General features: G+C 34.2%; 1 protein-coding gene, 1 non-coding gene and 1 pseudogene across 2 annotated transcripts; 2 read left to right on the top strand and 1 right to left on the bottom strand.

The window, feature by feature from the left end:
- Positions 1-10,358: 10,358 nt before the first annotated feature.
- Positions 10,359-10,465, top strand: LOC128035796 (small nucleolar RNA R71). The gene has a single exon (XR_008192345.1). It is a non-coding gene; the product is annotated as a small nucleolar RNA R71 (small nucleolar RNA).
- An 8,582-nt stretch (positions 10,466-19,047) lies between these two features.
- Positions 19,048-21,138, bottom strand: LOC105762092 (cytochrome P450 77A3-like; annotated as a pseudogene).
- Positions 21,139-25,745: 4,607 nt separating this feature from the next.
- Positions 25,746-29,857, top strand: LOC105763631 (GDSL esterase/lipase At5g03610). The gene is made up of 5 exons (XM_012581914.2): positions 25,746-25,911; positions 26,026-26,220; positions 27,578-27,855; positions 29,164-29,473; positions 29,551-29,857. The coding sequence occupies exons 1-5, from the start codon at positions 25,860-25,862 to the stop codon at positions 29,757-29,759; spliced, it is 1,044 nt and encodes a 347-aa protein (XP_012437368.1). The 5' UTR covers positions 25,746-25,859; the 3' UTR covers positions 29,760-29,857.
- The last annotated feature ends 42,232 nt before the right edge of the window (positions 29,858-72,089 follow it).

A 72,089-nucleotide genomic window follows, 5' to 3' on the forward strand; every position in this document is an offset into this window, starting at 1 on the left:
AAAAAAATAAGTTAGGGATTTAGGGATAAAACTAAGTTAGGGATTTGGGGAAAATGATTTGAGAGAATAAGGGTTGGGGGCTTAGTGGAACGACGAAAATGTACAAGTGTACACAATCACAACAAGTAATAAAGTGACAAGTAAATGTCGAGTTATCGTACCCACAAAGACTGTAAAAGAATTATTTATGAAGTAAGTTTAAACACTTTGGTGAAAGAAAAATATTTGGATTTGGGAAATGATTAAAAACTAGAAACAGAGTAAATAAAATTAAATAAAATAAAGTTCTAATGCACGATTTCAAAAGTTGATTTTAATCAAGATGATATAATTGTATTGGATTAATTACATTTCCTTACCTTAGAATCATTAAACTTATGCTTATACTTATTACTAATAAATCACGGCAACTCGGTAATTCACTAACTTATGAACATATTTACAAATAAAAATTCATTCATCTCTTATACATATTCTTATGTCAAATCGACCTATAAAATAGATTTATAAAGGTAAACATGTTATTGCACATACATACTTATTAGACTAAACAATCTCTCGCATATTCCTATGACGATTCAAACGATTAATTCAACCTAATAAGCATATAAAAGACTATGTGAGGTAACAAAGTATTCTTACCTTGAAACAGTTTAATCACAATAATCTTGCAAGTTATGCAAGGCATACATATCGCCAAATACAATGTGTTTAAATAATTAATTCTTTAGTTATCTTACAATTGTAATGCAAAAATAGCTTAATCATGGTTTTACTTAATCAAACATTTTACCGTGGCCTATAACAGCATAAACATAAACTTAACAAATCAAGAGGACGGAAAGCAATCAACCCAACACGAATTAAATTCAAGCTAAGCTGATTAAATTAACCATTCCAATATCATAAATATTAATAGATATGTTCATCATAAAAAACAACAAAAATTAAGAGATAAGGAATAAGAATCAAATCCGGTGGTTTTCTGTGGCTTGACTAGTTTGCTCCGTTCTTCCTTCTTTGTTGTCCTCGTCGGTCAAGGCTGCTATGAACACTCAATTGCTTCTCCAAATTGGCTGAAGAAGACCCCTTTTCCAAGAGGAAAAATCGGTACAAGAGCAAGGAACTTTGAATGGGAAAATGAGAGAAAAAAGTGAGACGCGAGAGAAGAGTTGTGAGAGAAGAGATGTGAATGAGGATGATTTGAATGGGTAGAAAAGGGGGGTTTATATAGCTGAGGATGGCTGCTAAAAATAGAAAATTTCAGCAAAAAAAGAGCCCCCTAATGGTCGGCCATCCAACATGGCAAAGTTAAGACTTTCAACTTTGCTAAAATTAGCCTGAGGCAAATCCGTAAAGCCTTAATTTAAGGTGAGGTTTGAATGCAATTTGGAAGTCTTCCAAGGGCCTTTTTGCAGATCATTTAATCAGCTAAAAATTCTGATTTGGGTCAGCATTTGAACGGTTCTGGGCTGCCCAATTGGTGGCTGGTTCGGTTCGCTCAATTTGGTTTAACTGGTGCTGTTCAACTGGGCCCTTTTTCCATAATTAACTAAAATTAATTTATTTAGCCCAAATTAAATTAGGAATAAATTAAAATTAATTATATTATGAATTAATACACATATTTGGACCGTCTTAGGCTGGAAATTATTTTTCCTTGTTACTTCGAATTGCTTCTCGGTTTTGTTCTTCTAACGGTGTCTGCTGGGTCAATTTTCGCCCTTTATACGAATCTCTAAAAATAATCAAAATTCACTAAAATAATTGTAAAATTGACTAAAATTAACATGTTCAAATTTTAATACAATTTAATTATTTTATAAAAATTAATTAGTTTATGACAAAATTCTTTCAAAAATGCATGATTTTAAGTAAAATTAGGTATGAAAAAGTCTACAAATCTTTGTGTTTCCACACCCCAAACTTCAATCATTGTTCATCTGAGTAATGCCCAAATTTTGGAAAGAATTTTTCGAAACACTTTTGAAGAATTCCTTGAACAACTTTCTTCTCAAAATTATGAATTTAATATACTTAGGCTCAAAAATAAGAAATTTGATAATTATACTACTTAAGTATGCATATCATTCAAATTACATCCAACAACTATTATAATAGCAAAATTAGACTAAATGCCTCTTTAACAAAGACATGTTAACCCTTACCAATTTGATTTTTTATTCCTTATTCAAGACTAAGTCGCAATCATTAAGTTTAACTTATGTCTTCATATGTTGATCTTAGCAATTTCTCTCCACTAACGTAGGTAGCATAGAAACTTTTACTTTTACATGCTCTTTTGTACATCTATTTTCTTTCGGGTACATTTTTTTAAATTCAAATTCGAGTACTTGCTTCAGTACTACAATTTTCGGGAAATTGATACTTCTTTTCAATTCCCCCAAACTTATTTTCAAACTATATTCTGAATAGTACAGAGTCTAGTGTTTGGGATAATTTTAAAGATAATGAAGAGAAAAGTGATGGCTAAATATTGCAAAGGTCCAAATAAAACTAGGCCATATAGTCTTAAAGTTGGGTTTCAAAGGAAAATTTTATCATGGTCGGCTTGAAAGGCTTAAACAGTTCAAACAATAATTGCCCAAGTCATTTTCAATATTTCAAGCTTCCTAGAATTTCACCTCAAGAAATTACTAAGTCAATTCTAAAGACTTAAATTTTCATGCATGCCTAATTTTTCGTAGGGAACTAAAAAAAATTCTATGGTACGAATTTGCATGCTTTATTAAAATACATTCATATCATTACTAAGCTAACATAATAACTTATTGAAATAATAGAACTTTATTAATATTGAAGTTTAGCATACTTAAAAAAAATTCAAATTATTGAACAAAATATATCCTAATCATAATTAAAAGAAAATTTTATTTTGAGTGGAATTAATTCAAATTTTCGGTCTTACCATCCTTTTTTTTTAAATAATTATACACCAGGTAGGATTTTAGAAAAGAGGAGGTGAGTCAAATTGACTGCTTAAGTACCAAGCTCTCTCGAAATCCAATCCTAGACATGTATATACCTATTGCCACACTTTAGCCTTTGTGACTTGTTCAGATTTTATTCATGATTCCTATCTTTTGTTTTATTGTGCAAAAATAAAAATTCCTAATTAACCTAATCCTAAAATAACTTAAGAATAAAAATAAAATAAAGTTGAGGTTCTACCTTTTTTATTTGTTTGTCGATCCTTCTGAATTCGACTCATCTTTTGCTTCATCATTATTGTCTTTGCATTAATTACTTTGCTCCCTCTTCGACAATGAACTCTATGGTTCAAATATGAAATCTGGAAACTCAGGCACAAAAATAAATGGGCTTATTTTTTAGTATCTCCAGTAGGCTTGTTGCTTCCATTGCATGTGTTGCATTAAGTCCATCAGCTTTGACAGCTCATCACGAAGATTTGTGCTAGGCGGTGGAGCTCCAAACATTGAGGTTTCGATATCAGGTTCAAGTTCTGGTTCCATTGGTTTTGCCTCATTAGGGACTTCAGTTGATTGCTCTGGCGGGATCTCTGTGGGGTCATCTTTTACTTCTTCGGGATCCTCACTTTCTTCAACTCGTTGCTATAGAATAGAATCTCCAGCTACTCGGTAAAGGTCCCAATCGGTGATTATGCGCTAACTATACCCTGTATTCTTTATGTTCGCTAGAATTTTTGCTTTTAAGCACAGAATTGTTATCGTAAAGGGGAAATAGGCTGGGCCAGAACGTCTAACGGCACAATTTCGCATTTCTCTTAGGATGATTTTGCCTACATCAATGGTCTTTTCAGTTAGAATTGAGTATAATGGGACCATTCACTCTAATGAGATTGTAGTCCCATGCAAACTAGGCATAAGGGTGAAACTGATGATATAGAACCATACCTTCGCAAGTGGTGTCAAATATTCTTTTCGACACGTGTGGATTCCTTGCTTTGACACAGTCCACTTAGAACCTGGAACTGTGAGTTCCTCGAGAATTTTTTACAAATTTTCAGGCTTCATGTTGCTCAACAAAGAAGAATATTCATCATTTTCGAAATCAGGTAATTCAAAGAACTCATTAATAGCATTTGAATTTATTGGTACCTTGATTTCACGAACTGGAACTTTGGTCAATTTGCTTGAGGTTAAATTCGCATAGAATTCACGAACTAGTTCCTCATCCACACTTGGTCTCTTTTCACAAAATAATTCCCAATTGAGGGCTTCAGTAACTTGGCGAATACGTGCCATAAAGTCTCTGTAGTTGCTTTCCTTCAATGTGAAGCCTTTCTCTGGATGCATTTGTTGATTTTTGAAGATACTTTCGTATCTTAATTTGGCTTCTTCACAGTGGAACTTATTTTGTGTTTCATCGATTTTGGCGGAGGCACAAGTTCTCTTGGGAGGCATGATTAACCTGAACATAAAATGGGAAAATTTATTTTCTCAAAAATTTAATTAATAAAAATTATTAATAGTTCAACGATTTGAAAAATTAAATAATTGAATAAAATTAAAATTCAAGAGAAAATTCGGTCTTACCATCTTTTTTTTTAAATTAAAAGCAAAAGAGGTCGAATTAAGGTAGATTAGAGGATTTGGCTAAGGATGGGTGAAGCTGTGTGCTGCAGAAGTGTTGGAAGGATACTAGGTGTGCGGGCGAATGGGTGCGAAGCGGGCAGCAACACGCAGCAGGGGTTGCACGCAAGCAGTAGTGTACAGGACCTTCGGCAAGCAGGCCTGATGCACTGGGACGTGCGCAAGTGTGGCGCACAAGAGCAGAACATGACCTAAGCGATTGCTGGGGCTGGGGCGTGTGGCGTGTTGAGGCTGCTAGCCAAGTAATGTGCGATTGAGGCTTGCGGCACTTAAGGGATTTGGTGCTTTGGGGTTTTGAGTGATGAATGAATAGGGGGAAGTAAGGGTGGAATTTATAGTGGGAGAAGTAGGAATTAGAGTAGAATTCTTAGAGAAATTTAATAATTTAAATATTCTAAGTCTAGTCCTACTCAAAGTTAACAACAATTAATAATGAAATTATCAATTGCTATTAAATTATTAAAACAAGAATAAAATATGATTAAAATTAAACTAATCCTAATTCTACGCTAAGTTGATAAAAATAATATATAAATTATAAGAGATATAATTATATATTAAAGTTTATCATATTTATATAAATATATATATTAAAAATATTTATTTTAGATGCCTTTTGGAAATATTTACAAGAAGAGGCACCTAATTTATATTATTTATGAAATTAGCAACCAAATTTTAAAAATAATTCAATTAAGACCCTAGACTTAATGAAAATTTGAAATTGAGTTGTAATTGAAAACTTGGATCACAATTTGACCCTTTTATTTGAAAAATTAAAAATTTATCTTGTCATTCAAGGAATAATTTCTCAGAAAATTACGTAAAAATCAATTCCCAGGAAGATTGGAGAGGTCACAAGCGGTCTTGCTTAAGTTCCAATCTCCTAAACAGAATTTATTTAAACATAATAAACCCAAAAATATACCTTAAATAATTTATTAAAAATAAAAAAATTTAAATATATGATAAACTGAACAAGATTTGATCCCGTTTAGGTTTTTCTCCGTAGTAATGTTTCAAACGCTAAACATTGACTTGGAAATTACCTCCCTTACCTTGGAGTTCAACAACTCCATATGGATAGACGTGTTGAATCGTAAATAGACCGGACCAATGTGATTTTAGCTTACCTGGAAAGAACTTCAATCCGGAATTGAACAACAAGACTTGCTGACCTGCTTCAAATTCTCGAACTCGAATGTGGTTGTCATGCCATTTCTTAAGTCTTTCTTTAAGTAATTTGGCATTTTCATATGAAAACATTCGGAACTCTTCTAAATCATTGATTTGGAACATCCGTTTCTCTTTCGCAAGCTTAGGATCCAAATTAAGCTATTGAAGAGCCCAGTAAGCTTTGTGCTCTAACTCTAATGGTAGATGGCAGGCTTTCCCAAAGACCAACCTATAGGGTGACATCCCTAACGGTGTCTTGTATATTGTTCTGTAAGCCCATAAAGCATCATCTAATATTATGGACCAATCTCGTCGGTTCGGGCAGGCTAGCTTCTCAAGTATGCCTTTGATCTCCTTATTTTCCAGTTCAGCTTGCCCATTTGTCTGCGGATGGTAAGCTGTTGCAACCTTGTGTTTCACTCCGTGCTTGTCTAATAACCATTTTAACCACTTGTTCACAAAGTGGGATCCTTCATCACTGATGATAGCTCTTGGGGTTCCAAACCTTGTGAACACATGCTTCTGCAGAAACTTCATCACAACCTTAGCATCGTTTGTCGAATATGCCTCAGCCTCCACCCACTTAGACACATAGTATACTGCTACTAGTATGTACTTATGACCGCAAGACGGAGGAAAAGGACCAAGAAATTCAATACCCCATACATCGAACAACTTTACCTTAATGATGTTTGTTCGAGGCATCTCATTTCTGTTAGTGACATTTCCAACCCTTTGACATCGATCATAGCTCTTCATGTAAGCATATACATCCTTGAATAGTGTTGGCCAAAAAAATTCGGCTTGCAATACTTTGGCCACTATACGTGTACCTTCGAAGTGTCCCCCACTTGGAGCTGAGTGACAGTGGTATAAAATCTTCGTATTTCATCTTCTGCCACGCATCTCCTAATCATCTCATCTTCACACTTTTTAAACACATATGGCTCTTCCCAAAAATAGTACTTCACATTGTGAAGAAACTTTTTCCTTTGTTGATACGTCCTATCAATTGGCATCAAACCACAAGCTAAATAGTTAGCAATATCAGCAAACTAATGGGTATTATGGACATGATTTACCTTCAAGATATGTTCGTCTGGAAACGTCTCCTGAATTGGTATAAGAGGAGAATTTCCTTCTTGTGGCTCCAATCTGGACAAGTGATCTACTACTTGATTTTCGTCCCTTTCGATCGTGAATTTCTAGATCGAACTATTGAAGTAGAAGTACCCATCGGATCAGCCTCGGCTTAGCGTCTTTCTTCGCAAGTAAATACTTAATTATCAAGTGGTCCGTATAGACAGTCACTTTGGTACCTACCAAATAATATCAAAACTTGTCGAAAGCAAACACAATAGCAAGTAACTCTTTTTCTGTTACCGTATAATTCAGTTGAGATCCTATTAGGGTTCGACTTGTGTAGTAGATGGGATGAAAAACTTTTTTCCTTCGCTGGCCCAAGACAGCTCCAATTGCGAAGTCACTTGCGTCACACTTCAATTCAAATGGCAAATATCAGTCTGGTGTGACGATTATGGGTGCCGTGGCTAATTGACTCTTCAAATCGTTGAAGGCTTTTAAGCATTCCTCATCAAACTTGAATATAAAGTCCTTCTTTAATAATTTTAATAAGGGTTTAGTAACTTTGGAGAAGTCCTTGATAAATCTTCGATAAAAACCAGCGTGGCCCAAAAAGCTCTTCTCACCCTTTACAGATGTTGGAGGTGGGAGTCTCTCAATAAAATCTACCTTTTCATTGTCTACCTCAATCCCATGTCTCGTTATCCGATGCCCTAGAACAACTCCTTCTCATACCATAAAATAGCACTTTTCCCAGTTCAGTACAAGATTCGTTTCTTCGCATTACCTTAGTACCTTAGTTAGATTGGCTAAGCAATCATCGTAAGTATCTCCGAATACCGAAAAATCGTCCATAAAAACATCCAAATATTTCTCAACCATGTCAGTAAAAATAGACATCATACATCTTTGAAATGTAGCAGGTCCATTACATAAACCAAATGGCATGCGTCTAAATGCAAATGTACCATACGGGCAGGTGAATGTCATTTTGTGTTGATCTTCTGGTGCTACTATAATCTGATTATACCCTAAGTATCCATCGAAAATAGTAGTAATCTCATCCTGTGAGTCTATCCAGCATCTGGTCCAAGAACAGCAAAGGAAAGTGATCTTTCCTAGTCGCCTTGTTTAGCTTCCGATAATCGATGCAGATTCTCCATCCTGTAACTATTCTAGTCGGTATCAACTCATTGTTCTTGTTCTCTATGATCGTGATACCTCTTTTTTTTGGCACGCACTAGACCGAGCTTACCCATGAACAGTCTGAGATGGGATAGATGATACCCGCATCTAACCACTTGATGATCTCTTTTTTTACTACATCCTTCAAGATGGGGTTCAGTCTCCATTGTCCATCGATCGTCCCTTTTTTTCCATCTTCCAAGATAATCTTGTGCATGCATACAGATGGACTAATACCATGAATATCGGCTATGGTCCATTCGATGACCTTCTTGAATTGTTTCAAAACTAAGATAAGTATCTCTTCTTGCTTAGTGGTTAATTATGCCGAAACAATCGCAGGCATAGTAGAAGCGTTACCTAAATAAATGTATTTTTAATAAGAAGGTTATACCTTGAGTTCTAATTTAGATGGCTCCTCGATCGACGCTTTTGGTTGGGAATAGTCCCTCTTTTCTAACTCCAAAGATTTAAAACGGGATTACGGATTAAATTTCATTTGATTAGCTTTTAGCAAAACTAAGTAAGTATTCATCCTTCTCTTCATCATTTGAAGGATCCAATGTCAAAATTCTTTCCAGTGGGTCCTCAACACAGTTGAGTTCCTTCTCCACTATTAAATCCTCTAAATCGAACACTGCAGAGCAATCATCCATTGTGTCAAGAAATCGCATAGACTTAAAAACGTTAAACGTTACCTGATCATCCTGAACATGCATAGTAAGCTCACCCTTCTGTACATCAATAAGGGTCCTTCCAGTTGCTAGGAACGACCTTCCTAGGATGATTGGTACTTCTTTGTCTACTTCAAAACCTAGAATTACAAAGTCAGCAGGAAAGATAAACTTATCGACGCGTACCAATACGTCCTTGATTTTTCCTTCTGGATGTGCTAAGGATCAATCTACTAGTTGAAGCATAACTATAATTAGTCTAACTTCTCCTATCCCTAGCTTCCTAAATATTGACATAGGCATCAAGTTGATACTTTCACCTAAGTCACATAATGCCTTACCACAATATGTTGCACCAATGTTGCACGGTATGGTAAAACATCCAGGATCCTTCAATTTTGGGAGGTAGTTTGTCTTGAAGATATGCACTGCATTCCTTTGTTAGAACTACCGTCTCAAATTCTCCAAGTCTTCGTTTCTTAGACAATATATCTTTCATGAACTTGACGTAGTTCGGCATTTGTTCAAGTGCTTCAAACAACGAGATGTTGATGTGAAGTTGCTTGAGTACGTCAAGGAACTTCTTTAATTGAATCTCCTGATTTTGTTTTTGAAGACTTTGAGGGTAGGGTGGTGGTGGTTTCATTACTAGGACTGATTCTGGTTGATTCGTCTTTGGCGGCAATTCTGCATCTAACAACATTATTAGTTGATAAGAATTAGCTGGTCTTTAGGTTACTTTGTTGGGTTTTGTAGATTCTGGTTCTGGTGAAACTAGAATTTCAACACTTGGTTGAACTTCTTCTGAATTTTGAGCGTCAGCTGGATCTTTTTCAACTTCGACAGTGTTGGGCTCTACTGTCTTTCCACTCCTCAATGTCAACGCTTTACAATGTTCTTTCCCCAGATTTCTCAAATTCTCTGTGTCACTAGGTAGAGCACCTTGTGGTCAGTTCTTGAGTTCGGTAGCAAGCTGGCCCATTTGATTTTCCAAATTTCTTAGAGTGGCATCGTTTTTCGCCATGTATGACTTCAATAGATTCTCTAAGCTATTGGGTGGTTCCGCTTGGGTTGGTTTCTAAACTTGTTGGGGGAAACTAGGCGGCTGAGTTGGTCTAGGTTAGGCGTAAGTGTTACTGGTTCCAACCCCTTGTTTACTCTAGGAAAAATTCGGGTGATTTCGCCACGATGAGTCATAAAAGTTGGATTGCAGTCCTTGCCTCCCTCGGTTTTAGTTTTGGTTTTGGTTACCCATGTAATATACGGATTTGGGGTTCGATGGACATTCTTCAAACAAATGTCCTTCCTCACAATCACACAGGCTATATTCTCAAATTGGTTAGTTGGTTGGGCTGCAAAAATGTTAAACCCATTAGTGGTAAGATTCTTAAGCATTGAGGATATTGAAGATACCTGAGATGCGAGTGAAGTGAGAGCGTCCACTTCATGTATTCCAGCGACTCATCTTCTTGACAATGCTCGATTGGTTGGCTATTGATAATTGTTGCTGGCAATCCTCTCAATGATTTCATAAGCCTCATTATAAGACTTAGAAAGGAGAGCACCATTAGCCGAGGCATCCACTACCATCCTCGTATGAGCGTTTAGACAATTACAGAATGTCTTAAGTTGAATGCAATATGGGATTCCATGATGAGGGCACTTTCATAATAACTCTTTGTACCTTTCCCATGCCTCATATAGGGACTCATCATCCATTTGTTGGAAGGCAGTGATTTCATTCCTCAACTTGGCATTCTTGCTCGGTGGGAAATACTTCATGAGGAATCTCTCGGCTAACTCTTGCCATGTAGAAATAGAGATCCATGGCAATGAGTTCAACCAGGCACGAGCTCTGTCCCTTAGTGAATATGGGAACAGCTTCAGTCGTAATGCATCTTTGGGTACTCCAGCTAACTTGAAAGAATCGCCCACTTCCATAAATAGTCTTAAGTGAAGATAAGGATCTTCAGTAGGCATTCCACTAAATTGGCCCACAGTCTGAAGCATCTAGAACATGACTGACTTCAACTCGATTTGTTTTGCCTCGATTTTGGGTCTCTTAATACCCGGATTAAGATTGTTAAATACCGGCACGGCATACTATCGTAAAATCTATCCCTGTCATCAACAATAAGGATAAGATTCTGAGCAAGGTTTGCTCCATTTCATTGATTCATATTCTCAAATTTTATCTCTTGAGTCCTTCTCTGGTTCGCTTGTCTTCTTCGATGTTGAAAGGTTCGTTCTATTTCAGAGTCCACAGGGAGTAAGTCAATAATCTGGTCAATACTCATAAATACCTGAAATAATCACAGAAAGATTAAGTAAGTAAAGATCTAAAACAGGAAAATAAATAAACCAAAATGTAAAAAATGATTCAAATATAATGGCTTTTTTTAAAACAGTCCCCGGCAACAGTACCAAAAACTTGGAACGACGAAAATGTGCAAGTGTACATAATCGCAACAAGTAATAAAGTGACAAGTAAATGTCGAGTTATCGTACCCACAAAGACTGTAAAAGAATTATTTATGAAGTAAGTTTAAACACTTTGGTGAAAGAAAAATATTTGGATTTGGGAAATGATTAAAAACTAGAAACAAATTAAATTAAATAAAATAAAGTTCTAATGCACGATTTGAAAAATTGATTTTAATCAAGATGATATAATTGTGTTGGATTAATTACATTTCCTTACCTTAGAATCATTAAACTTATGCTTATACTTATTACTAATAAATCACGACAACTCGTAATTCACTAACTTATGAACATATTTACAAATCAAAAATCCATTCAGCTCTTGTACATATTCCTATGTCAATTCGACCGATAAAATAGATTTATAAAGACAAACATGTTATTGCACATACATACTTGTTAGATTAAACAATCTCTCGCATATTCCTATGTCGATTCAAACGATTAATTCAACCTAATAAGCGTATAAAAGACTATGTGAGGTAACAAAGTATCCTTACCTTGAAACAATTTAATCAGAATAATCTTGCAAGCTATGCAAAGCATATGTATCGCCAAATACAATGCTAATCTTTCAGCTACTTTAGAAGAATTAAACATGCACTGATTAAATACTGTGTCCATTAATTACAATTTCAATGCATTTAAATAAATAATTCTTTAGTTATCTTACAATTGTAATGCAAAAATAACTTAATCATGGTTTTACTCAATCAAACATTTTACCGAGGCCTATAACAGCATAAACATAAATTTAACAAATCAAGAGGACGGAATGCAATCAACCCAACACGAATTAAATTCAAGCTAAGCTAATTAAATTAACCATTCCAATAGCATAAATCTTCATAGATATGTTCATCATAAAACAACAAAAATTAAAGAGATAAGGAACAAGAATCAAATCTGGTGGTTTTTCGTGGCTTGACTAGGTTGCTCCATTCTTCCTTCTTTGTTGTACTCTCCGGTCAAGGCTGCTATGGACACTCAATTTCAGCTCCAAAATGGCTGAAGAAGACCCCTTTCCCAAGAGGAGAAATCGGCACAAGAGAAAGGAACTTTGAATGGGAAAATGAGAGAAAAGAGTGAGAGAGGAAAGAAGAGTTGTGAGAGAAGAGATGTGAATGATGGATTATTTGAATGGGAAGAAAGGGGGGTTTACATAGCTGAGGATGGCTGCTAGACATAACAAATTTTAACAGCCAAAAAGCCTCTTCATAGCCGGCCATCCTACATGGCAAAGTTGAGACTTTCAACTTTGCTAAAATTAGCCTGGGGCAAATCCGTAAAGCCTTAATTTAAGGTGAGGTTTGAATGCAATTTGGAAGTCTTCCAAGGCCCTTTTTGCAGCTCATTTAATCAGATAAAAATGCTGATTTGGGTCAGTATTTGAACGATTCTAGGCTGCCCAATTGGTGGTTGGTTCGGTTCGCTCAATTTGGTTCAACTAGTGCGATTCAACTGGGCCCTTTTTCCATAATTAATTAAAATTAATTTATGTAGCCCAAATTAAATTGGGAATAAATTAAAATTAAATATATTATGAATTAATACACATATTTGGTCCGTCTTGGAAATTATTTTTCCTTGTTACTTCGAATTGCTTCTCGGTTTTGTTCTTCTAACTATGTCTGCTGGGTCAATTTTCGCCCTTTTTACGAATCTGTCAAAAATAATCAAAATTCACTAAAAATAATTGTAAAATTGACTAAAGTTAACATGTTCAAAATTTTAATACAATTTAATTATTTTATAAAAATTAATTATTTTATGACAAAAATTCTATCAAAAATGCATGATTTTAAGTAAAATTAGGTATGAAAAAGTATACAAATCTTTGTGTTTCCAGTTAGCTATCAAAACAGCGTCGTTTCAATAAAAATTAAAAAACATTCGTGGCGTTAATGGGGAAAACGCTGCTATTGTTGTTATACCTTTAGCAAAGTTTAGGGAAAAATGACGTTATTTCTTTACCTTTCACGGCATTTATTGGAAAAACGTCGCTAACACTGCTCCCATTTAGTGTACCTTTGCGGCACGTAGCATAAAAAGTCACAAATATGTACTATTTGCGGTTGTATTTCCACAAACGCAACTATATAACGACTTATTACGGCGTTTTTGGTCAGCGCCCCTAATGATATATATTTGTGGCATTTTTCAATACAAACGCCGTTAAAAGTTCAACCTTTGCGGCTTTTTCGACCCAAACGTCACTAAAAGCTTAATTTTTCGTAGTGCAAATGTGTTTCAATTTTGTTCATTTTAACCATAGGGTGTGACCCTGTAGGTCTTATAACATTAGTAGCAATACTAGCACATTTCTAATAATACAAGCAATGAGTGGCATATAGCAATGCATCATTACTACCCAACTTACAAGAAGTCATAATCAGACATAACATTTCTTTGATAATCTTTTCATGTATTATATCATTTTATCCTTAATATCTAGATTGGACACAAGTCATGAAATAGTCACACTTGTATAGTCCAATCTCATATTTTTTATTTTCTGAGTAGGCTACAATAAACAAATATGTGTGATATCTCATATCAACTTATTCGAGTATGGCCATGCATTTCTAGTCTCGCTCCATCAACAGGCCTAAGATATTGTTCCTATTATGTAGGAGGGATAAATCCTATCTTGATCAACCATATCCCACATCAGTTTTTATAGTACAATCTGTTATGGTAGACGTTTGACTATATCAAAAGATATGACTCACGATGTTGGGACAATGATGATCTCAAGTTTTAGGATCATATACATAGTTATCACTATGAGTAATATTGTGACTATTGCATAATAATCCAAGAAACATACTCATGGCAGGTCAGTCCAGTATGTTGTTCTCTGACACATACTCATGTATTGATTTTGATATCCCTATGTCAATAACAACACTTTATCATCAATCAACTACACATTTGTCTAAATTCATTATCATTGTCCATGCCCACAATAATACTCGACTAATGACCTTTTTAAGAATAATCATATTATTCTTAGGACTTTATTTTAACCAGTTTATTTTTACACGTGGAAAAAGAAACTAAATTAATAATGGAAATGCCTTATATTAACAAACAAGGTAAAATGAGTATGTGATTACAATCATTCATGATTGGTCTTTGGGCATACTCTAACAGTTATAACAAAATCCAACATTTGTTGCGGATCACCGGACATTATATGTTATAGGTTTAGCATGAATGAGTAACCTGATATGATGTGGTATAGGTTTAGCCCGGATAAGTAACCTAATGTAATTTCAACTCGGACGAGTAACATGGTGAAGTGTAGTTTACCCGTGTATTAGACTAGGGTTCTATCAGGTGAAATGTTATAAATGAAATTGGAAAATTGAAAATGTAACGAAAATAGATTGATAATAGAATATGGTAATGAAATGAATTATTTGAAATTGTTATGAGTTTATGAATTGATAAATGCATATGGAACTATATGTGTAATGTTATGTGATTCATGTTAAAGAGAGTAAACAAAAGATATTATGAAAATGGTTGGAAGCAAGCCCTGGGGCCGAAATGAGTACGAATATGTCGGTAGACTCTAGAAAGGGATTGAATGGTAAGTTAAAAGGTAAAGATATGGATTAATCGTGAGATTTGGATGACTTAATGTCAATGGAATGTGTGTATAGATGTTGAATTCATGTTTAAATATGAAAGTTAAATGGTTAAATGATGTTTATGTTGGAAAATCAAGTTTGGAAAACGCAACGAAAAATAAATTTAGGGAAAAAGCAGAGTTTTAAATTTTTTTTCCAAAACAAGAACTTGGTTGTGATATCTGAAGTAATAAACACTTAATCACAATTCTACCTTTTAGGTTCATCTAGGATGAGCGCTTCAACCGAGTAGTCTTCTCTGCTATCCTCAAGCTCATGTCTTTCGAGTGTAGGCTCGCTTCAAATCAGAAAATTTTCCACAAAAGTTACAAGCGAGGTAATTTCACAATTTCTCTAAACTTTTGAGCTAAGTTGTAAATAAGAAAAATATCTCTAGAAATTTTTTGAAATAATTTCTTCAAAAAAAAATTTCTCTACAACTTTCTCTTCAATTCAAGTTTGTGTAAATAATGACTCAAGACTATCTTCTTATAGGAGAGTTTAGAGAGTTCAACTACGATAAAACTTAATCACTTTATTATTAAATTAAGATTAAATTTAATACTAAATCTTATTAAATTAATAAAATATTTATCTACAAGAAAAACATTAAATAAAATTTAATATTAAGATAATCACTTTAATATTAAATTAATAAATTACTATTAAGATAAGTATTAAATTTAATTTAATATTAAATATATTAAAATAATATTATTTTTTGAATAGTTAATCTAAAATCAAATTCTCTGGTAGAGTCCTAGTAGGAGTGTAATTCTTCCACTACTCAACCACCGAAAACCCACCGCCGTCGACCATTTTCCAACCACCAGAATGTCGTCGTCGTAGCCGTTGACACCCCGAGCTAGTTTGGTTTCTATCGGTTTAGTTTGGGTAGTGACTACTCGATCGATCTAGTCCAGCCACTGGTTCGACCAGTTTTTGGGTCTTGGTCTCATTTTTGGGCTCCCAAGCCCAATTTACGATCTCAGGTCCAATTTTCAAGTTCAATTACCCATTGGGCTAATTGTCTGACTTAAAAATTAATTTCCAAAAATATCATATTAATTTTAATTAATTTGATTAAATAATTTTACTTTATCAAAATTAATTTTTCCAAAAATCATTTAGATTTTCCAAATTAATTTTTCAAGAACATTATTTAATCAAATTCTCTAGTTGAACAATTCTTACGACCACCCAATTTAATTCCACATCGAATAAATCGACTAAATTAAATTATTTCCAAAGTCATAGAATTTTCTTCTGATTCAAATGCAGTTCGATCGAGCTTTTTTTGAGCTAGTGAAGAGACCAATCGAACATATATAATTAGGCTCTAGTTATTGCAATTATGTCCAGAAACTCGTGGCCACTATGTCTCATTGTCAATTCTCTAGTGATTCCTTTGAGTTAAATCTGTTCACTCAGTACAATCTTATTTTATCTCATTGTCACCATTATGTCTTCTTAATGATTAATATAATCATTGTCAACAAATGACTATGATAAATTTCTCATTCGAGAACAAGAAACTCGTGGCCACGTTCCATATTTCTCAATCCACACAATGCCAATAAAAAACATATCATTAACTCTTTAATTGAGTTATGAATTCCACTATTGCTAGTAAAGTCATGCCACACATAAGTCATATATCCAACATACCGATTATCGACTCGATCATCTTTAGAGCATAAACCTCTATTTATTTCAAAGCACATGAGCTACATGCACATGGTCAGTGACTAACTTAGGATTTAGGTAAATCACACCATGAATGTCACAAGTGAATTAATTCAAAAACGAACTCAAAATTAATTCATCTTGGGTCTAGTCCAATATATCATTATGCCTATGAATACATCTATGTCTCTACCCGTGGAGTCAACTACTTCGATAGCCAAGACTAGCCATCTCCTCAATTGGATTGTAAAGAACATAATAATACTTCTCAGTATTTGAATCAAATGTTCACTTTGATTCTTTTATGGGATTACGGACTCGTTTAGATTATCTACTAAAGTAAGTTGTTTTCTCACAATGTAAACGTTCTTACAATGCCACTTATCATCAGTTTGAACTTAGACAATCAATGAGCTAAATTTTGCTGGTCACAATTTCACTATGCATACAAAATATGAAAGACATAAATACAAAAGATATAACAGTGAAATGTGAAATTTATTTATTCATCGTTTAAATACATAGAAAACAATTACATGTTTACTACAATATGGGCACATTTCTCAACAGTTTATTGATCATGGAATTAGATTACTTATGTTAAAGGTATATATGATGGTTCATAAATGGTATGAAATGTTTAAATGATATAAAGTTTGGCATTTGACAACTAGAATGAATTTGTAAATTCTATTGCAATGATGAATGGATTGATTTGCTAATTGCCTTATGTATACTCCTATATGTAATTGATAATGGCATTGCTTGGCATGATAGGGATATAAATTGGGTAGATATTGTGTTTGTACTTATTATGATAAATTGCTTATGTTAATGTCATGTTATCTTGAATCATGAAAGTACCATTGAGCATTATCGCTCAGCGCATGGTTTGTTTATTTTGTGCGCAGGTACATGTATATTTCGAGGTTACGAGAAGTGATTCCAGCATCCAGACAGCAATCCTCGACTCAACAATATTTTTATAGTCTCGTTTTGTTAAATATATGACATGTACCTAGGTTGAGTCGGTTTTTGCATAATGCAATCATGTTGAATTTTAGCTAATAATGGTTAGCAAGATATGGCATAACGGTATTGTTCATGTTAAGCTTTGAGATTATTGATATTTAAATGAAGTTGATATGCATAAATGATTTTAGGTGGATTAATTGAATTGGTATTATATAGCTAATAGTTGGTATGTGGAATATGTCATTGGTAACAAATAAAAGTGGTGTTTGATGCATTGTACAAATATAAATGGTGTAAAATGCTTAGAAATCAGTATATGATTGGTATTTTTTTCTTACTTTAGTGAATAGAAGGATTGGTTTGTATGTTTACGTAAATTTGAATAGGTGCCAAATTAGATCATTTTGAAAACAGGCAGTCATGTCATGACGTCAGCTCCTGAACGTCGCGATAAGACCAAGTTACTAAGTTGTGTCGTGACAAGGAACTCCCGAAGTCACTACGTCAACTTGATATTTTGCAAACTTTATAATTTAGTCCTAATTTGACTTCGAGTTAGCAAAAGAGCTTTCATAAGCTCGTATAAGACTCGAAAATGATGAACATCATATTGAGATTGAATAAATTTGTTAATAGCATATATAAAAAGGTAAATTGAATCGTAGTTGTTTCGACAACGAATGTGGCATCCCGTAGCTCGGATCTAGTAGTGAGGTTGGGTATGGGATGTTATAGGGTTAAACAATTACCATAATCGCTTCATACCCACTATCCAAAAGAAAAAAATTCATCCAGCCCTGCCCTTTATCCACTTTTTTAAAAAAAAAACGTTCCATTTAGAAAGGATTGGTTCAAAATCCATTGGGCGATTTGAGTTTTGGCATCCCTACTCAACATCAATAGTTGCCCCACATAAACAGCAAGTGGATAATAAAGTAAATAATATTTTACTATATGTAGTGATGATAAACATGAATGCTATGTTTGCTAGGAGTATTACTTTTTCATCATGTTTTAGTATACGAGTTAGCAATAAAATAATTTTAATCGATAACTTTTAGCCACTCACATGACTTGTTTTGGGAAAATATGAGAAATTTTTTTCGATTTTTATTTTTTTGCTAGAGTTTTTACTCATATTTCTAATTTCAAGTTTAAATTTGTATTAACTATTCCTTATTTATATATAACTATTGTAATATGTATTGTAATAAGTAACTTTTTTCTTTATGTTGTTTTTTTATACAATGCTTAGAACTATCCATAATCCCACATGAACTTTTAAATAGAGGATAAACATGCATAAGCATGCTCAAACCACAACCTCCTACTGAAGTAACAATGACGATATTAACCGAGTTAAGACTCAGTCAACTCTTATATTATTACACGAGTAACCAAACCACTTGAAATAACAATAATATACAACGCTATCAAATACATGTCTAGACCATAATTAAATGCCTAATATGGTACACTTTAACATCTTTGTTTGATGATCTCTTATAAGATATAAGTACATATTAATATTTTATGATTTCGATTTCCTTTTTACCTAATACCACCCATTGGCTTGATCCTTACTTTTAAGGTATTACTCATCACCACAGTAAACTCGAATTTCCCACTAAAATCAATGTTAGAATTAGGGGGATAAGAAGTCCGTTCAATTTGCTGAACCATTCTTGCCAACATTAGGTGAATATGAACAGTGGCCATTGTTAATCCAGGACAAATCCTCGTCCCAGCACCAAATGGTTTCATTTTCACCATTGTTACACCTGTTATATCTGCATCTTCTTTCCCTAAATAGAATCTATCTGCAGGGTTGAACTTTTCTGGGTTAGACCAGATTTTGGGATCTTCAGTAATCCCAGGGAAGAAAATCTCTTGATTTGGATCAATGGGGATGTTGAAAACACCCACAGTTGTTGCCTCAGTCGCTACATGAGTTGGTAAAAAGTAGGTTGGTGGGTGCTTTCGTAATTACTTTCACTATCGCTTGTAAATACTTCATTTCTTCAACAACTTTCTCCTCCACTGTTCGATCACCAACTGTACTTTTGATTTCATCAAACAGTTTAGATTGAATATCTGGATTGTGAATCAGCTGAGCAATGCCCCATTCAAGTACAGTCGCGGTGGTATTAGTTCCGGCATTGATGAACTCGGAGCAAAGTGAGACCAACTCTGAGTTGGATGGTGCTGAGTTTCTTCCTTAACTTTGAGATAAAATAGGGTGTAGAGATACGAAAATGGAATTGCGGATTTATTTGATCCTGGATTCCTAAGAGCTACTCGACGCTGTCGGATGAACAAAATGATATTGTTGGGGTTATTAGGACATAGAACAAGTGAAATATTTTTATTTGCTCACAATCTTGCAGCAAAGGAGTTTATGGCTGATAGCTCATTTTGCTCATTAATTCAACTAGAAAGGACTATATATTTATAACCAAATACATCATTAAATACTGCCTACTACCATTAAGTAGCCTAGTAATTTGAAAAACATTGCTTGTGCACATAAACAAGCCACCTAAACTAGCCATTCAACTATCTAAACATTTCAAGCTTTTATGAGCTTGTTCATTTTCAACTAATTTAATTACAATGTAACTAAACAAAAAAAACTTGTTAATGCAGCATGCACAAGCGCTGCAACATGCAAATAGCCTGCATGCACTTTAACAAAAACATAACACAACAGCATGGACTTGCTGTTTACGAACTTGGAGTGCTCGCTTGCGTTGCTCGCCAATAACGGGCCTTAAAATGGGAAGAAAATCGTTGATTCTTGTATCTAGTGTAATAAGAACATTTTTCGTTATTGGATCCATTTTCTCAACAGTTTCTTCATCCATTTCAATCCCGAAACACATCCCTAAGAGTATATAAAGCACAATGAAACAAGCACTTTTCAACACCGAAACAATGCCGCCATTGGCCTTAGCTTCAGCTCGAAGACGATCTATGAGTTTATCCACAGCTTGACTTCTACTACTGTGAAAATCTTTAATCCTACTTGAACTTAGCATGTTTTGAACCAAGTTTCGTCTCAGAGACCGCCACTCAGGGTCGTAAACGACGCTATTTACGGTGAACTTGTTGCAACTAAAGATGTTTCGAGTGGGATTTTCTCAGGGTCCGCTGGCGAATATAGAACCGTTTTCGATGAAAGCTTCATGGCAAAGCATGGCGTCGCTGAGTATAATCATCATTCGAGTCCCCATCCTGAGAGTGAAAGTCGACCCATATTTACGGCGAAGATCGTCGACGTATTGAAAGAAAGGCTTGCCGGAGCGAGCAACCTGGAAAAGATTACCAACAATAGACCAAATAGTAAGTTCCGGAGGGAGCTTGAGATGTTTGGATTGAGATTTACGATAAAGAAAGAGAACCAGACATGAAAGACAGAACCCGACAAATGTGAAGAAGAGATGGCATAAAAAGGCAATGAATTGCAAGTAAAATAGTGAAAGAAAGTAGCTTTTGTTGATTAGTGAGAGATGATATTTGGGGTTAAGGGCGTATTAAAATGAGAAGAGCATGAAATTGTAGGGGGGTTCAATTAAAACTGCCTCAGGAAAGCTTTCCACCAACGGTTTTTAGGTAATTGGTATTAAAGGATGAAAATAACATTGAAATACCACTTATTAGAAAGTACAGTTTTATATTTCACATCAAAATAATGGTTAGTGCAAGAAAATCTAGGTTCAAATATGCTAAGATTGTGAAGAAACAATTCAAATTTCAGTTAGAGTAAGAAAACGTGGGTTCAAATATGCTAAGATTGTGAAGAAATTATATAACAATTCAAATTTCAGTCAGCTTGAAAAATTTAATTTTCGGACTAAATTCTTAAATTGAGCTTTTTCAGAATTTGGTATGTAGGTGAATTAAAGATTAATTATGGGTATTTGTCATTAGATAATTTATAGAGAGTTGATTTCAGCAATTTAGAGTTAGGACTAAATTAAAAAGTTAGTAAAATTAGTGTGAACAATGTGGGGTTTTTCAAAAATTATGAATTTGATCAAAGCAAGTCCTTAAGTGGTAATTCCACCTCGGACGTTTTAGCAAATAAACCATTTTGTGGAACAAAGGGGGAAAACAACCTCTCTTCTGTATTTTCACGCAAACTATCTAAAACCTTCTAAAAAATTCTCTTTAAAATTATTTTACGGGTTTTCAACAATTCTCTGGTTTTCTAACAAGGTTTCATAAATTGTAAGTGATTTCTATCATCAAACTATGAATTTTGATCATTAAACACGTTTTTCTATTTATTCTCTATTTCCCCTTATTTCTGAGTAATTTTCGTTTTTGAAAATGAGAGCCTCGATTTGTTTTTGTTTTTGTTTTTGGATTATATTTTTTATAAGAATAATTTTAGAATATATTTGGTTAATCGAAAATCAAGTTAAAATGGAGGTTTGGCTTGAATTGCGTGTTTCACCGTCGTTGAGCGAGCGAGAACTCGAAGAAGAAGAAGAAAATAACATTAGATTCAGAGTTTTTAGTGAGTTTTGAATGAATTCAAGTCTCTAGGGTGTATTTCCACTAAGGAAATCGATTTTGATTAAGTAGAATTCAAGTTATGCAAATTTCGGTTCATAAAGCCTTAAGGAGTAGGGTTTTCGGTTAGGCCCATATCATGCTTAAATTTGGTGTTTTTGCTGTGCAATTGTTTGTACTGATTTAACGCATTGTTCAGATATTGATTGTAGCCAAGGAAATCATTGAATCGTCGAAAACGAGACGGAAGGAGAAAGTCATTGCTTTCGATTTGTGCTAACCAATCTCGCTTTTCTTGTTTTATGTTGTTTTATATTAATTCTAACCGTAAACCGTTAACTTTCAAAGTTCTCGAATGCTTCATATGAGATAAAGGTATTATGCAAGTCTCCTTGGAAGATATAATATCTCATTCCCGACTTTGATTGTGAGATTCGAGACATGAAATATCACATTTATTGTCAAAACAATTACAATTCTATTATATTTCAAATATCAATTTATTAAGTTCCAAACTCATTTATCTACATTATTTAATCAAATATGGGTTATAAATGGGCTTATGAAATCTCTCATGCTAATCTGATGATGAATGAGGGACTTAAATATACCATAATCAAAGTAGGGATTTACTCGTTGAATCTGGTGTCTTAAATGTAGTATATTCGCTTATATACTTATATTTTTTCGAACAGATTGGTTTAATAAAATTACTCATAAGTTACATTAATACTCATTGTATATTGTCTTCAATGATTTTTGCACGCAAAGTAAAATGAAAGTAAGTATTGGTTTGTAACACCCCCATATTTGACGCAATCGCGAGGTTCAAGTTATGGTATGTCACGATCATTACTGGTGGAACTAACGTCACATAAACATTATACAATCATTCGCAAATGCCGGTAAATATAAATCACATTCATTTTAAGCTACACAACTATTTTTAGGTACCACACGAGCTTGTGAAAGCTCTTTTGCTAACCTGCACATGAATTAGGGCAAAATTATAAAGTTTTAATAGTATCGGATTGACATCGCAGCTTCAAGATTTTCACGTCACGACATCATCATCTCAGTGAGTCATGTCGCGACTTCAGGTATATCAACATTGCGACGTCACTCATTGTCGGCCTTAAGTCGTGACCTCAGGGCTCAAGATCACGACATTGTCCCTATTTTTGGCAAAATGTGTTGGAAAAAATCCAGTAAAAACAGTGTTCTTACACAGCAAAAAATAAAAATTTAAAAATCGAGCCGATTTGTGATATATATAGAAATAAACTCTTTACCGAAATCGCAACTATGTTTTCAACTAGACGAATCCTTGTTGTTATTTTACTTTCAATCGAACGATTTTCTCCGCTATCCTCGTATCACAAACTATTTCGAGTATGGGCTCGAACAATTTGAATCAAATATAGAATAAGAAATAGTGTGGAAACGAAATATCTCTTCTCAATAGAAACTGACATAATTGTTATTTCAGAAAATAAATTTAATACTTGAGAACAAACTCTCACTATTTTTAGGCAGAGTAACAATATCTTAAACTTTGTATTTTACCTTACCGGTACCATCTTTTTATAAGAAGAAGAAGTAAAACCCTTATTATATTGTAGAAATTTATTTCAATTAGAAAAATGAATTCCTAGTCTAACTAAAAATATAGGGGGCGACAACCCTAATTAATAATACTAAGGTTTGTCATCCCTCCCTCTAACATGAGGGACTTTTGAGCCTCTCCCATATCGGGTCCAATTACAAATATTTCTTGAACTTTTAATCTAGTATTCTATAATTCGATCCAATCTGATATTTATTTTTTTTATTTCTCAAAATAAACATCTCAATTTATTTCTAATAAAATAATCTTCTTAACCAAATTTTAATTCGTTAAAATCATTACAAGTTTATCGTAAAAGAATCTATGAGAAATTATATTTAATATTTTTAGATTCAATAGGTTTACTATGACAAAATGATTTATTTTCATTTTCAAATTTCATTTAATTTGAAAATATAAATTCATTTTTAAGTCATTTTCATTTTCTTTTTCATTTTGAGAAAACCACATTCATTTTCAAATAATTTCATTTCTCTATTTTCATTTTCATTTTCATTTTAGAGAAATAATCATTTCCAAATATTTCTCATTTATCCATTTTCACCATTTCTATACATTTATGTTCATTTGATTCAACATGCAATTCAGTTTTTTGTTTCAACAAGCTAGCAGAATGACCGATTAGACATATACTATTAGGGCTCAAATGATTTATAATTAAGTTTCATCTTTTCGCCTATTAATTGAAAACTCATTTAGTCACGAAGTTATTCCACTATAGTATCGTGATTAAGCTCTCCTTAACAGCATACCACTACGAAAGTAACTTGATCGGTGCTCGTCCAATAACCTTGTCATAAAGTCTATTACCCTAATAGGATATCCTTAATATCTTTGGGATAATATTTGTTCTCCCAATATGATTCTATTTTATCTCATGTAACCATTACATCTTCCTTCATGAAAAATCAATTACTATCAAATAATAATTAAGCCATTCATCACAGAGACGGACGACCCGTGACCACGTTTACTTTTTATCAATCATGTAATGCCAATAAGAGGATATCAATTACCCATGTCTCAGGTTATGAATTCCACTATTATGAATGACGCTACATACTATAGAAGTCGTATACCCAACTAGAGGTGCTCATGGGGTGGACTGGGCCGGGATCAACTAAAAATTCAGACCCATTTACTAGCCTGTGCCTGGCCTTGCCTGAAAAATGGGCCTAAAATTTTGCTCAAGCCCAGCCCGGATAAAAATGATAAAACCCAAGCCCGAGCTAGCCCGCCCATATTAATTTTGTATATACTTTTTAAATACATATAATACATCAAAAATACTAAAAACATCAAAATAAATATTTCCCAGCAAATTGAAAATAAATTTTAAAAAATATGTAGACTTAAATAACACTAAGATAAATACAACTTAACAAGCAAATGCCTCTAAAATAATAACAAAATTAACAAATGCCTTTAAAATAATATCAAAATTAACAATAAAATAAGTTTTATAGAATATCCAAACAATAACAACATAATAGTAGCAACATAATAGTAAAATGGTAGCAAAATAGGAAGAAAACAATAAGAAAATAACATTAAAAAAATAGATTTTTTTGTCATTTAGTGAATTCGGGTCGGGCCTGAGCCAAAAATGTCTTACCTAAGGCCCGGCCCAATTTTTAAATGAGCCTTATTTTTTTGTCCAAGCTCATTTTTTGAGCCTATATTTTTTCTCAAACCCTTCCATATTTCGGGCAGGTCTTCGGGTCGGGCCAATGATCAGGTCTATACCCAACACATCAACTTTCGATTCCTTATCTATTTTAACTTTAGACTTTTACTTATATTGAAGTATACAAATAACGCATTTATAATCCTTCGTCCACTTGGGATAGTAAAAACATTGGCATTAGTTGTTTACGTGGATATGTCTCTTCTAACCAATTTAAACACCCAAGGAATCCCACCTCAAAGCTCAAATACGGATAAGTCCTTTTCTTTGTGTCATAATATCAGCTCACCCAATTTGGAACAGCTCTACAAATTCACCAACTTTCTTTACCAAAGCAAGAAAAGAAACATTAAGGAGTTGAACTAAATAGCAGCTTCTCGTAATTGGAATTGTCCTTCAAACTTTCAATACTTACACTGACATCTATATTTCTATAAAAATCCAACCTTTCATTAACCCCAAGAAAAAAGTTAAGTTAGCTTCCAGAATTCCTTCAATACCACCTTTGTCAATTCCTCTCCAACTTCAACAATGCCATTTTCTTTCTTTCATCTTCTTTGCTACATTACTATAATATTTGCAGGTGATATGCCTTTGTTTTATATCTTACATCTGCTGTTTCAAGTGCTTTAGTTGTAAGGAAATTAGATCCTTCACTTTACTAATATCTGGAATATTGGGGTTTGATGATTTGTAGAAGTTGATGCAGTAAATGAGGGCGCTTCGAAATCTAAATCTAAATTAAGGTTGTTTGTGTTTGGAGACTCATACGTTGATACGGGTAATTGGAGAAAATCCATTGGAAGTTCGTGGAAAGAGCCATACGGCATTACTTTTCCTGGCAAACCATCTGGTCGCTTTTCTGATGGTCGAGTCCTCACTGATTACATAGGTCACATAATTTTCACCATATCTTCTATATTGCTAAATCTAACAAATGTGTTTATTTATTGAAGGAAAATCTAATAAATTTATTAAAATATATGAAATTATAATACTATTTCCTTACTTTGGCACCCACACAAAATCGTTGAATTTTTTGTTCCTTTATTTTTTTACATGAAAATGGATTGTAGATATTGAGTTCAAACCCACACCTATTAGATGCCATCTTTAGAGTGATTTTATGAATAACTAGACTTAAACATTGGTTAATTGTGATTTTTTTTTTGATACTTGTGTAAAAGTTTATGGTCAAGTCCTCCTCTAGCTAATATTTTTGTGTTGTACTTTAGGAGGCAGTTTTAACAAAAGTAATAAGCATTTATATTCACCAATAAATATTGGGTGCATTATATTTTAAAAAGAAAACGAAAGTTTAAATTTTAAAAATAAATTTGTTCAGTAAGTAACCAAGAATCTCAAATATGAATTATACAATAGACGGAAAAATACTCAAAACAAATTCATATTCATTGGTCTCTCATAAAAATAAATGAAAGAAAATTATAATTCCCTTATTAGAGAACTTTATAACGATCTTTAGAAAGAAAAATCATAAATGAAATTATCATAGTTAAGTTATAATTAAATCATAAAATATCTAAAATATTTGAAAATTTATTTTATAATGGTTAAATTATGCTATTAGTCCTTATACTTTGCAAATGTGTTAGATTTAATCCATATACTTTAATTTGGTCATTTTCAGCCTTGTACTTTTCAAATATTAAAATGTTCTCACCAAAGATAACGATTAAATTCTTTAAGTTCTACTATTTCCCCAATTTAATGGGTCAAACATATTATCATATGTGTAATGTCATATTAGCTTATTATTTCCACATATTAATCACTAAAATTTAATTAATAGATTAACGATTGTCAATTACATCAAGACTAAAATTTCAAAATTCAAAAATTACAAGGACTTAGAATGATTCAATTGGAGAATATGGACCAAATCTACAATTGTACACATAGTACAGGACTAGTGGTTGAATTTAACCAAATGTATTTAACTGGTGTTGTTTAGGTCAAGACTAAATTTTTAAAATTCGAAAAGCACTTGAATTAAAATTGACCAATTCGAAAAGTATAAGGACTAAATCCACAACTTTAACAAAGTACAAGCACTAATAGTAGAATTTAACCAATTGATAAATAAAGGTTTTTCTAAGCAATAAATAAAGTTCACTTATAATTAAATCATAGAATGCTGTTTATGCATATATTTTATTTTTAGAATTTCATAATCCCACTGCTAGCATGAAAATAAAAGTACGTGATTTATTTGAAAATGGTGGCAGCATCGTATTTGGGGATAAGAACTCCAATAGCATACAAATGGAGGAAAGAGGTGAAGAGATCAAATTTAGAATATGGTATGAATTTCGCGTATGGAGGGACGGGAGTGTTGGATACTTTGGCCAATCAACCCAACATGACTACCCAAATTGATTTTTTTCAACGTTTGGTTGAACAAAAAGTGTACGGCAAGCAGGATCTCGACAACTCCGTTGGCCTCATCTCGGTCGCCGGCAATGATTACGCTACTTATCTCGCTAGGAACACCCACGATCTCCAGGTGAGTTAATTTGGTATCCTAATTATCTGATCTAAAATTTTTCATGTTTTTGGAGAATTTTTGAATAATCCAAGTAATATTATCCAAATTTATATCTCATTTTGGGTCATTGTCTAAATCCAACTTTTGCCTTCAAAATTGAATATTTATAATTTAGCCAAATGAAATACCTTTCAATATAACAATACAAAAATTTAATATAAAAATTTAATCAATTACATAATATTAATATAACATGATAATGCACAACATCCGCATTTTCATCTTGAAAAAATCAAATGAAAATGAAAATCCTAAAATTCAAGATGAAATTATTGATGTGTCATTAAACTATTAGAAAATATAATATCCCTATTTCGCATAATCTTTTCTCAATAGTATTTATCCTATCACTGAACGTATCATTTTTCTATTAATGTACTAACCAATACCAGTTTATTTTAGTGTTCCATTTCATATTTATCAATATCTTTTAAAATTATAAGTAATACATTAATATTATATATAAATAAAGTTTCCTTTATATTTTATAAAAGCCAAATTTATTTGAACATACTTTTATCAAAATTATTTATCAATTTTAATTAATTTTAAGGGTAAACTACACCTAATATCACTAAACTATTAGTAAGTTTATGTTTTGTTCACTTAGCTTCAAAATGTTACAAAATGGTAATTGAACTATTTAAAAGTTTTCATATAAGCCACTAGAGTGGCTGTTAAAATTATTGTTATATAGCATTCTCATTTGCACTACTTGCACCAATTGAAAATTCTTATTCCTCTTCTTTTCTACGATTCAGTTTATTTTATATGAAATAGCTTCAAATGTCACGAATTTGCGAGTCTAAATTCAAATAGTTTTTTCTCCAATCTCCAACATTGATCGTTAGATCGACTTAGATCTAAGATATGCTCTTCTATTTGTCGATGAGTAATGATCCAGCGCACTAGTCTTGAATCATTGTTTGGAGCTTGCTAGTCAAACTTTAAAAAAAATGTAACAATCCAGTTACTTAAATAAAAACTCTCAAATAATTCAATCATCATTCTATAACTTCCAAAATATAAACTTACTAACAATATAATGACATTGTAGTTTACCCTAATTTTAATCTTCTAATACTAAATTTAAAATATTTTAAACTTTCAGGAGTTAATTTTTATATTAAACAATAAAAAATAACATTGATATACATATAATTAATAATAAGTAGTGGAAGAGATAATAGACGGTTGACGTGAATTCCAAACATGTTAGCATGTGATATGCTAAAAGAGATTATATATTTTGTTTTGATTTGGCAGAAATTGGGTGACTTCACTAAAAAGATAATGGATCAGCTGGAAATAAACATAGACAGGATCCGAGGTTTAGGAGTGAAAAGAATAGCAGTAACATTGATTGAGCCAATGGGATGCATACCTCTACAAGCTGCCTCTTCCTCCTATTCAAATTGCACTCAAGCCTTGAACTTAGGATCTAAGTTCCACAACCAAATGTTGAACCAATCTCTCCAAAACTTGAATGCTAAGGACAACTCTACTGCTTTCATCACCCTTGATCTCTACGATGCATTTTTTTCAGCTCTAAACAAGTTTACAACGCATGCACCAGGTATGTTTATATATATATATGATACATTGGATTAATGGGGATAGGAATAATTAAATTGGGTTTGTATGAAATTGCAGCAGGAAGTTTGGGATTGAAGCCATGCTGTGAGGGAAAAGAGATGGGGAAATATTACTGTGGAAGTGTGGATGAGAGTGGGGCAAAGCTGTACACTATTTGTGAGAATCCAAATTTGTCATTCTTTTGGGACACACTCCATCCTTCTCAGAATGGTTGGCATTCAATTTTCTCCTCTCTACGATCTTCCCTTCACAAGCTCACTACCTAGTCATTACTTTTCTAAACCATATACATATACTGAAGCTGCATGTAAACTTGGGAGAATTTAATTATTCAATGAGTAGATTTCATGTCTCTTCTGTTTTATTATGGGATTATCATCCTTAAAACAAGTGTTATGTGATCAATTTTTACATACTCGTCTATATCCCATATCTTCAAGTACTAAGAATTAAATAATTAAAATTTTGGAAAAGAAACACACAAAAACGTTGAAAAAAGTTTTAAAATATTGTTCTTACAGAAAAAACACAGAAATTGTACGATTGAAAAAAAACCATAACTTCGATTAAACTATTTAAAATAAATAATTAAAATTAAAATGAAAGAACCAAAAACATCCAATAAGTTTAAACCAAAGACATTGAAATTCTATGTAAGATATTGTTGATACATGGTGTCAACAGAAGTGGAGAAGGAGCTGGTCGGTATTTTGGTGAAGAAGTAGAGAGGAAAAAGATAATCCAATCGTATCTGGAATCCCCTCAAATGGAGCATCTTGGGGTTATTTAAACCATGGCTTATCCATGGGTTTTCGGGTCGGATCTGGGTCAGGTTATTACACATCTTATTATAATTTTATAACAATTTGTGCCCCACTTGGTCAAAGAAGAATTATAAAATGATTCTTCTCAACAACCTGACATTTATGAAATGTGTGTAATTTGGGGCTTACCATATAAGTTTTAACTTGAAACTTTGTTGAGCAAGTTTTGTTGTTGGATAGTATGATATAGGAGTCAAAAATTGTATTGCAGAATAGTACAAACTGTGTTTCTCGTAAGAAAGAATTTGTTTGTAAATTAACAGACTCAGAGAAAATTTAAATCAGTGAGCTATTTGGGAGTTGTGATCTTAAATTAGTTAGCTCAAAAGAACTTAGGTTGTGAGCTTAACTCAACTAACCTTTAATCATCAGATCAAAACGTAGGCCAATGAGTTGTTTCGAAGTTTCCAGCTTAACTTGGCTAACTCAAATAACTGGAGGTTGCGAGCTTAACTCAGCTAACTCAAATAACTGGATGTTGCAAGCTTAACTCAACTAACCTTTAATCATCAGTTGGGAACATAGGTCCGCAAGCTATTTTGGAGTTACGAGCTTAACTCAACTAACTCAAATAATTGGAGGTTGCGAGCTTAACTCATCTAACCTTTAATCATTAGTTGGGAACGTAAGTGTAACACCCCGAATTTTTGAACTGTTGTTGTTAGTTTATGTTAGTAATTCAGTCTTTGAATCTGTGGCTAAGTGTTCTATTGTGTGATTGAGGTTAGGGGTTCAAGTCTCGCTTTTAAGAAATTTCGTTATTTTTCGTTCAACTATTATGATTGAACTGTCAAGTTAAGTTTATTTATGTGTTAATTTGTGTCAAGAATGAGCCTGTTGGTTTAATGGTTAAGTTTCTATATATCCTTTGGTCCTGTGTTCGAGTCTTTATTTAATGACACTATAGTCAGGGGTGTCGGAAAGTGCATTCCCAGGACTCTATTCTCGTAAATAAAACTCGTAAATATTTTTTAATAAATATTTACAAAGCTAGTTGCCTAGTTAAGGTTCCGGTTAAGTGAATTTGCTTGAATTAAGAGTTATTATAGTATAAGGACTAAATCCCGTATAAGGTGAAAGTTGAATTATAGATTAAAAATTAATATAAGGACTATAGTAATAATTATCCAAATTTTTAATGTGGTAGAAGGCATTAATGTTGTATTATATATATAATAGTTAATATATATATGTTATATATTACAATTAATTAAATGAAATTAATATGTATATATGTATTATTTAATAATAATAGTTGCTATAATAAAACAAAATGGGAAATAAAAGAAAGAGAATATGCAAATTAAAAAGAAAAGAAAGAAAAAGAGAAAGAGAAAGAAGAGAGGAGAAAGACGCATGGCCTAAGGGCTTTTAAGTTTCAAACTTCAATTGGTTATTCAATTTAGTCCCTTTTCTTGTAATTTTTATTTTTTTGGAATTTTGGTGTTTAGTACTACCTGACCCATGTTGAAATTTTAACAATTATTAAGATTTTAAATGTTGTTAATGTTGAATAGTTTTAGTATTAGGGATTAAATTGATAGATTTTAAACTAGAAATGGAAAAGGATTAAATTGTAGAATAAATTATAAATTTTGTGTAATAAGGACTAAATTGTGAAAATTTTGAAATTTAGGGTTTAATTGAAAATAGGAGCTAAATTTAACTTAAAGTGAAATTAGTATAAAAATATAGGATTAAATGTGAAGAACAAAAATTAGTCTCGATTTAGGGACTAAATTGGAATTTAAGCAAATATTGAGTAAAACTGAAATAATCAATGTGAAATTGAATTATGTTGTATTAATGTATTTTAATTATTTTAATTTTGTAGCTAACATCATACCGGAATCCTTGACTAAAAAGGGGAAGGATAAAATTGGCGTCAAATAGCTCAAAATTCATGGTTTGTGTTTCTATAATCTGAACTAAGTTATAAATTATTGCATTTAAAATTATTGCATATGGTAAGCATTGGAGGTGAGAATTAATGTGCTTTACAATTAACTTGAATTCATAGTTGATTGAATTGGATTGATTTGGCATATGTTATGAATGTATTGAGTAATTGGAAATTTGAAATGAATATATGTGTAATTGTGATAATGTGCAAATATGAGAATTGAATATTGGTTGTATTTGAAAAGTGAAATGAAACCCTATTAACTGTATTGGACTGAGTCAGATATAGATGGCATGCTATAGGATAGGAAGAGTTCAGGTATTTCTTCGACTTCGAGTCGATAAGGCACTAGGTGCCAATTTGCTCTGGTTTAATCAATGAGACACTGGGTGTCAATTTATATAGCACTGAGCACAATTATTACTTCAGATTTATCTGATGAGGCACTAGGTGCCAACTGGTGTGTTGGTTGGATCAGTGTATCCGTTCAAGTCCAAGTCGTGTTAATAGGGGTAAATAAACAATAAAGTTCTATATTTGATATTAAAATGACATAATATGTGGAATGGAAATGAGATAATAGATTGAAAAATGAAATGTGAAATTGTTGTGAAGAAAAGAAAAATATAAGTTATGTACTCATGAATTGAATATGGAATGAGTTGTGCCATTGTATAAATGCAATGTTGATTGATATATGGAAGCTATTTATATAGCAAGTGATGGGAATTGAAATAATTATTAAAGCCAAATCAAGTATGAAATCATGTGAAAAATTGAATATGATATAGAATGATGCGTTAATATGTATGAATTTGAAAGGATGATATCTTGTAATGGTATGCTTAGTTATAATAATGATTGAATAATCCGGTTTTAGCATTAATATATTATTATGTCTTTAATTTTTCAGATTATAGAAATGCCACTGAGTTTTACTCAGTGTACGGTTTTGTTTTTCGTGCGCAGGTTAGGTATTTCTCCTTGATTGTCGATTCAGCATCCAACAACGATCTTGATCTCAAATCTGGTAACGTTTATCTTTTGTAATGGCATGTACCTAGGATGTATTTGGGTTTTTAATGAATTTGGTATATGTTATGTAGTTGAGTTTGAGTATAATGTTGGTTTGGTATGTTTATAAACATATGTTATGTTTGATGCCGTAATTTGGGTATGTTATTTTTAACCTAAGATTGTTAGGTGTTTGCGAATTTACTAATGATGTTTAGGTGGTTATGAACTAGGCTAAACGGAGTGATCTTGATATGTTCAGAACTTTGATTTGAATGATGTATTGATGATATGTTTTGATGATATAAATGTGGTACCAATGAGGGTACATTGGTTAGGCACCTAGGATGATTGTTTTGGCATGTTTTGAGTGTATTTAATCGTGTTTTGAATAGGTTAAATGAATGATTTTTGAGTTTCTTAATGCCCAAGCAAGTAGGAAATGGTAAACTTGTTGTTTAAGACACATTTTAGGTCTACATGGCCAGACACACGGGCATGTGACTTGGCCGAATGAGACACACGGCTAGCACACGAGCGTGCGAGGCCATTTCGAGAGTTTACATGGCCTGGCACACAGGTGTGTGGCTTGGCCATGGGACCAAAGTCAGAGAGTTACACAGGCACGAAAACAGGCTAGGACACGACCATGTGTCCCTACTTCGAATGTCCACACGGCCTGAGACATGGGCGTGTGTCTTAGCCGTGTGGCCCCTGCAGTTAAATTTTTCTAACTTTTTTCTAAAATTTTCAAATGTTCCCAATTTAGTCTCGGAACACTTTTAAAGTGATTTTAAGGCCTCGAGGGTTCGAATAACGGACGATATGCTTGTATAATATTAGATTATGTTATGTTCACTGAATGTTTTGAAAAGAATGATTATGTGATATTTATTTGGTAATGCTCTACAACCCTATTCTGGCGACAGATACGGGTTAAGGGTGTTGCATTTACTGGTATCAGAGATTGCATGTTTAGCCGATTATCAGACTAAATCGAGCTCAAAATTGAGTCTAGAGGTATATGTCATAGTTGAGTTGAATTGAGTCGGGATTTGGATGCTGATGCATTTGTTTTTGTTTTTTTTTATAGTTGAAAATGTCGGATGATTATAATAACGATGTTGATCAAGAGATGTATATCGGAGATGATGTCTCTAATGAGTTAGATGGACCGAATCGGTAACATCGAGTGTTAATCCAGTTAGTACTCAACAACCTAACGTTGAGTGATGTAATGCTGAGGGAGGAAGTGACTCACAGTTGCTTCGAGCTATCGCTGATGCTCTTCAGTGTGTTGTGGGAACTACATCTGCTACGACATCTACACCTACTTTTGGTCGGGATCTGATTAATGAGTTATGTAGATACGGTGCAACCAAATTCTTAGGTTTGAAAGGAGTTGACCCTTCTGTAGCTAAAGTTTGGATTGAATCCACTAAGCACATCTTGCAACAACTTGAATGCAACCCACGTGAAAGCGTAATATGTGTTGTTTCTCTACTGTAAGGAGAAGCATATACCTGGTGGCAATCAATGACACGCCACGTATCCTCAGATCAGGCTAATTGGGAATTCTAAAAAGAAATATGTTGGTGAAGTGTATATTTGTAACACACCTAACTCGTATTCGTCGCCAGAACAAGGTTACGGAGCATTACCAAAATACACAGATCAAATACAAACATTTCATATTATTTAACATTCATGTCAGATATTATTCATAAAGTCCCTTATATGAGCCTTCGAGACTTAAAACATGCATTAGAATCAAGTCGGGACTAAACTAGATACTTAGAGAATTTTTCGCGAAATTTCAAAATTTTTCCAAGGTGCAGGGGCACATGCCCATGTGGCCAGGCCGTGTGGCTCACACGGCCAAGAGACACGCCCTTGTCTTAGGCCATGTGGACATTTGAAATAGGGCACACGGCCATGTCCTGGCCTGTGTCCAAATTACGGAGATTACTAACTTAGGTCACACGGCCAAGTCACGCGCTCGTGTGCTAGGCCGTGTGTAGGTGCAGGGGTTACATGGCCAAGCCACACGCTCGTGTGCCAGGCCGTGTGAAATATCCTGAGCATTCTATTTTGAATTTTAAAGATGCAAGGGACACACGACCGAAACACCCCCATGTGCTAGGCCATGTGTCACACACGGCTAAGACACATGCCCGTGTCTCTTCCCGTGTAGACGAAAATAGGCCATTTCTAAGGCCACTTTTCTCACCCAACTTGTCTCACACCTACATCAACACATAAATACATTCACAAGGCAATACCAATTACTTGAATCAACACAAACCAAGTTTTAAACAAGTCATTTTGTCATATATATCTTAGCATTCTCATTTACCATGGTGATCAAACTCATATTTGCTTATTTATACCAAACACATATCAAACATGATAAAACCACACACATATATTTATTTACATCAAAATATGTTCACTTAAACCATACCAATGGAAAATCACAACCAACACACATATATGCCATCATTTGGCCAAACTTAGCCTATACATGCCATTATACCCAAAAGAAACTTTGTTGTTTATACCGAACTGAGCTGAGGGATAGTGTGATGTTGCTTCGACCAGCTTCCAACCTTTACGAGCTTTCAAGTAATATAAAACAAAGGAAATAAAACAGAGTAAGCATTTAATGCTTAGTAAGTTCGTATAACAGGAAATTAACTTACCTATATAATTCACATTTAAGGTAAGCATACAAATACATCCAAAGCAATTTGGCAATTTTGCTAAACACATGTAATCTCAAAAAACATGTTAGTCATGTAATTCATGTGAATATCAAGAATCAAGGGTGAGCTCATCAGGTAACAATTTCCATAACAATTCATCGCAAGCTCAGATTATTCCATGTCGGAACTTTGCCATTGAATTTATTATAAATATTGATGGTTACACAGGTAGTACACTTGAAGTTTATAATCTATAATCCGTCAATTCATATTTGGGAGTGCTCCTTAGAGCACATAATCAGAAAGCCCTCTCTCGAGCCTTATAACAAGAAGCTCATGTGAGCCATTTAACAGGAAGCTTATCCGGGCTGTATAATGGGAAGCTCATAAGAGCCATAATTGGAAAGCTCATGCGAGCCAATAATGGGTAGCTCCGAAGAGCCATTAACGGAAAACTTTGGATAGCCATATATCGAAAAGTTCAAGCGAGCCATATCGAGTAGCTTCGGAGAGCCGTTAATCGAGAAGCTCACAAAGAGCCTTTAATCGAGAAGCTCACGAAGAGCCATATATCGGGACGCTCATAAGAGCTGTGGTGCGCCTACAACAAATGCAGGATCTATAACATCCCGAAATAGGGCCTAAATGGAATAGTGGTTGCGAAACCAAAAATCTGAGATAGAAAAGTTTAATGTGATTAATTTTTATGATTTATCGATTGATTGGATGCATGTGTTAGAATACCGATAAGAAATTTCAGCGACTGCATGTCTGAATTGCATATTAGGGTTTAATTGCAAAAGTGGGTAAATATGAGCTTTAGATGATAAAGGATTTAATATAAGTACATAATTGAAGTAGAGGTCCTTAAATGGTAATTAGACCATTAGATTTTCATGGAAAAAAATGGAAAAATAACTAAAGTTTTAGTGAAGGGCATTTTAGTCATTTGGTAATAAAAAGAATTAAAAGGGAAAAAGATGGCAAAATGTGTTCATCTTCTTCCATAAGGGTCGAAACTTCAAGGAACTCTATAGCTAGGGTTTCATCACTTTCTCAAGCTCATAGTAAGTGCATCCAAGCCACGTTTTTAATGTTTTTTTTACGTTTTTGGAGTCTTCGTAGCTCGGTTTAGCTTATTCTACCATTAATTCATGCTAGGGTTCATATTTGGAAAAATACCCATAGATGAAATATGTTTATTTTGATGTTTTATGGTAGAATATGAAGTTTGAAATTATGTTAGGCGATTTTAAGTGAAAACAAGTAAAACGACATAACCGATAAAAATACCTAATGTTCATAAGTAAATGTTAGAGTGGGAATTTGGTGTTGCCATAGAAGGGAAAGATATTCAGTATATCATAAAACATAAGAATAAGGGATGAAGTTTAATTTCTGAGCTTTGGGGAAAAAGTGTAAATATGCAAAAGTTTAGGGGCAAAATTGTAATTTTGCCAAAGTTTGAGTCAAGGACTGTTTTGATGACTGTGAGTTTTAAATAAGCTAAATTTGCTATTATAGATTAAGAGGAACGAAATCCAGAGTTCGACCGGGGAAAGAAAAAGGTTGAGGACTAAATTGCTAGATTTGACTGTATTTTGTACCGAGGTAAGTTTACGGTAAATAAATGCAATATTTCAATCATTATTATTAATGTTGTTATTTTCTAGCAATTATGTACTTATTTCATGAAATTATTTAATGTTGACTCAAGTATGAGATGATAGAGAATCAGTGTTAAAAAGTCTCGTTGAAACATTAGAAATGTATCGGATACAAATGTCATGACATTAGGGGGATGAGACCCCATGTAAGACCATGTCTGGGACATGACATTGGCATTATTGAGGTTATGAGAGGTCCCACGTAAGACCATGTCTGGGACATGGCATGGGCACCAATATGAGAACTCCCATGTAAGACCATATCTGGGATATGACTTTTGCAATACAGGAAACATCCCATGTAAGACCATGTATGGGACATGGCTTTGGCATGTTATTATCAGATAGGAGACCCGAGTATCCTTAGTATTCCAAGTGGTTCAACAGGCTAGTAAATAGACTATGTTACATGAAAGTTCAGGTAAAAGCATAATAAATAGATTCAGGTGAGTTATAAGGGTTAAGAATATCTCAGTTATCAGTTGAGAAAAAAATTTCAGCAAGGGAGGAGTAAGTTATAATCATGAGTTATTTAAGTAAGCAAGTAAGTAAACAAGTAAGAGAGTAAGTAAAAAAGAAAGTAAAGATCATGATACTTGATGATAATTTATGAGTATAATTATTTATGATAAATGTTGTTATTTATTTGCTTGTAAACTTACTAAGCTTTATGCTTACCCCTTTTATTTTCCTTCTTTTTATAGTATCACCAAGCCAATTTGGGAATCGTAAAGGCGTCGGAGATCATTTCACACTATCAACAGACCATCTCGATATTTTGTGATTCGAAACGTTTTAAGTTATGGCATGTATAGGGACTTAGTCATTTTGTGTGTGTGTCCTTATGATATGGATAATTAATAGCATGTAAATACTCGATAATGATTAGCTATTGAAATGGCTACTTAAGAACATGTTTTGGTGTTATGTATGCCTAAATGATTGTTAATACAAAGAAATTACAAAATAGTAAAAATTTGCAATGGAACAGTTTTTGGACAGCAGCATTGACGTGATTTTGAAAAATCACCAAGGATAGTAGAAATGGAATTAGAGAGTGAATGAGATACAGAGTTAAATCTTATCGAGTCTATTTTCACATGAAAGAAACAATGTAGGCAAAGAAATTTTATATTTTGTAATATTTGAATTTTAGTGAGACATGGTCAGAATGGTTTTTGAAGTCCCCTATTCTAAATTTAGGAAATCATTAAAAATTGTACAGAAAGAATTATGAGTCATAATTTATATGTCTAGATTCCTTAGTGAGTCTATTTTTAATAGAAATAAGCAGAAGCATCATATGAAGCCTGTACAATGAGATAATTGATTTCTAGTGAATAGAGGTCAGAACCATCAGACAGTGAAATAAGGGAGACTTTAACGAATTAACTGTACTATTTGGCTAACCCAAAAGTTCTAGAAATTTTATGATAAGAAGATATATGAGTCTAGTTTTAGGAGAAATTTATAGATCTAAATTTTGAGTTTCGTAATTCGACTTATAATTAAATTAGTAACTGTCACGCAAGTGGACAGTTTTATTGTAAATAGTGAAATAAATTATTTTGATTTATTTAAGTATTCGAAAAAATTTTCATGTTCTCGGTTTGGACCTGAACCGTTTCCGTTGCATGTTTTAGGGTCTCGAGGGCCCATTTTAGGAACATATTGATTGAACGTGAGCGAATTAATTTTTAAAGCAATTTTTTATGCTCCGAAGTAGTAAGTTAAGTCAGGTAACGCATCATTTTGGACTCCGGCAACGGTCTAGGGTAAGGGGTGTTACAGGATCACAACCGATCGGGATGTTGCTTCGAAGAGTTATTAACGGGAAGCTCACAAGAACCCTATAACGGGAAGCTCGATAGGGCTAATAACGGGACACTCTTTCGAGCTATGGTGTGTCCGCAACATATGCAGGATCACAACCAATACGGGAAATCATGTATCCATCGAATTTTATTTATTCAAACGGGACTTACCATTTATCGGGCTTTGTCGGATATGTAATCAATTTCATATATATATATATATATATATGAAAATAAAACAATCACATACATACAATTTAATTAACACATATAAATTCTCAATTTAGTTACACGAACTTACCTTGACAAGTGTTCGTTGATTTGTTGTCTACTAATTCGACAATTTCTCTTTTCCTTGATCTAATTCCATATTTTGTCTATCCAGATCTATACGAGTAAATTTAGCTCAATTTAATACAATTCATAATCAATTTCAATTCAATTCACATCTTAGGCAAAATTATCATTTTGCCCCTATACTTTTAATTAATGACGATTTCGTCCCTAGGCTCGGAAAATGAAATTCATGCAATTTAATCCTTATTCCAATCCTAGAAGGTTTTTACATATAACATTTGCAGCCCATGTGATTCATAAAATTTAGAATTTTTCCATGAATTTTACATCTTTACAATTTAGTCCCTAAATCACATTTCATCAAAATTCACTTTACAAAAGTTATTTATCTATCAATAGCCTTTCATTTTCTACCACAAATTTCATAATTCATGCATATTCAACCATGGAAAAACTCTAGTACTTTGATAACTTTACAAATTAGTCCCCGAGATAGCTCGTTTAAGCTATTACAATCTCGAAAATATAAATTTACTAAAAACGGGACTTGAATACTTACCTAATTAGGCCAAATAAGTTTTCTCTTTCTTCAGTTCTCCATGGCTAGGGTTTTCATATTTTATTTGGGAAAGATGATGATAAAATGATGATATTTTCTTTATTTTATTATTTATCATCTTTGTTTTTTATCTTTCAATTTTATCTTTTCTTTTCTAATTTTCCTTAGATGAATCATCAAACTTATCTACTAACTCCTCTTAATGGTCTATTTGCCATATAAGGACCTTAAATTTTGAATTCCATAGCTATGTGATCCTTTTAGCTACTAGAATTCAACTTTTGCATTTTATGCAATTCAGTCATTTTCTCAATTAAACATGAAATCGATAAAATTTTTCTTAAAAAAATTTCTATACAATATTCCTATCATAATACAGATCATGAAATAATATTAAAATAATTTTTCTTAAGGACTCGGATTTGTGGTCTCGAAACCACTGTTCTAATTTCACTAAAAACGGGATGTTACAATATTGATGATAGAAGCCAATAATTTTTTATGCTAAAACAAGGTGGAATGTCTGTGGTTGAGTATGAACAAGATTTTTCAGGACTTAGTAGGTACGCTGTTGAATTTGTGCCGATTGAAATTGAAAGTTGTAAGTAACTTTTGCGTGGTTTACATGATGAGCTACGAGTATAGTTAGTATTGCATAGAATTACGGAGTTTGTGAATTTAGTTAAACGGGTGAGAATGGTAGAACAAGCTTTGAGTTTTGATAAGAAGACTGAGACTACTCATACTATTGGAAAGTGTCTTGGAGCTGCTAGTTCAAATCCACAACCGAAGAGATCAAAAGAATTTTGTGGTAGCTGGAGGTCGACTTATAAGTCAGATAGAGCTGATAGAAACTGTGATCGACAATCAATTGTGTCCACTAGTAGTGTGCAAGGTCTAATCAAAGATATTGATATTCCGATTTGTGTGCATTGCGAGAAAAAGCACCATGGTGAATGCTAAAAGTTAACTCGAGGTTGTTCTTGTTGTGGATCCATGGAACATTTTGCTAGAGAGTGTAGGAGATGTCCGTTAGTGATACAAAATATAACATTCCCTATTGATTTGTTGATAATGCCGTTTGGCGATTTTGATATAATTTTGAGCATGGGTTGGCTTACGGAGCACGGGGTGATTCTAGATTGCCGTAAAAAAAATTTTGTTATTCAGAGTGAAGGCGGTGGTATGATTGAGGTGAATTGTGTTTGGATGAGTGGTTCAACTCGTATCATTTCAGCAATTCAAGCTGATAAACTTCTCGATCAAGGCTGTGAAGCTTTTCTAGCCTATGTTATCAATTCGAATTCTGGTGATGGTCAGTGCAGTAAAATTCAAACTGTTTGTGAATTTCCTGATGTGTTTTTCGAGGAATTACTGGGATTATCACCAGATCGAGAGGTTGAGTTTGCAATTGAAGTGTTTCTTGGTACGGCTCAGGTGTCAATCTCTCATTATCATATGGCACTTATAGAGTTGAAAGAATTAAAAGTGTAATTGCAAGACTTGCTGGATCGTGACTTTATAAGCCCTAATATATCAGCTTGGGGAGCTCTAGTGCTCTTCGTCAAAAAGAAAGATGGCTCAATGCGGCTTTGTATTGACTATCGATAATTGAATAAGTTGACGATTAAGAATCGATACCTTCTACCTCGTATTGATGACTTATTCAATCAACTAAAAGGAGCTTCTATCTTTTTAAAGATCGATTTGAGATCAAGTTATTATCAGTTGAAAGTGAAAGATAGTGACGTACCGAAGATGACATTTCGTACACGTTATGGCCATTATGAATTCTTAGTGATGCCTTTTGGGTTGACGAACGCTTCGGCAGCATTTATGGATCTTATGAATCGTATTTTCCAATTGTATTTGGATCAGTGTGTGGTAGTATTTATTAACGATATTTTGATCTACTCAAAATCTGAATTCGAGCATGACCAACACCTCAGAATTATTTTGCGAGTGTTACGGGAGAAACAGTTATATGGAAAGCTTAGTAAGTGTGAATTCTGGTTATCAGAGGTTGTATTTTTGGGTCATATTATCTCGACTGATGGAATTAGAGTGTACTCGAAAAAGATCGAGGCAATTGTTCAGTGGAAAGCACTGAGGAATGTGTTAGAGGTTCGCAGTTTTCTTGGACTAGCTAGTTATTACAAACAATTTGTAAATAGATTTTCGAAGAGAGCTTTGTCGATGACAAAGTTGTTGCATAAGAATGTTCAATTCGCTTGGGACGATCAGTGTCAAGAAAGTTTTGAGAAATTGAAGCAAATGTTGACTGAAGCCCCAGTTTTGACTTTACCAGAATCAGGAAATGATTTTGTGGTCTTTAGTGATGCTTCTTTAAGCGGTCTCGATTGTGTTTTCATGCAAGATGAGAAAGTGATCACTTACGCGTCTCGTCAGCTAAAGATGCATGAAAGTATTTATCCGATGCACGATTTAGAGCTAGTTGTTGTGGTTTTTGCTCTAAAGTTTTGGAGACACTCCCTGTACGGCAAAAAGTGTCATATCTATACCGATCATAAGAGTCTCAAATACCTCCTATCTCAATGAATTTGAGACAACATCGTTGGGTCAAACTTTTAAAAGATTTCAATTGCGTTATTGATTACCATCCTGGTAAAGCTAATGTCGTAGCTAATGCATTGATAGAAAAGCAGCGGTTGAATTACGATCAATGTTTGCTCAGCTCAGTATCAATGACGTTGAAAGCTTGTTGGCTGAACTAAAGATAAAACTAATAATGTTTGATCGAATGTTTGATCGAATCAAGGCAGTACAATTAGATGATGACAAGTTGGAAAAGAAAAGAAAAATGGTTCAGAATGGCAAATTAGAAAATTTTAGCATTGATGATTGTGATTGCTTAAGGTTTCATAATCAAATTAGTGTTCTGGATGTTTCAGAATTAAAAGGGTTGATACTTCGCGAAACTCATGATAATCCTTTTGCTTTGCATCCTAAAAGGACAAAAATGTATCGCGATCTATGAGAATCCTTTTGCTGGCCAGGAATAAAAAGAGACGTAGTCGAGTATGTGGCTAAATGTTTAACTTGTCAGCGAGTTAAGGCAGAAAATTAGGTTCCCATCGAATTACTTCAGCCTATTTCTATTCTTGAGTGGAAATGAAATCGTATAACGATGGATTTTGTAACAGGTTACCTTTATCGTCAAGTTAGAAAAATGTTGTATGGGTGATTGTTGATCGACTTACGAAATTGGCTAATTTCATTGCTGTCAGGACTGATTAGCCACTCCAAAAGCTTGCTGAATTTTATATTCAGGAAACTGTGAGATTACACGGTATCCCTATGTTGATAACCTTTGATCAAGATCTGTGGTTCACTTCGAGATTTTAGAAGCAGTTGCACGAATCTCTTGGTACACGACTAAATTTTAGCACAGCTTTTCACCTGCAGACTGACGGACAATCTGAGCGTTTTATTCTAATATTAGAAGACATGCTTCGCACTTGTATTATTGATTTTGAATTGGGTTGGGAGTGTTACTTAACTTTGGCCGAATTTGTATACAACAATAGCTTTCAATCAAGTATTCAGATGGCTCCGTATGAAGCCTTATACGATCATAGGTGTCGAACACCTGTTTGCTGGTTGGAATTGTGTGAAAGAAGAATGATCGGGCCGAAATTAATTTAATAAACGGAAAATATTTTTAAGAAAATATGAGATAGATTGAAGACAACTTTTGATAGATAGAAATCATATGCAAATTTGAAACATCGAGCTATTGAATATTCTGTTGGCGACAAAGTATTTCTTAAAGTTTCGCCTTGGAAGAAATTTTTAAGATTTGATCGAAAATGGAAGTTGAGTCCTCGTTTTATCGATCACGGAAAGAGTGGGACATGTTGCATATCGTTTAGCTTTGCTTGCAGAATTATGGAAAATGCATGATGTTTTTCACGTTTCAATACTTAGAAGATACCAATCGGATCTGTCTCACGTTATTTCGAAAAAAGACATTGAGATTCAACCCGATTTGTCGTATGGAGAACAACCAGTTGAGATTTTATAGTGTAAATGTTGTGTAACAAGCGAGTTCCATTAGTGAAAGTGCGATGGCATAATTATAGTGTCGAGGAAGCGACTTGGAACCGGAAGAGACGATGAGATCTCAGTACCACAAATCTTTTCAGGTAAATTTTGGGGACGAAATTTAATTAGGGGGAGAGTTGTAATGACCCTATAGTCAGGGGTATCGGAAAGTGCATTCCTGGGATTTCGTTCCCATAAATCAAACTCATAAATTTTTTTAATAAATATTTACGAAGCTAGTTTTGTAGTTAATTAGATTACGGTTAAGCGAATTTGCTTGAATTAAGAGTTATTATAGTATAAGGACTAAATTGCGTATAGGGTGAAAGTTGAATTATAGATTAAAAATTAATAGAGGGACCAAAGTAGTAATTATCCAAATTTTTAATGTGGTAGACGACATTAATGTTGTATTATATATAATAGTTAATATATATATATATGCTATATATTATAATTAATTAAATGAAATTGATATGTATATATGTATTATTTAATAATAATAGTTGCTATAATAAAACAAAATGGGAAATAAAAAAAAAGAATATGCAAATTAAAAAGAAAAGAAAGCAAAAAGAAAAAGAGAAAGAAAAGAGGAGAAAGACGCACGACCTAAGGGCTTTTAAGTTTCGAACTTCAATTGGTTAGTCGATTTAGTCTATTTTCTTGTAATTTTTATATTTTTGGAATTTTGGTGTTTAGTACTACGCGACCCATGTTGAAATTTTAACAATTATTAAGATTTTAAATGTTGTTAATGTTGAATAGTTTTAGTATTAAGGATCAAAATAATAGATTTTTAAGCTAGAAATGGAAACGATTAAATTGTAGAACAAATTGTAAATTTTGTGTAATAGGGACTAAATTTTGAAAAATTTGCAATTTAGGGGTTAATTGAAAATAGGGAGTTAAATTTAGTTTAAAATGAAATTAGTATAAAAATATAGGATTAAATGTGAAGAATAAAAATTAGTCTCGGTTTAGGGACTAAATTGGAATTTAAGCAAAAATTGAGTAAAAACTGTAATAGTCAATGTGAAATTGAATTGTGTTGTATTAATGTTTTTTAATTATTTTAATCTCGTAGCTAACATCGTACCGGAATCCTCAACTAAAAAGGGGAAGGATAAAATCGACGTCAAATAGGTCAGAATTCACGGTTTGTGTTCCTATTATCTGAACTAAGTTATAAGTTATTGTATTTGAAATTATTGCATATGGTAAGCATTGGAGGTGAGAATTAATGTTGGTGCAATGTCATTACATCCACCGAATTAAATCCACTACTCAACCAATATTAACTGGTAATATAGGGAAAATAGGGTATCGATCCCACGAGGAAGCTTGTGTGAAATCTATTTGAGGAAAATTGAAATAAAACTAAATGTAAACCGCACACACGCACGCAAAGGGGGTGTTTGTTTCAATGTTTTCTTGCTGAAAATTAAAGTAATGAACGAAAGTAAATTTAAATCGAGAATGCTTGAAATCAAGAATCAAATAGATAGAAAGAATGCTTAGTTATCGACACCTTAATTCACCAAACACAAGTAATTGTGACTCAAAATTATCCTAGAAAACCAATTCAATAACAAGGCTGTAAAATCACTTACGAAGCGACTTCCTATCTCTACCAATTTTAATCCAATTAAGAAACATTCTTAACTGAAAACTACGCTTAATCAGCCCTATGTTTGATTGATTAAAGATGCATTGGGTACTAGAGAGACTTCACCTAACATTAACCATAGAAAATCCTCCAGCGGCTTCTATGTAATTAAATCTGTAGTTGTTCTAATTAGTGGTTAGCCAATTAGTTATCACCAATTTTAAGTCTAATTAAGAAATACAATTCCTCAATTTTAACTTAGATGATTATAAGAGAATTCCTAAATTAACTAGTTGATCAATCCAATTGATTTAGAAAAACCCTTGAACATAACCGTTGCGGAGAGCTTGCACATAACCGTTTGAATCTCTCTCAATACTCATATAATGACTCACCTACCAACTGTTTTATCCCACAAATTTCCTTCCTAATCGACCCTATCTGTGATGCCAGAAAGAATTTCTGGCGAAAGGCTTTACGCAGCCCCGTCCAAGTCGTGAATGAACCCGGTGGCTTGTAATATAACCAGTCCTTTTGCCAATCCTTGTAATGAGAAAGGAAAGGCTTGGAGCTTGATTTGTTCTTCCTCAATACCGTTTGGCTGCATGGTTGAACAAGTGTTGATAAATTCATTAATATGTCAGTATGGATCTTCACCCCACAGTCCATTGCATTTCAGCAACAAATTGAGGAGTCCCGAGTTGAGTTTTAAAGGCCTATCAAGGCTGGGGTAAGTGATAGATAGAGGCTGGGCAGTGAGGTTAGGTGCAGCCAATTGCTTCAAGGTCTGGTTGGCCATATCGATGTCTTCTAAACTAGTAGTCTCGGTGTGAGGGTTGCAAGTCTCAGCTTGCTGATCGGTGGTTTTAGCAGGGGACTTCGATGTTCACCATCCGCTCCTTAATAATATAAACTAAAGGAATAAATCTAGTTGCAACAACAAAAACAAGAATATAAAATAAGTTCTGAAAATCAAATAGATTCGACAACGTCGCTTCCCCGGCAACAGCCCCAAAATTTGGTGCAATGTCGTTACATCCACCAAATTAAATCCACTACTCAACCAATATTAACTGGGAATATAGGGCAAATAGGGTATCGATCCTACAAGGAAGCTTGTGTTAAATCTATTGGAGGAAAATTGAAATAAAACTAAATGTAAACCGCACACACTCACGCAAAGGGGGGTTTGTTTCAATGTTTGCTTGCTGAAAATTAAAGTAATGAACAAAAGTAAATTTAAATCAAGAATGCTTGAAATCGATAATCAAATAGATAGAAAGAATGCTTAGGTATCGACACCTTAATTCACCAAACACAAGTAATTGTGACTCAAAATTATCTTAGAAAACCAATTCAATAGCAAGGCTATAAAATCACTTACGAAACGACTTCCTATCTCTACCAATCTTAATCCAATTAAGAAACGTTCTTAACTAAAAACTACCCTTAATCAGCCCTATGTTTGATTGATTAAAGATGCACTAGGTACTAGAGAGACTTCACCTAACATTAACCATAGAAAATCCTCCAACGGCTTCTATGTAATTAAATTCGTAGTTGTTCTAATTAGTGGTTAGCCAATTAGTTATCACCAATTTTAAGTCTAATTAAGAAATACGATTCCTTAATTTTAACTTAGATGATTATAAGAGAATTCCTAAATTAACTAGTTGATCAATCCAATTGATTTAGAAAAACCCTTGAACAATAAAAATAAACAACTATGGAACACCGAATTTAAATTCGAAACAAATTTTTTCTTTGAATTAATTTGTATTTGGCTTCATAAGTGTCTAACTAAGCAAAAGAAATTTAGCCTCTCATAGCAAATAAAACAAAGCAAGAATTAATTGAAAACATAGTGAATTTTGAATCAATCTTGTTTAGAAATACTACTCTAATTGTCGAGCTTTCCTCCTCTCAAAGTTGCTGAACTCTTGGACTAATTTTCAGCTCCTTGATCGACACTTGCTAGATTGATTAAAGGTGCTTGTGCTTACTGAATTACTCGATCCTCTCTCTCATTTTTTTCTTTCCAATTTTTGTCTTCCTCTTACTGGTTCTTCTCACTCTGTTCGCACTCCATGCTGGTAGGAGTCCTCTCTTTTTTATGGGATAGAATCAGCCTCAAATCAGGTAAGGAAATCAGAATAAAAAATCTGATCTGATCCCCTTAATTTTTACTCATCCTATCACACAAAATCAGCTCAAGCCAATTAGAGTTTCACTCCAATTCAACTACTCAAAGGCTGAATTGCATTAGGATCGGTCATAGCCAAGGGAAGGGGAATTACAATCAGAATTAAATCTGATTCCCTTGCTGACTGGTCGCACAATTTTAGCTTCATTCACCTCCAAATTGGACCGAATCTTGCTCTCGTTATCAAGGTCTTTTGTAATTGACTTGGTTAATTCTGATTTGCATTTTTACCAAGTCAATTTTAATTTCAAAATCAGCATACGATCAGCCCTATTCATCAGCTCCATTCGTGGGAATTGGATTCCCAATTGGGTCCATTCGAACCATCTAATTGTACCTACCTTGTACCATGACTTAAAATAACATTAAATCATCGAATTGGAACGAAAATAAATTAGCAAGGCATAAGATACACTTAATGTAAATTGAGCTAATTTGAAACCAATTGATCAAGAATTCATCAATAATTAAGGTAATTAGTGGAATAAGTTAAGCTCAAAAGTGAACTTAACAAATGTGCTTTACAATGAAATTGAATTCATAGTTGATCGAATTGGATTGATGTGGAATATGTTATGAATGTATTGAGTAATTGAAAATTTGATATTATTATGTGTAATTGTGATAATGTGTAAATATGAGAATCGAATATTGGTTGTATTTGAAAAGTGAAATGAAATGCTATTAATTGTAATGGAATGAGCCAGATATAGATAGCATGCCATATGATAGGAAGAGTTCAAGGATTTCCTCGAATTCGATTCGATGAGGCACTGGGTGCCAATTTGCTTCAGTTTAACTGATGAAACACTGGTGTCCATTTATATAGCCCTGGGAGTGATTATTACTTCGGATTTATCCGATGAGGTACTCGGTGCCAACTAGTGTGTTGGTTGGATCCATGTACCTGTCCGAGTCCAAGTCGTGTTAATAGGGGTAAATAAACAATAAATTTTTATATTTGATATTAAAATGACATAATATGTGGAATGGAAATGAGATAATAGATTGAAAAATGAAATGTGAAATTGTTGTGAACAAAAGAAAAATATGAGTTATGTACTCATGAATTGAATATGGAATGAGTTGTGCCATTGTATAAATGCAATCTTAATTGATATATGGAAGCTATTTATATAGCAAGTGATGGGAATTGAAATAATTGTTAAAGCCAAATCAAGTTTGAAATCATGTGAAAAATTGAATACGATATAGATTGATGCGTTAATATGTATGAATTTGAAAGGATGATATCTTGTAATGGTATGCTTAGTTATAATAATGGTTGAATAATTTGGTTTTAGCATTCATATATTATTATGTATTTAATTGTTCAGGTTATAGAAATACCACTAAGTTTTACTCAGCGTACGGTTTTGTTTTCCATGTGCAGGTTAGGTACTTCTCTATGATTGTCAATTCAGCATCCAGCAACAATCCTGATATCAAATGTGGTGATGTTTATCTATTGTAATGGCATGTACCTAGGATGTATTTGGGTTTTTAATGAATTTGGTATATGTTATGTAGTTGAGTTTGAGTATAATGTTGGTTTGGTATGTATATAAACATATGTTATGTTTGATGCCATAATTTGGGTATGTTATTTTGAACCTAAGATTATTAGGTGTTTGTGAATTTACTAATGATATTTAGGTGTTTATTAACTAGGCAAAATGGAGTGATTTTGATATGTTTGGAACTTTGATTTGAATGATATATTGATGATATAAATGTGGTACCAATAAGGGTAAGACACCCTGGATGATTGTTTTGGCATATTTTGAGTGTGTTTAATCGTGTTTTGAATAGGTTAAACGAATGATTTTTGAGTTTCTTAATGCCCAAGCAAGTAGGAAATGCTAAACTTGTTTATTTAAGGCACAATTTAGGTCCACAGGGCCAGACACACGGACGTGTGACTTGGCCGTGTGAGATAGACGACTACCACACGGGTGTGCAAGGCCATTCTGAGAGTTTACACAGCCTGGCACATAGGCGTGTAGCTTGGCCGTGTGACCCAAGTCAGAGAGTTACACGGGCACAGACATAGGCTGGGGCATGACCGTGTGTCCCTACTTCGAATGTCCACATGGCTGAAGATACGGGCATGTGTCTCAGCCGTGCGTGTCAGACGGCCTGGCCACACGGCCGTTTAACCCCCGTAGTTAAATTTTTCTAACTTTTTCCTAAAAATTTTAAATGTTCCCAATTTAGTCCCGAAACACATTTAAAATGATTTTGAGGCCTCAAGGGCTCAAATAAGGGACGATATGATTGTATAATATTAGGTTATGTTATCTTCATTGAATGTTTTGAAAAGAATGATTATGTTACATTTATTTGGTAATGCTCTACAACCCTATTCTAGCGACAGATACGGGTTAGGGGTGTTACACTTTGCGTAACTGAAGAGGGGATATTTTTTTACTACTCTATAAAATTAGTTTGATTTTTCTTTATTTATTAATTAAATTTCCTTATTTTCCCATTTTCTTCTACGTTTGTTCTTTTTCTTCCTCTTTTATTGTTCTTTATTTTTTTCTTCTTTTCTTTTTGTCTCTTGTCGCTTCCTTCTCCTCTTGTTACTTTTTGTTTTGGTCATCCTATTAGCATGTTTAGTTATTTATTTCAATGGTAAGGCTGTTCATATAAATTCTAGGGTTGAAATTCTGTTAATTGTTGATTTTCATTTGTTTTTGCCAAGAATCAGATTCCTAATTGTGTTGCTTGATTTCTCTGTTTAAGCACAATAGGTTATATTTTTAAGAAAAGATCCTCAAGGTAACGTTCCTTTAATGTGTTAGTTCGATATATCGCTGTTTCGTACAAGGTGAGTGGAAATTTCTCAAGATTGGTGCTTCTTCGTCAAAGCTTTCGAAATAACTCTATTTTGTTCAAATTTTCGAGTGTTCGTTTGAGAATTAACTGTTGAATTGGTCTTTGGTTGTGTGGTATTAGGTTCTAAAGTCATTCTTATTGCTTCTACATCGACTTTGTATCAAGTGTGTAATGAAAACTCGAATTTCTACTATTTACGAAAGCTGGAAAACATGGTTGTTGATGCCACACGGCCTTGTGCTAGGTTATATGGTAGGTCATGTGAGTCACATAGCCCGGTGTCAGGCCTTGTAACTCACTGTTTGTGAATTAGGGTCACATGGGCTACACAGACGGGCGTGTGTCCAGGATGATTAACTCACTGTTTGTGAATTAGGGCCACACGGGCCAGAGACACAAGTGTATGTTTAGGCAGTGTAATTCACTGTTTTGGGAATTTGATTCACACGGCTATGTGCTAGGCTGTATGTTGTAATGAGCCCCATGTGGACCACACGAGCCAACCACCCAGGGCGTATGTAATAATAAGCTGGGTCACAAGGGCGTGTGCTAAGTCGTGTGGACCACATGGGCCAGCCGTCTAGGCCGTGTGAATCCACACACGCGTGTGGGCCAAAAATCAGAATTTTTCCTTTGGGCCAAAATCGCGGTTAAAAACAAATTATGCCTCCGTAAGGTCCGTGTGATCTGAATTAGATAATGAGACTGTATTCCGATGATCTGTTATTGAATATTCTATTATATATATAGTTGACATGAATGCTGATAAGTATCTATAATAGTTTTACATGAGCATGTTTTGAATTTGAATTTTTGTATACACATATCTAATATATATTAATCCGCATCTGCACTGGGTTGGGCTTGTGAAAAGGAGGAAGTGTGGGCAGTTTAATAATCTGTCGAGCTTAATGGCTAAGACACAAACTCATATCGGACTTATTGAGTTATCGCATTCTAATCTGACAGCTTGACTGCAATATTTTTGAAACATGACGCATAGTCACTATGCGGTGTGTAAGGATGGATGGGTACTTGATACCCTATATGGTTTGTAGGGATGAACGGAGATGGTGTGTAGCAGTTGGGGGTAGGAATATATATCTATATTTGAACCGTTCTACAATTGTATCTAATATCTTATTTTTCTATTTCTGAGAATTGACTGACTAAAGACAAACTAAAATCACATCTGTTATCTTACTATTTAATTGGGAATATGAGTTACACACTGAGTTGTAAACTCATTAGTTGTTTGTTTAAATTACAGGTAACTCACAGACTTAGGCGGGTCGATGTTGCAGGAGCTTGGTCATCCTCTTTAGTTATTTTTATCATTACTTTTATAAACTTTTGTTAGTGTGTGTTTATTTTGGATTACGCTTTGAAAGTTGAATTTTTATGTTTGATCTAACTAATTACATGTTTTTTGACTGTTAAACTTTAAATAATTAAAGGTTGGTTTGTTCTAAAATAATTTGATTTAACCTTCAGACTTTGTCTTAACTTCTAGGTTGGGTATGAGATATTACATTTAATGGTATCAAAGCTAGGTTTACAAGACCCGAGCTATGTTTCTGGGCTCCTATTTTTTTAAAATGAGTTATTAATGAAAACTTTATTCGAGTAACTCTAATAATTGGTTTTAGAAAAGATCGAGCCTCTAGCACCGAACCTGTAAGTACTTCTACTTTAGTATATTATTTAACTAGGAATACTGTAGTAGCTGAACTTGTTGGTTTAGTTAAAGACTGTGATATGAATTGTGAACAAAAATATCTGATGAGAACTCTAAACTGACCTATAAACTTCTGGCATTGTAGAGAAGTTGGGATAATAAGTTCGCACGGTAGTCGTGGACGTAATTCTCTTGGGCGTCCTGGGCGTCGAGGAGGAGCTTGAGCAAAGTCATCCTCTATAAGCAGTATGCCCAACCTAAAGACTAACGAGACCATTGGTACTCCTACTACTGAGTCTGGGTCTTGGACTTCGATAGCCGAGGATGACATACTGTCCCAAGCTATGTCGTATGTCTTGGAGAGGGTCACTAGGACCCATTTTAGATCCAGGAGCCGAGGGCCGGTTACTTAACGACTCTGGTCAAATGGTGCTGAGTTATTTTGGGTTGTAATTAGAAGTTGCCCCTATAGTGACCAAGTACTGGTTAGAGGCCACCGAGCATATTATGAATGACATCGACTGCACTCCTGCACAGAAGTTGAGGGGCGTTTTATCTTTGCTTCGAGATGAAGCTTACCAGTGGTGGTTAATTGTTGAGCAGGGCGCTCAGCCTGAACAGATTTCTTGGGAATTCTTCAAGAGTGTTGTCCAAAGCAAGTTCGTGGGGGTAAGTTATGTGGAGGATCGTAGACATGAGATTATGAGCTTGGTTCAAAGAGAGAGGTCTATGGTCAAATATGAGGCCAGGTTTCTAAAATTAAGCAAGTATGTTTGTGATCTGGTTCTAAACGATTATAAGATGAGTATTTGATTTGAGGTAGAGTTGAGATATGATCTTAGAGTTCTGATAGCTACTCAAAGAGAGTGGGTTTTTACGGCCTTGGTTGATAATGCGAAGATAGGGGAGGAGGTGAAGCGCACTAAGCATAAGAGGAGAGACCAAGTGAGAAGTTAGAGTAAGCTCAAGAGGATTTGGGTCCCCCTAGTTCTATTCAGCACCTTAAGAAACTGACTAGATTTGATGGGCCTCCGAGGATTGAGCTACCAGCTGCATCGATTGAGATTCAGACCTGTAGTGACTATGGGAGATGCCACTCGGGCTAGTGTTGGAGAAAACTAGAGGCTTGTCTTTGGTGTGGATCAATAGAGGTCGTGCTCGGAACTGTCCTCTACGATTTGATCAGGTCCAAGCTTCTGCACAGGCTTCGTCTCCGACTCCAAGTCATGTTCAATCGCTTAGAACAACTCAGTAGCCACCTAGGGGCTATGGTACGGTCAGGAGTGGTAATAGTTCTAGTCGAGGTGCAGCTCAGACTGAGGAACAACAACATGCCCTTGTGTATGTGGCAAAGCACCGTGAGCACAGAGGTGGCGCTGACATGATAGGGGGTACGTTCTTTATTCACTTTGTTCCCTATTTTGCTCTAATAGATATTAGATCTACTCACACATATGTAGTTAGTACTATTTTTGTGAATCTAGGTATATTTGATGAGATTACTGCTAGAGAGGTTCTTATAATTAATCTTCAGTCCGAGTTGATAAAGTGTATAGATGAATTCTATTATATTTTTAGGGTGTTGTATTTTGGCTAACATGATGGAATTGTCATTCGGAGAGTTAAATCTAATTCTAGGAATGGATTAGCTCATGGAACATCGAGTAAGTCTAGACTGCACCTCGAAGAGGGTAACTCTCAGATCGGATGAGGATACCAAGAGTATTATGATCGGTGAGCTTCGAGATTACCTCTTTAATGTGATCTTCCCTCTTGTAGCTAAAAAGATGGTTAGTAAGGGTTGTGAGGCATACATGGCCCTTGTGTCTGATTCTAGTTCTGCAAAATTTTCTATTAAAGACATTCGTACTGTAAGGGACTTTTAGGATGTTTTCCTTAAGGAGGAGTTGTCGGGGATACCTCTCGACAGGGAGGTTGAGTTTGGAATTGTACTTCTACCAGATACAGCTCCTATGTCTATTGCACTTTATCGTATGGCACCAAAAGAGTTTATGGAGTTAAAAGCTCAGCTTCAAGAACTTCTCAATCGAGAGTTCATTCAATCGAGTGTGTCCCCGTGGGGAGCACCAGTTCTGTTCTTCAAGAAAAAGGATGGCAGAATGAAAATGTGTGTGGATTATCGTTAGTTGAATAATTTGATGATAAAGAATAGGTATCCACTCCCGAGGATCGATGACCTGTTTGATCAGTTTCAGGGAGCATCCGTGTTCTCCAAAATCTATCTACGTTCTCGGTACCGTCAACTCAAGTTTAAGGAGACTGATGTGTATAAGACTGCCTTCAGGACTCGTTATGGACATTACGAGTTCTTGGTTATGCCTTTCGGTTTGACAAATGCTCCGACTGCGTTTATGAATTTGATGAATCGGGTATTTCAGTTGTATCTGGATCAATTTGTCATAGTATTCATCGATGATATCTTGATTTATTCTAAGACTAAGAGTGAGCACGATGAGCATCATCGGATAGTTCTACAGATACTCCGTAAGAAACGACTCTATTCTAAGTTCAACAAGTTTAAATTTTGGTTGCGAGAGGTTACCTTTCTAGGGCAAGTTGTTTCAACTGAGCGGATCCGAGCAGATCTTAAGAAAGTTGAAGCTGTGATCTAGTGAAAACAGTTAAGGAATGTGTTTGAGATTCAGAGCTTCTTGGGTTTGGCAGGTAACTACCGAAGGTTTGTTGAGGGATTTTGTCTTATCACTGCTCCTCCAACTAAGCTATTGCGTAAGAACGCTCCGTTTGTGTGGTCTGACGAGCAGTAGGAGACCTTTGAGAAGCTTAAGTTTGTTTTAATACAGGCACCTATTTTGGTACAATATGAATCTGGTAAGGAGTTTGTTGTCTACAGCGACGCTTCGTATGTCAGTTTGGGGTGTGTTCTAATACAGGACAGTGAGGTTATGACTTATGCGTCTCAACAGCTTAAGTCACATTAAGGTAAGTATCCTACTCACGACCTTGAGTTGGCTATAGTTGTCTTCACTCTGAAAATTTGGAGACATTATCTATATGGTGAGAGGTGTATCATCTAAACCAAACACAAGAGCCTCAAGTATCTGCTAACTCAGAAGGAGTTAAACCTTAAGCAATATAGATGGGTTGAGTTGCTTAAGGATTACAACTGTACGATAGAGTATCATCTCGGTAAAGTTAATGTAGTAGCCGGTGCTCTTAGTCATAGAGCGATAACTGATCTAAGAGTGATGTTTTCTTGCTTTAGTTTGTTTAATGACAATATTTTACTGGTCATATTACAAGTTAAACTGACTTAAGTTATCAAATTCGAGCTAAAAAATTGAGTGATGAGTCTTTGGCTTCTCATTTTCATCAGATTAAGGATGGTGGGATTTCTTATTTTGGATTAAACAGGGATGGGGTTCTGTGTTTCAAGGATCAAATATGTGTGCCTAATGATGTTGACTAGAGGCAGTTGATTCTACGGGAAGCGCATAGTAGTCCTTATGGTATGCATCCTAGTGCGAATAAGATTTATAGGATCTTCGAGAATTATACTGGTGAGTCGGTTTAAAAGGAGAGGTAACTACCTTTGTCTCTCATTTTCTGACGTGTCAAAAAGGTTAAGGTTGAGCATCAACTACCTTCAGGTCTGCTACAACCAATTAAGATTCCCTTTTGGAAGTGGGAGCGTGTGACTATTGATTTTGTTAGTGGGTTGCCCTAAACACCCACTAAGAAGGATTTGGTTTAGGTCATCTTTGATCGATTGACCAAGTCTGCTCACTTCCTTCCAATCAGGACTAATTATTTGCTTCAGAGATTGGCTAAGTTGTTTGTCTCTAATACCGTAAGATTGCATGGAGTGCCAGTTTCGATCATCTCTGACAGAGACCCACATTTTACTTCTCGATTTTTCAAAAAGCTTCACAAGGCCTTAGGCACTCAATTGGATTTCAGTACTACATACCATCCTCAGACCAATGGACAGTTTGAGTGAGTCATTTAGATTTTAGAGGATATGTTGTAAAGTTGTGTAATCGACTTCCGGGGTGGTTGAGAGGATTATCTGCCACTAGCTGAGTTCGCCTATAATAACAACTTCCAATCTAGCATTCAGATGACACCTTATGTAACGACCTAAAAAGTGCATGCATTGGAAAATGAATTATCGAGTCTTCGTTTTGGTAAAACAGACTCGTAAAATAATTATTAAAAATATTTATAGAATTAGTTATAAGACCAATTGGATTTTAGTTAAGTGAATTTATTTGAATTAAAGTTAATTGAGTATTAGGACTAAATTGAATTAAGTGTGAAAGTTAATTATAGAATAGAGAAAGGTGAAAGGACTAAACTAATAATTAAACCATAAAAAGTGACAAGTGTGTGGTAATTATAAATACATGTGTAATAAATGTATGTATACATTTGTAATTAATATATATACATACTTATTAATTAAGTAAAAGATATTTATATATTATATTATTATTAATTAAACAAAAGAAAGAAATGAAAATAAAAGAAACAATGAAATAAAGATAGAAAAAGAACAGAGAAGCTCACGAAAAGGAAGGAAAGAAAGGGAAAAAGAATAATAGGGTTTTTAACCTCCAAGCTTAAATTGGTAAGTCAATTTAGTCCATTTTCTCTTAGTTTTGATGTTTTTGGAATCTTAGAACAAAGTATTATTGGATTTATGTCGAAATTTTGTAATATATTAGATTTTTTAGACATGGTTCATGTTGGGAAAGATGATGAATTAGAGGTTAAATTGATTTAATTTCAAGTTAGATGTTAGTAGAGGATTTAATTGTAAAATAAAGTTTAAGTTTTGAATAGTAGGGACTAAATTGAAACAATCTCAAAATTATGGATTAATTGTGAAATTGAAGAGTTAATATGAGTTTATGGTAAGAATTAAGAGAGAATATGGAGTTAAATTGGGAAAACAAAATTAATATTGATAAGGAATTAAATTAGAATTTAGGTAAAGTTTAGGTATAAATGGAAATATTTAGATGAAATTGTGTATTAATGATTTTTAATTGTTTAATTACATAGCTAATGTCGTGCAAGAGTCATTGAACAAGAAAGGAAAGGAGAAGGTGGACAAGGAGTGACTCGAGAGAAATTCCGGTTAGTATTACCATAATTCGAATTTCATTATTAATTGTTAAAATATAAATTAATATACATGATAAGCAAATTGAGGTAAGTATCATGATTGAATTGAATGATAAATACGTATTGGGATTGAATTTATTAATAGCAATTGTTAATTTTGAATAATATGTTTAGTAAATAAAAATAAGGTGAATATCGATATTGAATTAAATGATATTGAATTGTATGTGAATTAAATGGAAATTACTAGTGATATGATTTGAATTAAAAGAATTAATGTGGTATTGAAATGCATATTAGATTGAGAAATTGATTTGAATTGTGAACATGAGAAATTGTGAATTGAATGAAATTGAAATGAAGTATGAATACGTATGAGCATTTGATGGTATATTGATTGGAAAGTGGAAAATTTATTGAATTGAATTGTGATTAAATTGGAATGATTTGAATTGAAAGTATGAGAAAGTGATTGAATTGAAATGTGATTCAGAAACCCTATTAACTAGTCGGGCTGAGTCGGATATAATTGGCATGCCATAGGATTGGAAGAGTTCAGGGATTCTTCGACCTTCAGTCGATGAGACACTGGGTGTCACTATATTTCTTTGGATAATTTCGATGAGATATTGGGTACCAACTTTCTTCGGCTCTGCTGATGAGACACTGGGAGTCACTTTATTGCTTCGAACTATCAGATGAGGCACTGGGTGCCATTCTGGTGTGTTTGGTTGGATCTGTGTATCTGCCAAGGTCCGAGTCTTGTTAATAGGGGTAAATAATTGAAATAAGAAAACTTGAATAAGTGTGATTGATTGAGCTATGGAAAGAAATGAAAAAGTGAAATTGTGAATTGATATGTGAATTGGAAATCGATATATGAGATTTGAAGATATGAACCCAAGGTTCATGATTTGATTAAGAGTAAATTTTTGTTATATGATATTAGTGAGTACAAATTGCAATAGAATTGATATTGAATATAGTGATAAATTGAATGAATTGTATATGAATTGAAATGAACTATTGGAATGAGATGTGAAAAATCCAATGAAATTGAGATAGTGAAATATTGCTTATTGTTATTAATGATCAAGTTGATTTAAAGTATGAGATAATTAATGAATAATTGTAAGCATAAATTGAATGTATATAATTTATCGATTAATGTTATAAATTTGAATTATGGTAATACCACTGAGTATACCCACACTCAACATACAGTTGTTTCCATGCGCAGGTTAGTAGAAAGTCAGTGTCCGGTCCAGCATCCAAAGCAATCCCGACCTCAGAGAAATTTTAGTGATGTACCTTTGTTTTGATAATATGGCATGTACCTAGGTGATGTATAGGTTAAGTATAAGAGTCTTGTGTTTATGGTTGTAGAATGATGTTTAAATTGGTTATAAGTATGAAATGGAACTAATATGACATATTTGATTAAAGTATGATACGTCTGTTATTTATTTTTGAATTAGTTATAAGTTATCTGATATGTCCTGTAATGCTCTGTAACCCTGTTCTGGCGACAGTTTAAGGTTAGGGGTGTTACACCTTATGGGGCTCTGTATGGTCGTAAGTGTTGTACCCTTCTTCGTTGGACCGAGTTAGGTGAGCATTGGGTTTTGGGTTCCAAGCTAGTTTTCGAAACTGAGAATACTATTAGATTGACTTGAGATCTTCTTAAGGCAGCTTTAGATTGACAGAAATCGTATGCAGACTTAAAATGATGTGATATCGAGTATTCTATGGGTGAATAGGTATTTCTAAAAATTTCTCCGTGGAAAAAAGTTCTCTGGTTCAAGCGTAAAGATAAGTAAAGTCTAAGATTCATTGGACCTTACCATATTCAGAAACACATCGGACCTCTCGCTTATCAGCTCGAACTACCTTCTGAGTTGGATCATATTCATAATGTGTTTCACGTCTCTATTGTGAGACGGTATCGGTCTAATTCATCTCATATTGTTCTTGTTGAGAAGATTGAGGTACGACCGGATCTGAATTTTGAGGAGGAGCCTGTTCAAATTCTGGATCGAGACATCTAGATCTTAAGGAGGAAAACCTTTCCTATGGTTAAGGTTATGTGGCGAAATCATGGCATTGTGGAAACCACTTGGGAACCTGAAGATTCTATTCGTCAGCAATACAATTATCTATTTCAGTCAGGTAAATTTTGAGGCTGAAATTTCTTTTAGCGGGAGAGAGTTGTAACACCCTAAATTTTTGAACTATTTTTGTTAATTTATGTTAATAATTTGTTCTTTGTAGCTGTGGCTAAGTGTTTTGTTGTGTGATTGAGGTCAGGGGTTCAAGTATCTCTTTTAGGAAATTTCTTTATTTTTTATTCAACTATTATCATTGAACTGTCGACTTAAGTTTATTTATGTGTTAATCTATGTCAAGAATGAGCCTCCTGGTTTAATGGTTAAGTTTCTATATATCCTTTAGTCTTGTGTTCGAGTCTTTGCGTAAGTGAAGCGTGGATATTTTTTTTACTACTCTGTAAAATTAGTTTAATTTTCTTTATTTATTAATTAAATTTCCTTATTTTCCCCTTTTCTTATGAATTTGGTCTTTTTATTCATCTTTTCTTCTTCTTTATTTTTTATTATTTTCTTTTTGAATCATGTCACTTCCTTCTCCTCTTGTTACTTCTTGTTTCGGTCATCATGTTGGCGCATCTAGTTACTTCTTTCACCGGTAAGGTTGATCATATAAATTCTGGGGTTGAAATTCTGTTAATTGTTACTTTTCGTTTGTTTTCGCCAACAATTAGTTTCTTACTTGTGTTGCTCGATTCATCTGTGTAAGTGTCCATTGGTTATCTTTTTAGGCAAAGATCCTTAAGGTAACGTTCCTTCAACACGTTAGTTTGGTATATCGTTGTTTCGTACAAGGTGAGCGAGAAATTTCTCGAGATTGGTATCTTTTTCATCGAAGCTTTCAAAATAACTCTGTTTTGTTCGACTTTTCGAGCGTTCGTTTGAGAATTAACTATTGAATTGGTCTTTGGTTGTTCGGTATTAGGTTCTGGAGTCATTCTTGTTGCTTCTTCGTCGACTCGGCATCAGGTGTGTAATAAAAACCTAAATTTCTACAATTTGTGAATGGCAAAAAACATGGTTGTTGATGCTACACGGCCATGTGTTAGGCCGTGTAACTCACTGTTTTTGAGTTAGGGTCATACAGGCTAGACACAAGCGTGTGTCCTGGCCGTGTACTCATTGTTTTGAGAATTTGATTCACACGACCGTTTGCTAGGCCATGTGTGGTAATAAGCTGGGCCACACAGGCGTGTGCTAGGCTGTGTAGACTACACGGGCTAGTCACTCAAGCCAAAAATTAGAAATTTTCATTCGGGCCGAAATCATCGTTCATAATGAATGTAGGCCTACCGTAAGTTCCATATGATCTGAATTAGGCAATGAGATTGTATTCCGATGATCTTTTATTGAATATTCTGTTATATATATAGTTGACATGAAAGTTGATAAGTAATTGTAATAGTTTTACATGAGCATTTTCTAAATTGGTATTTCTGTATACGCATATCTGATATATGTTAATCCGCATATGCATTGGTTTGGGCTTGTGAAATAGAGGAAGTGTGGCAGTTTAATAATCTGCAGGTGTGTAGGGATGGATGGGTACTTGAAACCCTATATGGTGTGTAGGGATGGACGGAGATGGTGTGTAGCGGTTGGGGGTAGGAATCTACATCTGTAATTGAACTGTTCTGTAATTATATCTAATATCGTATGTTTTTGTTTCTGTTTCTGTATCCGATTCTAAGAATTGAACGATATAGTCTTTCTATATGATGCCATAGCCCAGCTATGGTCTTACACAATATGGAGCCTTGATCATGGACGTTTCCTTTCAAAGATCATGTTTAAAGTCTCGACGGACCCCTCTAGACAACTCCGCGAAGACAGACACAGACTCACTAGCAGACCATTCATGCATTGGTATCATTTAAACTTAACATACTATTCACCCCATACATTCAAAACATGCCCATATAGTCAAGATTCAACTTCAGATTATATATGCAACCCTCAACTAATATTCACACATCTGTATATTCATCATACCATCCTTTTCTAGTTTCATTTTTGCAGTTCATAAGGTTCATCATAGAAGCATCAAAAATAAATAGTATACTTACATGAGTCAGTTTAAAAACTCACCTGACAACCCCAAAATAGCGACTTGATCCTCAGGTCCAAACATCCATCGAGAAATCTCAGCAACCATTCCTTATAAAACATTGGGATACCGTTAAAACTCATTCATATGACTTTCATCAACATTTGGAACCTAGATAACCTTCATGCAACATCTTACTTCCTCATCTTACTATTTGCACACATAAAATAGACTTACTCTTTCTGAAGTCAACATGCAAGTCCATAATACTTACCCAGATTATGAAATAACCATCTACATGAACTCTGATCCTTAGTTTTAGCTTAGCAATAAAGATCCTTGATTAGCTCCAAAGTAAATCAGCAATGGTGTTTCTATCACACCCCTAACTCGTATCCATCGCCGGAATAGGGTTACAGAGCATTACCAAAAAACTGTAACATAAAAATATTCATTTCCAAACATTTCATAAACCATATCTTAGTCCATCCAAACACATGCATACCGTCCCTGATTTGAGCCCACGATGCCTTAGAAACACTTTAAAAACAATTCGGGACTAAATCAGAAACATTTAGAATTTATGGAAAAAGATAGAAAATTTCATATTACAAGGGTCACACGGCCGTGTGACTCACACAGCCAAGCCATGTGCCTATTTGCTAGGCCATGTAACTCGCAAAATATTACCTTTAAAACCTACAGGGGATACACGACTGAGACACACGCCCGTGTCTTAGGCTGTGTGGACAGAAATAAGCCAAATTCAGGCCATGTATTTCACACAATTCAAGCACACACCTAGAAGCCATTTGCACATCCATTCAAACCTTAACACATATCTAGAATATGCATAATAAGACCAATTCAAAAGGTCATTTATCCATACAACAAATATGCCAAAAGGTACCTCAAACGCAATGTATCAAACATACCAAAATATGTGCATATTTAACCATTCATCAACTAACATATTTCCATACCAAATCATATCACAATTTACACACTTCAACCATACCTTAATAGATTCATGCCATGTCAAAGTAACATTACCATTTGGACCAATTCTCATATGCATCAAAACCATATAAATGACACAAATCTAGCCATTTCCAAATGCTACCAGCAACCAACATATATGCATACCATATTTCAATCTTGCACATCTATTCAAAACCTTTCTAAAGCATATCATAACTTGACCATGTTGAGTTCAATTCATCACCTATCACTTTAGTCATTCAAACATGCATTATTACTTTGTCCAAATAACACACAGAAGCAAGGCATCAAAAGTACCAAAGGTTACATCAACCAAAATGACATATACATGTCAAACTCATCAACTAACATAAACCACAAGTCCACCTATACATGCCATTATAAGCTTGATTAAAACATCAAAATCTACCGACATAATCTCTCGATAGTGTGATAGATATCCAACAAGCTTTCGAACCGATCAAGCTTCCAATAATCTGTAAGGTAAAGGAAAGTAACTATGTAAGCAATTTTTGCTTAGTAAGCTCGTATAAACTTTATAGAATAAGCATAAACCTATACCAATTCCATAAGATTCATAAATCTATATAATCATCAACTCACAAATGAGTAAGTACATTAATGTATAATATATTTATCATTCATAACATGATAGGATTTTATGAGACATAATATTTAATCATCAACCTTTTTATAAGATTATATACCTTTCAATTTTCTTACTTTCCATTTCGTTCCCAATGCTTATCATAAGCCTAAACAACATTATCAATTCTAGACTTAGTGTATTTATCCATGATATAGGTAGATTCATCCATAGTATAAGTAGTTTGCTCACATATAAATACATCATTTAACTCATCGAATATCATCATATTATATCCCAATTATGAACTTACCGTTTCACTTCCTTTTCTTACCCGTTCCATTTGCATATTACAAAGCATAGGCGTAAAAATCAACCATGGACACAAGCCTAGCACAAGCCTAAACATCATCATTAATGCACAAGTTAGTGCATACATACATAAATCACTTGAATTAAACATATGATGATCCATTTCCATGTGAACTTTATTTGAAACATTTAAACTTTCCATGAACATGCATAATGCCAAGTGAAAGCTTACATTTTCAATCCTTTTCATAAATACATAATAGAATTCATTTGAACATTTACCATTCCTTTCCTTTTTCCTACCCGTTGAACAGTTTAGAATATCATCAGATACAAGGGATAGCTCACACAAAGTGTGTTAAACATATAACTGTAAGATTTACTTTCCTTTACATCATTGCTCACATGAGCTGTGAAATGGGCCTTCTCACACAAGTTGTGGGTCAGAATGTAAGTTACACGATGCTGCTCACACAAGCTGTGGAGTATCCGTAACAAATGTCGGACCTCAGCAATTGGTAAGACGTTCAAGACCAGCACCCGTAAACATGGTAACCCTAATGACATGTCATTTTTATCTTATGAATTCTTAAGGTTCAAACAGGGCTCGATAGTCATCGAAACGTCGTTGGATTTCCATCGTTTCATTACATGATAAATTGCATAATAACATATATATTAATTCAATTACAATAGAACCACATATTAAATATTCAATTTAATCAACATTTAAGTGATTATAGTTCATACGAACTTACCTGGCTAAATTGCAGAAATGTCAAAGTGCAGGGGCTATTTAGCAATTTTCCTTCTTCTCGATTTTCCACTCATTCTTGATCTAAATTAATAATTTCATTAAATTTATTAATTTAGACAGAAAACTCACTCCATTTTATGCAATTTAGTCATTTTTACATTTTTACAAAATTGCCCTCAACTTTTCATTTTTATTCAATTTAGTCCTTGAGCCTAAAACATGCAAATTAACCATTTTTATTGCAAACCCATACTAATATTGATAGCATCCATTTCAGCCCGTTTTTGCAACAAGTTCACATCAAGTCATTGAACTATTACTATTTCAACAATTTAGTCCCTAATCGGTAAATTCGTCAAAAATCACTTACTAAAATTCTTATAAATAACAAATAATACTTAAAGTTCATCATTTAATATCTAAAATCACATAGATTAATCAATGGCAACATTGAATATCTTGAACAGTTTCAAAATCGAAGGTACGAGCTAGTTGGACCTTGTTGCAACGATCTAAAACATCAAAATTACTAAAAACGGGTAAGAATTACTTACCATGCATGAAGAAATCACCATGGCTAAACCTAGCTAGCTTTCCCATGGATATTTGGTTGTATTGGAGAAGGAAACCAAAAAGATGATACTAATTTAGCCTTTTGTTTTCTTTTAATTAATTTAATTATAAAATTACCATTTTTTCCACTTAAAAATCATCCAAATTTCATGCTTTTAGTTGCCCAAAACTGTCCACTAAATCCTTAAACCGTTTAATTACCATTTAGGTCCCTTTTCCTTTTTTTCAATAACCCATTTAATCACTCAAATCAAATAGTGATCAAATTTTACATCCTTTATTAGAATTAAATATATATAAACGTATGTAAGAATCCATATTTTTATTATATATATTTAATTCATCACTTCCTTCATTCCTAACTATTTCGTTAGAATTTAACTAGCTTAACAATTAGGTAAACTTGGCGTACTATACCTTTGGCGATACCCATCATTCAAAAACCCTTAATACTCTTACCAATTCTCTTATTCTTTGTATACCTATTGGTCTATATAAATATCCTTACCTAGTGCTCTAATATTGACTATACGCCCTATGTACTCACAGAGTATCCATTGGGCAAATAGGATTGTGCCAATCGGAGTTCTTTTATATTTACCAGCCTAACTGGGTGTTACAAAATTCATGAAGGCCAATAACTTGAAGCTGATTGGATACATAGACAGTGACTGAGCTGAATCAACTGATGACATGAAGAGCACATTAGGCTACTTCTTTACACTTGGTTCAAGGGGAAGCAACATAGATTTATTATGACAACCAACATGTTACTACAATTGCAAAGAATCCGGTGTTTCATGGCAAAAAAAAACGTTAAGATCAAATTTTCATTTTTTGAGATAAGTTGAGCAATCAAAGGAAGTGTGCATTGCAGTTCTGAAGATCGACTCGCAGACATTCTAACAAAGCCTGTTGGGACTGCTAAGTTCAAGACGTTAAGAAACAACATTGGTGTTTGCTACATAGAGGCCAAGGAGGAGTGTTACAAGTTGGCCAACGATGCAGCTGATGAAACTTGTTGCATTTTGACTTTGTTTGAAGCATGCTAGCTTAGTTTAGTTTCTTTTAGTTTCATTTGATTTGATGCTAACTAATGTATTTGAGGTGCATTGGTTTGATTAGGTGCTGATTGACTCTTTATGCTTAAGTGCAAGCAATGTTTTGTAAGTTTCAATATAGTTAGTGGGGGTAGTTATGTATTTGGTAATGTTTAGTGACGCTTACTAGTGGAATGGTTAAGAAGAAATTTTTTCAGATTCATTTTTATGTTTCTTGTTGCTCGTGTTTTATCCGTTCTTTGTTTTTACTTCTCTTAAATCCCCAAAAATTTATGCTCTATCTTTTTAAAGGCAGTAAGGTAGGCAACAGAATCCAAGGAATCTATTACAATCCAACCAGGAGCTTGAAGTATAATTATAATAATTAAAGGTCTATTTGTTTCACCAAAAATTGCTTCCGAAAAATGATTTTTGAAAAATAACTTACTTTCTTGGATGAATCTGTGTAAAATATCTTCTGTTGTTTTACAAATTTCTTAAAAATATTTCATAAAAGTTGTTTTCAATGAAATAAACATACATTTGATATTTTCTTATTTTTCATTGTTTAATTGATTTTATTTTATATATATAATTTTAAATTATTTTTGCATATAATAAAAATATTTTGTTAAATTCAGAGTTCATTACAACGTTATTTTTAGTTAGATGACTACCAAGTGAGTATTTTTATTTACAAATGTGGCATCAACAAAATTGACAAAAAAATTTAACAATGCAAATAATTGGACTTGATTTTGAAATCGAAAAGTAAAGGGACTAAATTTTTAAAATAAAAGTACAGAGACTAAATTGCAAATTTGTGAAGAGTATATAGACTTATGGCATATTTTAACCTTTATATTACAAAACATTTATTATAAATATATTTATAATTGTAATAAATATTTATTATTAAAATATTAATATTGAATATTTTCAATAATATGTGCATAATATTATTTAAAATTATTATTTTAAAATAAAATTGAAATATTAAATAATTTATTATATGACTAAATATAAATAATTAAATATATATGTTTAATAATATTAAAAATATAATATTTTATATTAATATTTTAATATTTTAATATTTTAATATTTTAAAAATAAAAATAAAATTTATTATCAATATAATAATATTAAGTTTGATTTAAGTTAATTTTTATATAAAAATAAAATTACTTATAGAGGAGCTTTTTTTCGGAAAATACTTACGCTTTTCAAAAGAGTAAGTCTGTTATACATCACTGACCACCAACCCGAGTCCTAGATAGGATCCGGGTCACCTACCCATGACTCAGTGAGAGGTAAACCAAGGGTAGTTCGTGATCAAGTGAGAGGCGAACCGTGAGAGCACAAGGGTAGTTCGTAGACCCAGCTCGCAAGACAGGCTCACGGATCTAGATTGCACAAACTAAGGGAAGGCCATGGTCTTAGCTCGCATGTGTCCAAGGAGCTCATAAAAGGGGGACCGCAAGCTCCACAGGCAACCCAGAGTGAAACACATGTCTAGCAGGCCTAAAGCCCGCACGGAATGTTAGTATTAGAAATAGAAAGGACCACGTGCTTAGCCAACAACCCAGAGTGAAACACGTGTCCATTGAGCCTGAAGCTCGCACCGAATGCCATTACAAAATAGTGGGGTCATATTATGAGTTGTAATAGCATGTATAAATACCCGAACACTCCCATTAATAATACACAAGACAAATTACTCAACAATTGGTGCGGTGAGCATGGACACACTTCTGATCATTAGATTTCAACAAGTTTGGTTTTCTTTTCTTCAGTTGGAAAATAGAAATGGCTCACCCAAATGAGAACTTTCCCTCCAAACTTTCATTAAAACAAGTCAGAGCCTCAGACCCCGACGATCACCAGAATGACGTGGATTTATTTGCCGAATGGTTCGTTGATAGACCAGAGAACTTCAGCAATTCAGTTCACTAAAGATTTTCTAACCCTTTGGACCTAAATGTTTCCGCTGGCCAGGGGTTGTCGCTTCTACATAACCTAGAGGCACCCCCATATCAGTTCTTTTTTTATCCATGAGCAAATGAGGTCCATGAGGGATAGATGGTCGCTTAGGAGGCATAATTCGAGCAACAATAGGCTCTTCAGGGGGAGCTGCTGAAACAGAATGAAGAGTTGAGAAGAAAAATACATTCTAATAAATCTAGCTTTCAAGACAATGTAAACACACAGGATGAGGTAATGGGCATGCAAGTGAAAGAATGGAAAAATGAGATGGATGAATTACAGAGGGATGTGAGGGCGTTACACCCTGAATCTTAGAACATGGATTGGTTATTCTATTCCAACAACCCATTGTCCCCTGAGATCGCAATAGTGAACGTACCACGTGACTTCAAGGTCCCAAAGGATATGTTCGAGGGAATTAGGGGCCCGTGATCCCTTTTGATGCAATACAATGAGTACATGAATGTGTTGGGGGCATAAGATGTAGCAAAGTGCAAGACTGCAACTAATACAGTTGTACTTGTTCTTTACTACAGAAAACCAATATAGAGATTAGTGGAAAGCGTGATTGTTGATTCAATATAGTTCTTTTTTAATGCTTGCAATGACATATAGTTTATTTTTCTCCATGCTCATTAACTACATAAGTTGCCCACTTCAAGAGTGGTCTTATATCTAAATACATTTTTGTTAGAATATAGAAAAAGTAAGGCTCTTTAACATAGGTCACTAAGATGTTGATACAAATTGTTTTTGATTTGTGCCTTAGCTTGTTACAATTACAGTCCATGTGCTCCCAAGATCCCATTAAACATATTTTACTGCAGGAGAGTAAAAAGATAGGATTGTCCTTGCATTGGAAATTAAATTTGGATTTGCTTTCTAAGAAGTAGTTGTTCAAGATTTGAAAGATATCTTGTTGGTTGCTTGGAATTAAAATATGCAATGACAACCATGTAAGCTCAGTCTTCAAGGTAATTATTCTAACGAGTAGGCCATTTTATATACCTTGAAGTTAAAGTTGGTGAAGAATATGAGGTTATCATTACAACCTTCGCAAGTACCTTAAATTTTTCACCTTATGATTTACATAAATTTTTTGCTTTATTTGTGTATAGCCATTTTGGAGATAGATTATTTCTAAGGCTAACAAGTTCAATACCGCAGCCTCCAAATAGTTAGTGAGAGTTTAAAGGTCTCAACTGTAATATTAAGGCTCGCATATAAAGTACCACAGCCCCCAAACGGTTAGCGAGAGTTCAAAGCTCCCTGTTATTAGATTAAGGCTTATAGGTAAAGTACTGTAGCCCCCCAAACATTTAGAAAGAGTTAAAAGCTCCCAACTGTCATTATCAAGACTCATAAGTTCAATACCGCAACCCTCCAAATAGCCAGTAAAAGTTAAAAGCTCTTAGTTGTCATTATTAAGGCTCACAGGTTTAATATCGCAGCCCCCAAATAGTTAGCAAAATTTTAAAGCTCTCAGTTATAATGTTAAGGCTCGCAGGTAAAATATTGCAGCCTCCAAAACAGTTAACGAGAGCTAAAGCTCCCAAATGTAATCTTAAGGCTCGTAGATTTAATACTACAGCCCCCGAAACAGTTATCAAAAGTTAAAAGCTCTCAACTGTCATTATTAAGGCTCGCAGGTGCAATACCGCAGCCCCCCAAACAGTTAGCGAGAGTTAAAAGCTCTCAGCTGTCATTATTAAGGCTCGCAGGTTTAATAATGCAGCCCCCAAAGAGTTATTGAGAGTTCAAAGCTCCTAATTGTAATGTTAAGGCTCGCAAGTAAAATACTACAGCCTCTAAAATAGTTAGCGAGGGCTGAAGCTCCTAGCTATAACCTCAGGCTCGCAGGTTCAATACCGTAGCCCCCAAATAGTTAGCGAGATTTCAAAGCTTTCATCTGTAATATTAATGTTCACAAGTAAATTACCTTAGCCCCCAAATAGTTAGCAAGAGTTCAAAACTTCCAGCTGTAATATTAAGGCTCACAGGTAAAGTATCACAGCCCCCAAACAGTTAGCGAGAGTTCAAAGCTCTCAGCTGTAATATTAAGGCTCACAGGTAAAGTACCGCAGACCCCAAATAGTTACCAAGAGTTCAAAGCTCCCAGCTGTAATATTAAGGATCACAGGTAAAGTACCGCAGCCCCCAAATAGTTAATGAGAGTTAAAAGCTCCCAATTGTCATTATTAAGGCTCACAGGTTTAAGGCCACAGCCCCCCAAATAGTTAGCGAGAGTTAAAAGCTCCCAACTGTCATTATTAAGGCTCGCAGATTCAATACTACAGTCCCTCAAATAGTTAGGTAGAGTTAAAAGCTCCCAGCTGTCATTATTAAGGCTCACAGATTCAATACCGCAGCCCCTCAAATAGTTACCGAGAGTTAAAAGATCTCAGTTGTCTCCCTAAGGCTCGTTGATTCTATATCGCGGCCTCCAAAAAATCAGCGAAAGTTAAAAACTCCCAGCTATTGATTTTAGAAAATTTTCTTAAGCTTAAAAAAGCTCGCAAACTAATATTCTTAGCTGTTGATTTTCGACAATTTCTTTAAAGTCCAAAATAGCTCACGAACAAATCTTCCCAACTATTAAATTTAGAAAATTTCCTTAAGCTCAAAATAACTCGCAAACTAATATTCCTAGCTGACAAATCTTGAAAAATTTTCTCTAAGTATAAAATTGCTCGTAGCTAGTGATTTTTGAAAATTTTTTACTTCATTTCATGAGAAAAATACAAAAGCACTAAATAACTAAGGTACATTGGCTTTCTCTTCTCCCCTATCAGTGTTTTGGCCCGCGTTGTCATTCTTAGCAAGAGGGACCACATTGTCATTCTCAGCAGGAGGGTCCACATTGTTGTTCACAACAGGATGAGTCATGTTGTCATTCTCAACTGGGTCATCATCTAAGTATCATTCTTAGCGGGAGGGACCACATTGTCATTCCCAGTAGGAAGGTCCACATTGTCGTTCATGACAGGATGAGTCATGTTGTCATTCTCAACTAGGTCCTCATCTAAGTATCATTCTTAGCAAGAGAGATCATATTGTCATTCTCAGAATGAGGGTCTACATTGTCGTTCACGACAGGATGAGTCATGTTGTCATTCTCAACTGGGTCCTCATCTAAGTAGGAATCCTGTGAATTTTTCTAGGTGGACACGAATAAGTCTCACACAGCACTCGAAGGAAAACACACGTCGAACCCCAGTGTACCCATATCCACATCGTAGAGAGCATCGAAATCAACCCTGCTAACACCAAAAGGCCCATCTGCGACGTGAGTATGTAGCAAAATGTTAATCTTCAACTGAGAAATGGAGTTACACACATTCCTACTAGTCTCCTCTTTGAATTTTTCTAAGGCCTCAAGTTGTTTTCCCATAGTCCTCGCTACTTCAGCGTGGCATTCCCTAGTGATCTTATCTAGTTGAACGGCGTGCTCTGTAGTAATCCTATCTAGTTCAGCTTGCGTAACCTCCTTATCTTCCCTCTCAGTAGCCACCTCACGTGATAACGCATCAGCCTTGACCTCAGCAGCCCCCAAGTGCTTCGAAAGGTCCTCATTCTGCTTGTTGATGAATTCAGTCTCCTTTCTAATCTAGTGGTACAGCTCGCGAACCCTTTCCAATTCTTCCTTAGTATCAACGAGCTCACTTTGAGAGGCCTCACCTAGCTCCAGCCCAACCATATTAGCTTTAGAAAGTGGGAACTAAAAAAAGGAAGCAAGGTTAGACGCTGAGGGTTTTTGTGCACTGCCTGAAGACCCCACGACGTGTGTATCCTTCCTTGCAGCTTCAGGCAAAGAAGCCTTTCAGTTTTAGGTAATATTAGCAGGATCATAAGGATACTCCTGTGCACTCAGATGACCACACCACAGAAACAAGTCTCTAT

Source organism: Gossypium raimondii, chromosome 12, assembly GCF_025698545.1.
Source record: "Gossypium raimondii isolate GPD5lz chromosome 12, ASM2569854v1, whole genome shotgun sequence".
In the NCBI taxonomy this organism is placed as follows: Eukaryota; Viridiplantae; Streptophyta; class Magnoliopsida; order Malvales; family Malvaceae; genus Gossypium; species Gossypium raimondii.

Bases quoted from the DNA above. Each gene is read 5' to 3' on its own strand.
- LOC105763631 (XM_012581914.2), top strand. From the start codon at position 25,860: ATGCCATTTTCTTTCTTTCATCTTCTTTGCTACATTACTATAATATTT. The intron at 25,912-26,025 runs GTGATATGCCTT...GATGATTTGTAG, and splicing joins CATTACTATAATATTTGCAG to AAGTTGATGCAGTAAATGAG. The intron at 27,856-29,163 runs GTGAGTTAATTT...TTGATTTGGCAG, and splicing joins GGAACACCCACGATCTCCAG to AAATTGGGTGACTTCACTAA.